This window comes from Mastigoproctus giganteus, chromosome 13 (genome assembly GCF_048544385.1).
Source record: "Mastigoproctus giganteus isolate SK-2022 chromosome 13, ASM4854438v1, whole genome shotgun sequence".
Classification (NCBI taxonomy): Eukaryota; Metazoa; Arthropoda; class Arachnida; order Uropygi; family Thelyphonidae; genus Mastigoproctus; species Mastigoproctus giganteus.
In genome coordinates, this window is record NC_143587.1 from 76,756,427 (window position 1) to 76,828,515 (window position 72,089).

Sequence of the window (72,089 nt, forward strand, 5' to 3'; positions counted from 1 at the left end):
AGGTAAAAAAAACTTTTTGAGTTGAAGTAACATTTTCAAAAAGCTGTATGTTTGTACCCATCATAGTTCTTGTGTAATAAATGTTTGAAATCAGGGAAAGACTTTATTCTTACCTTGTAAAATGAATAAAGATGTAGAAGGAAGTGGAGGAATCCTCTTCAAGCAAGTTGCTTGGAAAAAGATACACAAGGAGCCAAACAGTGAAGACCTTCTTCATCAGTCTGCAGTGAGAGAAATCCATCACACGAAGTCCATGCTTATCAGGATCAGCAATTTGAACTGTGAGAGACTTATACTAGTGTCCACAAAACAAGTTCTTTACCAAAATAATTCAATCACATAAGGGGGTTCAAAACATGATGCAATGAGATAAAAATTCTTTACACCAGTCCAAGGTTATAGCAGGATCAATTTACAGTACTAGAACAATGAGAGACATCCCACGGTGTCCATAAATCAAGCTCCAAACTAAAAGACCCATCACTTAGCGATTTCAAAGCAAGATGCAAGAAGATGAAGATGCAGTTATTCAGTTCAAGTTAACACAGAATCTATGTACAGCATCAGCAAAAATCCCCTTCAAGTTCCAAGCACATTGAAGAAAAGGAGAAAAGCAAATATACCTTAACGATCCCAGAAGAAGATTCAAGGTAATCACTAAGCTAAAGATCCATTATTAAAATAAAGTAACTACAAATATTATCTTGAGTAAAGTCCTCCTACAGCGCAGGACAAGAACTTGGAGACTCATTGTGTGGCGAGGGTCCAATATCATAGTCCACTAATCTCTAATGCTTTTCTATTACTGTCACGGCTGCTTATCATGGGCCCAACCAAGCACTGTCTCATTCTGAGCACAGATATCCACAGTTTATCTCTGGCAAGCAGAGGTGGCCAAAATTTGGTATGTCTAGGTCGCCAGTCATCTCAGCAAAGTGCAGACGGAATGAAACACTAGAGTTGTGTAACTGTGGCGCTGATGGAGAAGTCCTTGGGGAGCAGGTTTTACTGCCTTATGACGTGGGTCTGAGAGGATACTCAAGGAGTAGTCTGCCTATATGTCTTATCTACTGTCAACTTGAGCTATGGATCCCTGTGCAAAGTGCATGACAGCCCCTTGTTTTTGTATTTGTGTTTGTATATGCTTTTCTGTGTGTTCACATGTAAGTGAAGGTTAAAAGGCAACAAGTCAATTTTAATATATCATAAATCAATAAAACAAAAACGGTATTATTTTCTTAAGTTTGTAGATTTTTTACTGATTAATAAAATGAATTTAATTAAATTATAATATTAAAGTCTTAGCCGGGCCCCTTGAAGAATGTGCACCCGGAAACTGTAGACCCCTAAACCCCCTCTCGTCGGGTATGCGTCTGGCTCGCAGGCAAGGTGACTTATCCCATTGAAAAATGTCATTGCCGTTGGGAACATGAGAAACATTAACCTCTCTGAAATGCAATGACCTCTGTGAGCCCATGGCTCACAGAGGTCGTTGCATTCGTATCACAGTATGGCGTCTACTTTTTTTAGTCGTACATTATCCAATAATAAAGTTCCTGGAACCAGAGAAGAAGCAGTTATCGGTGATGTCCCTGAACAGGCACATCACAGACAACTGAAATCTGTTGTCATTGACTTTGAAGTCTGCTATTATATTCCATTTAAATGGACAGTGCATCATAGTGTCTTCAGGAAGGGTAGGGGTGATGCAGGTGGTAAAATTTAGTTGGTCCTAGGCGCAAGAAGGGGAGGGGTAAAATAAAAAGTGTAAAAGTTACACGAAATTTTAAATTTCGTTGCACCAAAGTCCAAACTAGTAAATGATACACCACTGGTATGGATTGCCAAGGGCTGCGCACATTAAGTATACAAAATACCACTATGGCAGCTCAGAACTTCTTTTAATGCACTGATGTGGAGGTGGAGACAACCTTCAATGACTGCCAAGCCTACAACAAAAAGAAATTACAGAAGATAATCATTGAATTCACAATTCATTTATAAAAAAACAAATATATATATATATATATATATATATCCTCTAGAAATTGCCACTTCAGTTTCGGTAGCCTTTATTTTAGCCATCTAGAAACAGCCATAAGCCGTACTAGAGAAAAAAATAGATTTTTTTGTGTACTAATCTTGTATGTTACAGATAGACTATGAGCTGAAAGTTGAAAAAGATTCCTTAGCATCAGTAAAACACATTCGTGGTACATTTGTTTTGTGTGTTTTTACACATTTTTTAATTATTTTGTTTGTGTAGTGTTTAAGGAAGTACTAAAAAAAAAACCAAAAGCCCCTCAAAGGAAAAAATGAAAAAGTAATGTCATTTACTCGACGTGTTTTTAAGGCGAAATTAGTATTCTTCTTCTTTTTCCTCAGCAAACACTCTAAGGTTTTTTTTTTAGACTGAAATAACAAACGAAGGCTCTTTATTTATTTTTCTCCCCACAGAATTAACTTTCTCAAAATGCGTTCTTCTCAAATTTATGTGGGGAAGGATAAGAGATATTAATGATAACTAGAGATAAATGTTACAAAACTTCACACCTGTTAAAAAGAAATTCGAGCATATTAACCTATTCTAGAAAACTGCAACAAAAGACTCCCATTTTACCTTCATTTTAAAAACAAAGCACTGATCCAACAAAATTCCTTTCTCCGCGTTTGCAAGGCATTACGCAACGCATGTAATAGAGTTTTTCTTAGAGAAATAAATGAATTTGCCATAAATGTAAAATAACACGTATTCAGAACTTCTCAAGGACAGCCGTTGTTTAAAGATCCGTTATTAAAATAAAGTCAGCCCAGGTTTTGGAGGAAGAAAGGATTTAAATAACAATTTGGCTATAAGGAAATTTGTGCAATAAATGGTATCTTTTATGTATCAAACTTGCTTGGGACAAAAATGAGCAAAAATAGCACGATATTTTTATGCCTGTCGTTAAATCAAAAATAGGAATTCATAAAATATAAAAATTAAACAAAAATGAAAAGAAATCATAAACATTAAACGAAATAACGTAAATGTTTTGTGAATGATTGTTTCTTTGCATTCTTTCTTAGCTGTTTTCTACCCTCTTACTGGTTGAGTAGTAAAGATAATTCAAGCATAATACTATTCTTATACATTGCGTCTGCAAGTTGTTTGCAATACTGAAGCCCAGTTTATTTATACTGTGATGAAAAAGCAGAGTTGTGAAAGTTAAAAGCACAAAACAGATTATCTGTATTGAAGATAGCCAAATTCATTATCTGACCAAAAACACTGCGAGAGATCTTTCATTCGTCAGAGGATTGCAACTGTAGAACGATGGTTTTTCGACCGGCATTGTTTATTTTTATATTTTCTAATTTTATTTTATTTATTTATTATTATTATTTTATTTTTTTTGCGGGTACCCGGCGTTAATGACGAGTATAAGTAAAATGATGCAAGGTACTGGACTTTTATTGCATCTTACATAAAACGTAAACAAATAAAATCACCATTTGCTTGTACTTTCCCCATCGCCCAAAAAGTGACCATCCAACTCAGCTTTGAACGTTACCAAACTCTCTCCCTCTGCTACATTGGAAAACAATTTATTTCAATGACGAATAATACGCTGCTCAAAGTAAACATCTCTTCAGATCGAGCTTTCGCATTCTCGCGGGTATCCGAATGAATATAATCACCATACTAGCACTAGTCAAAACGGCCTGGGTTTGATTCCCTTCAATAACAGGAGGGATTTTTATTGGCAATTTTTTTTCACAATTTGTTTGACTTAGTCAATCTCACGAGAGGGTTGCATTTTTTCGTCCCGGAAAGTCGGATTTTTGGTCCGGCAAACAGGCAAGTCGACCACAGAATATACACAATTTACTGACATCTCATAGCCTTAGTTACTCTGGCTCTTAACTCAAAGATACACACACACACACCCATATTTGTGACCCCTGGTCTTGTTTTTCCTAACAGTGAAAATATTTCCCTCGTTCATTTTACTGATTCCCCTTTAGGGCCTTATACAGCTAATGGGTCTTCCACCTCGCTAAAAATGCCAAGCATTGCAGACTGCAAAGCTTGGTAACCAACCTTGATTAGTGTCCCTCACGAGTCTGTTTACCCTTCTTTGAATCTTCTCCAAAGGCTCTGACTCTTCAAGTGGGAGCCTACAGACTTGGAGACAATCTTTTTAAATGGGGTCTCACTATCGTATTATGCAGAGTGACTTCTTCTTTTCCCTTCGAAGGCCCTATAAGGTATACATTATACACAAGACACCATGTGCTTTCCTAACAGCTGAATTTCATATCTCACTGTTTCATAACCTCCAAATTCTTTTTGTTCTGTACCGCTCTTAATTCCACTTCCCCTAGCTTATAATTAACTCCTATATTTATGGTCCCCTCTTGCAAAATCATACATTTAGATGCATTAAACTTCAGTTGTCATTTTTTCAGACCATATCTGCAACCGATCAAAGTAATTTTGAAGCTAAACATCGTTCTGGTTGCTGACTACCCTTCCTACCCTCATATCAACAGCTAATTTTGTTAGCTCACACCTCTATTCCTTTATCAATGCCATTAAGGAATATTACAAACGGAGACCCAACACTGATCCCTGGCTAATACACTGACTCTACTTAATACACTGGTCCACTCTGAAGGGTTTTCATTCATGATTGTCTTACATCTTCTATCTTTCAGGAAACCTCTGATCCAACGATGGACCAGTATGTCTAATTTGCTCCAGTTTATACAACAGTCTCTCATGCGAAACTGTATCAAAAGGTCTATTGAAGTAGAGGTAAATAATAACGAAGTTGTGCCCGGAATCTAATTGTTTTATGTTTCATCATAATAACTAACTAGATCGAACAAACAAAATACACGAACCCATGCTGTGATACAAAGGACGGCATTCTTATTTAAAGATTCAAAGGAACAGTTATCTCTTCCTGGAAGTAGTTCTGTAGGACAAAAATCACATTATATTCAACGTCAGTAAATTAAACCGAAATTACTGGTTCCAAAGCTAATAGAAACAGGGATCCAAGTCACGTGTTTATGGCACCAATTTCGACGAGCTCTGCGGTGGTTTGGGGTTAATGGGATAAAAATCACTGGCTCCCTTGCGTAAGATCCACTTTTTTTTTTTTTTTTTTTGATTTGGTAGTTGTTGGCGCATCGGCTTCTGTGGCCATATTGCACCTCCCAAGGTTTTTGCAGTACTTTGATCCAAGCCCGAGGCGAGAATCGAACCCGCGACCTTTGGGTTGCCGGGCAGGTACTTTACCCACTCGGCTAGCCCGGTCGGCAAGATCCACTTGAATTGAGCATTCTCAGCATAGTCCAATTGGAAATATTTTCGCCTGTGGCCGCAGCAACCTCAAGAGAGCCCATCTCTCACCAATATTCATAGGGTATTGAAAAAGACTGAGACATGGGTATTTAACGTTTCTGTTGTAATCAATATAATAGATAGAAAATAATAATTCCTGATTTATATATTTAAAATACTGATAACAAAAAACAAACTCATCAAAACAAACAACCACTTCATATGCCCAAATCCAGAATATTTCTTTTCAGCACATCCACCATATGGCTCATTCATTTCTTCAACTACACACGGCAAGAAACATAAAATTCAGTGCTTCAACTACAGTATGTGGAAAACCTGTGATATGTATGAAAAAAAATATATAATAATAATAATAATTGCCGGATTTATATTGTCCGATTTTAAATATATTTGATATGGATCCACAAATCTTTTTAAAGGAACTAAATATAAAATTTCATGAAAATCTGTGAACTGCAAGTCGAGTTACCCCATGCAGATGGACAGAGAGACGACATGATGAAGGTAATAGACGCTTTACGCATATGCCAATGAGCCTAAACAGTTCAGAGTAATTTTCTCACGTGGTATAAACATACAACTATACAGTTGTATACCGTTCGACAAAATTAACAGAACAAGTAGCAAATGTGCTGTAACTCGTGCAGCTTGCGATGAAGCGGAAAAAATTTGGTATGGTGGTGTGCCATAAAATAAGGATGAAATGAGGATACAGCGAGAAACTTCGGACAGATATAAGGAACATTTATAGAGGTTATATAAGAATTACCAAAAAGGTTACATTACAGAAATCAATACAAGATGCTGGAAAATATGGTCACATGGAAAAAGTACTGCGTATGATCCCCTCCAACGGCCGAACGGACTTGGCAGTGGTGAATAATGCTCGATATAAGCGTGTCTATAAGATTTTGTAGCAATAAATCTCATTCTTTCACCAGCGCAGACCTTAACTCACCAAGTGACCGAGGAGTTGGCTGTCGGCGTGAATGCGACTCCCAAGGGTGCCCCACACACGTCTGATCGGATTTAAGTCTGTTGATCGCGCTGCCACGGCAGTCATTGGATATCTTCAGTTTCAAGATATTCTTTCACCACTTGAGATCTATATGCAGTGACGTTGTTGTGCATGAAAAGAAAATCTGGGCCAACAACACCCATAAAAATTCGCACATAGGGTTCGGGTATCTATTCTCGGTACCTCTGGGCAATTACGGTACCTCTATAAAAAAACATGAAGATGAGTGCAGCGGTTGACCACTATTCCATCCCCACAAGCGAACACAGCGTACACCGTAAGTGCGCTTTCTCTGATTTTGGACGGATGGTACCGCATTCCTCATGGTCTCTAGATGAAATAACGTCTAGAATTTGTTTGTAGGCTAAAACGGGACTCATCAGAGAATAGAACTGGCCTCATTTGTCAGTGTTCCAAGTCACATGTCCAGCAGTTTCGACGAGCTCTGTGTTGGTTTTTGAAGTTAATGAATAAAAACCACTGCTTCCTTGCGTAGGATCCACTTCTTAACGTAGACTGGTTGGAAATGTTTTCACCTGGCCGCAGCAACCGCAAAAAGTAGTTGATGACAGAACATCGTAGGGCTCCGTTCTGCTGTTAGAGCCAGATAGCAGTCTGTTCTGGTTGACGTAGCCCTCGAGCGACTTTCACCAGCTCTTCTTGTAATGGTTCCACTCCTGAAACTGCTTTCATAGTGCCGAGACTACACTGCATGACACATTAAGCCAACTTGCCACCTCCCCATGCGACTGCCCGGCTTCAATTCGTCCAAAGGCCCGCCATCTCAAAGGATCATCTAAACGACTATGACTTGCCATCCTGAATACTGGAGATGTGACTATTCCACTGAGCAAGCCAAAAAACGGGAATGAAGTGACGTGGTCGCAACTCGTGTTTTTATAGGTACGAATAATTTGCATAATATACGGTTCTCTAAGGTGGTAGATTTCTATTGGATACTCGTAATTTGTATGCCAGGATGCGTATTATATCAAATATTCGCCTTCGGCGACACTGTTCACAATAAAATATTCATGAAAAACATTTTTTTCTGTTAATTTTGTCAAGCAGTCTAGTGCGAGCTACTCATATAATGATGATTTTTTTCTAGTATTTTTATATATTCTGTTCATCCCACAAACAGCTACTTTCTCCTTTAACAAGTTGCAGTTTATATTATTTGTATACTGGAATAAAAGTTGTCAAAATTAAATTTAGCTTATTTATATGTATTATATCTCTGAAAAACATGAATGTCAAACTGCCAAACGTCATTTTCATATTATTAAATAGAGTAAAACTAATTATTCGTTGTTTCGTGTTTTATAATAAGAACTATAATCCAGACCTGGCCTAGATAATACAATGGCAGTTATTGAGATTGAAGATCATCACGGGCTCTGTTTCATGGGCCAGAGTAACCTCGAGCCCATGAAACAGAGCCCGTGATGATCTTCATTACTGCTCTGAACCACATAGTCACAAAAAGCCATAAAAAGGACGATTAAGTCTGCAGCGAAAATTGAAAACAAGGCATATTTACTTTTCCACAAGGTGTCAAAAGTTAGCGGAACTACACCAGTCTTCATCATGTCGTGACCTGTTCTCTCACGCTATCTCGACGTTCGCATTTTAATTGAAAGCAAGTCTTCGATTTCACTCCATTTTTTTTCATTAATGCAACATCAAGAAAATCTCAAGTCAGCTGAAAAAATACTGCTTGCACGTTTTGCGTCAAACTTCTATTTGTTCTCATTGTCCAAGGGTGTTTAGTGGTGGATGCTATAAAACTATTTTCTTTTGTTGCACCATTCCAAGGTAAAGTATAAAAGCACTTTGACACATATCTCTACAGGACACTAAACAGCAAAATCCCATTGCAGAAAATTTAATTACCAGAAATGTTTTTACTTTTTGCCCTCCTTTTTTACTTTTCATGTGGTGATGCTCAAAAAAATTCTGAAATGTTTCAGAATCTCGTGAGCTGCGGAATGAAAATTGGATGTGTGCGTAAGTTACCTGAATGTTCAAATGCTTATTTTCTATTCAGATGGTTCTTTTATTTTAATTCGCAATTTTTATCAGCTGAAAACGTAATGAATTTCAGAAATAAATAAATATGTTTTTCTTACTGTAAGACAAAAGTTAGGTCCGTTGGTCAAGTCGTCTATTTGTCCATACTATCTTCTCAGCTCTAGAAATATAATACTTAGGGGGAGGGGAGATTTCTCATTTTTTGTGAGTTCTAAATCTCTAATATTCCCTTTAGCTATGAAAATATTCTGGTTTATCGTAAAATTTTAGCGAGGATACGTCACAGAGATATCTTAAAATGTTTTTGACAAGAATATTAGCTAGTTTATCTATTATTAAGAATTTATATGGTTAGTTAAAATTTAATATAAAATTTAATTAACCATCTCGATTTAAAATTAAATAATTTTTAAAAATTCTGTCAACTGTTAAATACTGTATGTGCTATGCAAAAAAAATTAGGAAAACCTGCAAACCTCAAATTATTGACTGTTGTTTTATTATCGATTCACTTTACCTCCTTCCCCCATTAGCGAATAGTATTGAAGGAAGCAATGGCATTTTGTTACTTAGGTGAAGTCTATCAAAAGGTACTATGTGAGAAGGCAGAAATACAAGATTTCGTGCTTTGTATGAACTCAGTGGGCCTGTGAAGGATAGCTTACCTGTTTAGCGTGGGTGAACTACTATCAAATCAATTGTAGCAAACAGTTTTAAATTTTATTTGTATCTGCACGTCACCCACAAGTAAATAATTTCTCATTTTAATCAACATTTATTCGTGTAACCAACGTTTGTAGCTACAACTTGATTCATTGAGACATTTTTTTTTAAATTCCTGTATGGTAAATTGCATAGTAGCATGGATTTTTCTCCCGGAATCTCGTGAGAGTTTCCGGGAGAAAAACTAACGATGGAATATGAAATTTACAGATACGTTACGCTTATCCCTCATGTTTTAGTTTCCTCCGGCGAAAATTCCAAACAACCGAATCTGCTGATTAACTGTCAACGTTAACTGTTTCTGTGTTTTAGAAAAAAATAAGTAATTGTAACTGTTTATACTGAACAACTACAGATTAGGTTGGAGAATAAATTCCAAAGGATGAAAAATCTGGGAGAGGGAAGAAGTGAACCATGTAATTCTCGCTCAAGACACTGACTAACTTTGCCAAGATGTAAGGAACTCGTAACAATTTATCCTGTCGAAACGGGATTCGAAGGACAGCACACAGTGAGTTCATGAAAATTAACATACGCAGTTGAATGGCAATCTGCAAATCTCTCGTGCTTGAGCTAACAGACGAATTTATTTCCAGTAGTGTCGAAAACGACGATTGCTGGCATGGTACTGGAAACATTTACTGTGGTCAGATCACAGCTGATGTTATTTGGCATTGGTGGACGCTTAAGGTGCGGAAGAAACCTCAAGAAGCAATGAATTCCGAATATATCCACCTGTCTGCATGGTGGTTTTGTTGAATTATCGTCTTTTAGCTTCTTTCGCAGTACGGCACCTTTTGTTGTTTTGAAAGCTGATGTCACCTGGAGGATGTACAATATTTGAACATTCCTGTAGACCAGGTTCGTTCCATAATGCTGATTTCGTAAGCGCACGAAAATGAACTATTCCAAGACCATGATGCCAGCCCTCTGGCTTGCACGCCGTACAAGGAGCGATTGTAATTGCAATCAACTGAATGAATAAATAAATAAATAGTAATTGCATGCAGAGCTCTCCAATATGCAGCATCTGATAGGGCCCTCACAGTCATCTGGCTGGAATCCCATCAAGCATTTTTGCAATCATCTAAAATAACACGCCTGAAGTACGTCTCAGCAACCAACAAATCTGACGTATCTAAAGGTCTTTCTCGAAAAGGAATGGAATAACATTTGTATGAATATAATTCCATTCCTACGAATACGAATTCTACGAGTATATATTCGTAAATTGAATCTATACTCCTAGAATTGCTGCTGTCATTGGTCGACCTTTAAAAGAAATCTTTAAAATTAAAAACTGTCCAAAATTGGATGATGAATTTCGAACATTTAATATTCCCAGAGTTAAAAGGTTTCGAACATTTAATATATACAGAGTTAAAAGGTTCGTACAGCTTTGAAGCACTGAAACTATTGAAATTATAATTAGATAGTATGAATCAGAGCTGTAATACTCAATATGTTCTACGTTGATAATAATATTAGTAAAACTCCTCTTATTAATTTACTGAAATTATAATAAAATTCTAAACGCAAATTAATTTCGGTTTAATGTAATGTCCGTTCTGATTTCAGTGAAGCAAATCGTAAGAAATTCTTTGTGATTATATCTTATTTTCAAAAAACTTATTTTTATATCTTACATTCAAAAAACTTATTTTTATATCTTACATTCAAAAAACTTGAGGGCAGAAACGAGTCCAAGGGTCTCAAGCTGTCAGCGTCCTTGAAACGCCAACAGTTTCGTAGAAGTACCAGCCATCATTGAAATAATCATAATTAATATTTATGAAGTTGATTATAATTAAATCCCAGGAATACACAAAAAATTGCAGAATATAATCTAAGTTATAGCAATAGATGAAAGAAGAATAGCTCTTAACTATTCTATACATGGACTTGGCTAAAAACAGAAAAGACAAGAAATATTACAATAAAAAGGATAATTGTAATTAACTAATAAACGAACAATTCCTGGATCGAGTTTATTGTTTAAATTATGTACTTAAATTACTGGAATAAGTTACCTCCATGGGCCGTTGAAGCTTGGGAAAATTAAAATCAGCTGGATAGACATCTACGTGAGGAGGGAGCCAAATGGTTAGCATATTTTATTTTATTAATATATTTGACTTTAAAAGCCTGAGGCTTACTTGGACCATATGGCTAATGCTAATACTATTTCAGCAATCAAATCACCTCAGAAACTAAAACTAAATGCTATTTACTTTATATTGTATTTATAAATTTTATTAATTTCTGGTATATTGAAATACTTTTGAACTAAAGTAAAGGTCAGCCCTGACACGGTAAATTGAAACAGTGAGAAGCACTTTTTAAATTTACCGTGTCAGGGCTGACCTTAAGGACGAGAGAACCGAGCGATCTCCTGAGATGCCAATGTCTCACCTGAATATCAGTAGTTTCTATCATGTACGCTAGCACAGGTCTTAAGTGCGTGGTCCATAAAGATTGTTTATTCTACCTGGAATTAATTTTAGAATATCAAAATAAAATGCTGATTAATGATTGTTTAATTTAATTGTATTTTTCAATATATGAATAATTTCGTATGTGTAAAACAATAGCTAATGTTTGCACTCTGTAAGACAAAGTTAGCATTTGCTTTTTTTTTTACTTTAACATCCTACAAAAAAGTTCTTTTACTCCTGTTCTAAAATTTCTTGCTAACTTTTTCAAAATTCTTCGAAATCCACAGTTCTGTATTACAATCCATACTGACTCTTACTTATATTTTTGTGCTCCCCTGGCTTCTGTATAGCTTTCGTTCCTTTGTATCTGGCTGAGGACTAAACTCATTTAATTCTTGAGGTATTGGGAGGGAGGAGGAGGGAGATATCCGAACTTCTGCGCTTATCGTGCAAGCCAACATATACGTCGATCTAACATGCTGAAATAAACTCGACGATTTTGAGGAAATTTCAAATGCAAGCAGAAGTAGCTATTAATTGTGCTAAGCAAAGAGGAAGAGGTAGCAGTTCTGAAATCGAAGAACTGCCTCTTTTTGAGCCAAAGAGACTCAGAAAACAATTCTTGTTGCGATCCTACATTAGGAATTCTGTGACCAACTAACCAATATTAACACTATGAATTAGACTTACACAAGTGATTTGCACATATAACGGCAGCGAGGAACCAGTAGTGATTAAGAGTCAGATCGGTGTTGATGCATTAATAACAGGAGTGGCAAATGAGGCAAGAAAGCAAGCTTATGTGTTACTATATAGGTAACAGGAGGCCGGCCTCCCCGTGGCGAGGTATGGTAACGTCGGGTTCCATTAGGGGCCCGGTGGCTAACAGGCCGGATGAACAAGGGCACAACATGCTACGTACCACATGACCCATATACTTTTAAATCCCTGGCTTGTCCGATACAGTGTACATACGCGGAGATGGGAGAAATCCCAGGAGCCTTTAGACCCAAATATACCTATACCTATGCGCCACACACACACGCTGATGGCACAGTTGTGGGAGATCACCGATGGCGCCTTACCCTAACTACTATGCCACTAGGTAACACTAGCTATGAATGAATATTCATAATTCGAACAAAAGAGAAACAGAGAATTAAAACTAAAATACCATTTTTAAGACTGCCTCCGCCCTCACTTGCTATATTTTCAGTGTGTTTGTGGTATGTGGTTAATAGCAAAACATTTTTAGAAAACATTTCTGAAGAAAATCAGACCAGAGCAATGTGAACTGCAAATAGGACAGTAGTTGGGAAAATGGTAGGGACAGATTTCAGTAGTATTTCTTATGATGAGCTTGTTTTGTTTTTTTGTTGTATGTTTCTTAATTTTCTAAAATAATACGAATCAGTCCTGCTGCAAAAATTATATTACAGTAGTTTGATTTTCTATTTCAGCCGAGAACATGGACCAAATTGTCAAGTCATATAGTATGCTTCCTCCTAGGGTAAGTATATATGTAGTTGTACAATCAAATGAATGTTTTTTACGTTTCTTTTTTGCGATATGCTCTCATATAAGAAAGGAAGAAACAGATGGGATTCACTAGACTTTTCCGAAATTTTAAGAAGTATTTCTATATATCACTAATATTTTTTAAAAAGCGAAGAAATGAAACAGAGAATTTTACAGTGCCTTATTTGACTCAAAATGAAAAACATATGTGTCAAAATCCTTGCTGGCTGTTAGGATATCTTTGTTGGAACCTTTCAATATAGTTAGGGAAGAACGATACGTGGTTGTTTTCCATTAAGGTTATTCTTATATTAATACTACTCTTATGCCACGTGAAATTAATAATATAGTTTATTAGGCTGTTCGCCTACATTACTGTAAAGTGAAGTTTCGGGAATCATACCGATACTGATCATCAGACATCTGTTTGGGACACAGAAAATAGAAAAGGTTACAAACTGAATAATTTAGAATATTACAATTACAAATAATACAATTACCAAATTTTTACAATTACAATTACCAAATTTTTACAATTATAATTACCAATATTACAATTACAGTTTGCAAATTACGATTCTAAAGTATTAAGTTATTGTTAGTGTAATAACCCAACACCGAACCTCCCAGCTGGTTGAATTATGTATAGAACACAACCAGCTTGGTTGTGTGGTTAAGAGTTAAATGTAGAGATGTGAGAGGATGTGAGAGATACATACAGAGGTCAATAGTGAAGATAACCCCAAAAGTCAGTGGGGCAGGCCCATGCCTCACAAGGCGAAGAGTAGGGTAAATTTTGTTTAGTGTCAAACGGCACCAGGGATTACCACCATCTCCGCGTAGTTTACATTGTGGGTGAACCAGTTGACTGGAAAAGCCAGAGATTTAAAGGTGTATGGATATTGTACATGTGTAGTGTTGTGTACCATTGTTCTTGTAGTGGTTTAGTCGCCATACCACTACTGAGGCCCGAAGTTGTCCCACTTTCGCCCCGTGGAGGTAAACCAGGTACCTACTAGTCTATAGTTCACTCTAGCAGGTCCTGCCACCTAATTTCTTGAGATTTCAGTGGCTAGGACCTTAAAACAAAATTATGATCTCGTACGCGTCGCGGGAAGCGCTTGTTTGTTTGTTTGTTATTTGGTTTTTAGGAGCATTAGCAACTAAAGCCATATTGCTCTGGGGATATGTGGTGGTCATTCCCTGACCTTTCCGCATCCTCCATAATTGGTAGTGACAGGCTCGAACCCCGGTCTAATCAAGAAGCGTGTGCTACGCACTGCTGCTCCTTCCCACCTGGCTACGGAGGCGCTTCATTTAAATTGATGACTTTAGATTGTGTGGGGCGTGTTCACGTTGCTGTCAAACAGAGTGATAGAGTGGAGAAGGCTGGAGACTGGGGGGAATAAGATAGAAATATGGAGCCGAAAGGGAAGGCAACTCCAGTTTACAGTGGGGCATGCCATTGCCCCACCAGAGGGAAAAAAGGGGTGGCAGAAGGGGGAGGAGACAGCAAAACCGCCTCCTTCTCACCGGGAAAAATAGTAGGCCAGACAAGGGGACCGGCCCAGATCGCCAATAGGGCGTGGATGCAAGAGGCTGCAGGCCAGGTGCCGAGGTAACAGGGTTGTGTCAACCGGGAGCCCAGGAGGGCCAGCGAGGGTGTTTCCATCCAAGGTTTTGTTCTAGGTTTGGTAGTGATTTGTGTAAGTCCTGGTTACGTATTGACTCATGGGACACAAGTCCCGTCGGTTGATCGTTGTTCAATGGGTTTGTCATCGTCGGTGGTGACCCCGTCCACAGATCGGCAAGTAGGAAATCCGGACAATCAGCCAGGGTTTGGGTGTAAGTTCGATTGCGGCCCATGCAGGTGATGTCATTCGTTGTTTCAGTTCTCTCATGGGATTAATGTCCCGTCCAAGGATCAATATTTAGAAGTGAGGTTTAGTCACAGCTGATTGGTGAAGCTTTCTCTTAGTGCATCAGGCTGCTGTGGTTGTAGCGAAATTCGAGGCGGTCTCCGATGTTCATTCTTGCAGCATATGTTCTTTTGGGTTTTGTTAGGGATTATTGCGCTTCTGTTCGCTTAGTTTGTAGGCTACCACTAAGTCCGTGGGGCTTCAATTTCAGTATATATGTATGCTGTTTTATTCTGGTTGTTCTGGGTTTGGTGGCATAGGTAGAGCCTGTAAACTTGTAAATAAGCACTGTGCAAAGTTAGTGAGGGCATTGTAGGTTGCCTCGTCTTCTAGTAGGTAGATCTTGGTTTTTAGGGTTGAAGCGGACTCGTGTGATGAAGTAACCCCGAAGATCTTCATACAACTCACACTCGTGCAGCAGGTGGTCCCAGGTTTCAAGCGAGCCACACGCACATGCTGGCTTATCTGTTAGTACGAGGAGGTTAAGCTTATAGCGGATGGTTCCATGTCCAGTGAGAAGGTAGGTGACATGGAGACCAGGGCAGAGCCATGACGGATATTTCGGGTATACTCGTTGCAAGTTCGGAAGGAACCTTCGGGTGACGTCTCCTTTGCCAGACATCGTCTAGCGTTGTTGCCATATTGATGTTAAGTAGGTTTGCAGCCTGTACTTCTCAATTTTACAGTTATTTGCCGGGTCCGTGGTGTGGTCCTGGAAGGTTGTGGCGTTGCCACGTCTGAGTTGCTGAAGCATGCCGGTGCGAGTCACCTCAACATTAAGAGAGAGAGCACCCGTGATCACTTGTAGTGCATGGATAGAGACTGTCTTGCATGCTCGGGTGAGGGTCAATGGGATGGGTCAATGTATAATAACCAGTCGTCAGAGGTTTACCACTGTTGAGGCTTTGTGGAACCTGACACTGGAGACGTATGTGATTGCTGGGATAATGGCTGCTTTATAAAGGATCACAAGGGTGCACCTCTTTAGGCCCCAGTCGCGACTTGTGACTCTGGCAAGCATGGCAGCGTATTTTTTTCATCTTAGCCTGTATATATTTTAGGTGTTGGGTGAAAGATAGATTACGGTCCAGGATAACTCCCAGGTACTTTAGTTCTGTGTCTAGCTTAATTGTACTATTGTTGATTGTTATTTGCGCCGGTCTAGTTGGGATTAGGTAGCCCTTAAGCAAGATGGATTTGGTCTTGGTGGCCGATCGAAGAGTAGGGTATGAGGTATATTGAGGGTCTAGCGGCTCCTGGGATTTCTCCCATCTCCGCAAATATGTATCGGTGACAGTACCCTGTCAAAGCCAGAGATTTAGAAGTGTGTGGGTCGTGAATAGTGTTATATGTTGTGCCCATTGTTTATCCGGCTTATTGGCCACCAGGGCCTAATGGAACCCGACGTTGTCCCTACCTCGCCACGTGGAGGCTAGCCGGGTGTTACCAGCGAGTCAATTGTACTCTGGCAGTTCCTGCCACTTACTTTCCTGGGATTTTAGTGGCTAGGACTTAAAAGAAATTTGGAACGAACGCGGTTGATTTTAGTTATATTAAAGTTCAGTTACATTAAAGTTCATTAAATTGTTCAGTTACATTAAAGCGCTAATATTGGGTTTGACGCTAAAGGCCTGTTTCTGAAGTGCCTAAAAGGTCGGGCAAAAATATTTTGCTGTATTTTAAATTTGGACGTTTAGGGCTATACACTGTGCAAGAAAAAGTGCTGGGAGGGGAGAGTGAAGGCTGAGGGGTGAAATAGGAAGAAGAGGGTCGATAGGGTAGGTTACCCCCAATTATTTAGTGAGGCATGCCCATGCCTCACCAGAGGGAATGAATGGTGTGGCAAGGGAGAGAGGAGACAGCGAGCCGTCACCTCCCCCCCCTTGCCGGGTGTAGGAGAAAAAAGGGTTGCACCGCACAGACCCTTGAGCCAATATGGCTCCATCAAGGCGGAAACTTGGAGTTTCCATATCTTCGTCGATCTTCTCTGTCATCGGTTTTAGTATCCAGGTTTATCCTCCCCAGCTAAGAAAACTGGTCAGGTCCGTTGTCAGTCCGTTATCAATGGCTGCGGTTCTGTTCATCATGGGAAGATCCGCTTCTCCGTGGGGTTATTCTTCCGTTCGCTAGGTATTGGATTATTAGTAGTGAGCAGGTTCCTGAGGGAGGTTCTCCTTGAGTCCTCTCCACGCGTGCACTGTATCTCTTTTTTTTTTATCTGTTTCTTCTGATGATGGCTATCAGTGTTTTACGCCTAGCAAATAGTTTCTGTGCATATTCCTTTAGTGCCCTATATTCCTCTAGTGAGTCCAATAGATTCCAGGTTCTTGGTGAGGTAGTGTACCGCGGTGATCAGTCTGCACCTGAGGTCCTCATAATGTGTGCAATCGTACATAATGTGCTCCCCACAGGCGCAGCTCGGATCCTCCTCAATTCCCAGCGCTGTCAACTTGGCTTTAAAGGCCCTGTGTCCAGTCAGTAAATAGGTGGTGCATAAGCCAGGTTGAAACCAAGTTGGGGGAATGGGGTACATCCTGTCGATGTTCGGAATGAATTTCCTGGTGATATTTCCTTTATTTGAGTTTTATTAATAGCAAGATACACAACAGGTAACCATTAACAGTGTATCTGAGATCAGATCAATAAACATAATAACAATAATATGAAATCCATCAGGACGATAAACATTGATATAGATTCAAACAATAGAAGCATATGTACAAAAGACGATTGTATTAAGTTAAGTTACTGGTAAAACAAGTAATAATTAATCCGTTAGAGAATAAAAAATAATATAACAAATAATAATAAACTACAATAATTAGATGTGAGCTAGTCACTTTGCAGTTTAAGAGAAGAGGTAAACTTGTCGATGGAGTTCATCAGTGACTGAGAGTTGTCAAAGAAGTCAATGAGAGAGTCATTTGCTGATTTGCTGATTCTGTTCAGTGGACCGAACTTCATAAAGTCCGTGTTGGCAGAGTCAAGGCGAAACGGTGTAAGGTTCCTGACTTGTCTACAGGGAGCATTGAAGTTTATTTTACTCAGGATATCAGATGCTTCATAAATTCCAGTGATTACTTTGGCTAGAAGGGCAATGTCAGCAGTAACTCTTCTAGTGCACAGAGGCCTCAGATGAAAGTAATCACACAGCGATTCATAATACACTGAGTGATAGAATAGAAGATTGCGGTACGTAAGGTAACGGACAAAATTTTTTTGGACTGCTTCAATTTTGTTAGTTAAAGTCTTTGTGTGAGGATTCCACATGGGTGAACTGAATTCAAGGATTGGCAGAACAATAGTTTTATAAAGGATAACCGCATATCTGTAGTTTTTGAACTTATATGTGTTCCGTTTGATGAATCCCAGTGTTTTGAATGCTTTGCTGGTGATTTTAAGGACATGGGCATCGAATTTAGCACTGCTGGAAAAGAGATTCCCCAAGTCGTTAACTTGGTCACACCTTTCGATGATCACAGAGTTAACAGTGTACTCCGTAATCATTAGTTGTGGAGATCTGCAAGATGAGAAAGAGATTACTTTGCACTTCGAGGGGTTAGCAGACAAGCCATTCAGAGATAGCCACAGAGAGAATTTATTGAGAGCACATTGAAGCTGTTGAGAATCGGTAATCTCCTTCACTGCTGAGTAGATCTTAAGATCATCTGCATAGAGAGCAACTTGAACATTGGAGGTGTAGATGAAAGAAGGAAGATCATTTACGAAAACAATGAAGAGAAGAGGACCTAACTGAGAGCCTTGTGGTACTCCGCTTAGTGGTATAAAACAGTCTGAGTTCACTTGATGGATGATAACTCTCAAGGAACGATGCGTAGCCATGAGAGCAAAGGGTCACGGATACCATATAGCTTAAGTTTTTCCAGAAGTTGTTCGTGCGGGACTTTATCAAATGCCTTAGATATGTCTGAGTAGACTGCATAAACTTGTAGGTGGTTATCAAGAGCTTCCGAGGTGTATTGCCAGAAAGGAAGTAAATTTGTGACTACTGACTTGCCACTGCAGAAACCATGTTGATTCTGATCGATGAAAGGCCTGAAGAATTCGAAGAGATGTTTGTGTACTGCTGTGTCGAAGAGTTTAGCCAGGCTGTTTTGCAAGGTTATGGGTCTGTAATCAGATACGTCATTTTTATCACCTTTTTTGAAAATAGGAACTATACTGACCTGCTTAAAGTGCTTAGGATACTTCCCCAGCCTCAAGTTGAAGATCCGCAGTATGAGGGGTTTTAATGTAGTGACAGTCATTTTCCAAAATAAGCCTGGAATGTCATCTGGCCCTCTAGCATAGTCATTTCTCATGCTTTTTAATGCCGAATTTAAATCTTCATCAGTGATAAAGAGGTTAATGAGGATATCATCTTTAACAGGTGTGAAGTCAGGAAATGAGGCAGGTCTCAATGTATCATTTGTTTGAATTCTAGAAAAGTGTTTGGCAAACTCTTGAGCAATACTGAATTCGTCCGATAAGAGAATTCCGTCTGCGTTATGGAGTTGGAACTTTCTACTGGTTATATTCTTATGCTTCATGAAATTCCAGAATGGTTTGATATCTCTGTGAGTAAGCAGACTATCCTGAACTAACTCTGTATACATATTGTAAGAGTTTAATATGAGCGTTTTCACTTCTTTGCGGAGTTGGTTGAATATTTCGTAATATTGGCTGTCACCTGATTGCTTATATTTGTTTCTATAAAATTCTTTGGATTTAATTTTATGTATTAATTCGCTGTTATACCAGTGCGGGTAGGTAGAGCGTGTGGTAAGATGGGATTGAGGAACAATGTCAGATATAACTGAATGGACACAGTTAATCAGGTTGCTGGCGAGCACATCGATGTCATCCATAGCGTCAGCGAGCTGCTTGTCTACGTTTCTTAGAGCTAGGTTGAGCAGAGGCCAGTCAGCCATTCTGAAATTGAATCGTGGAGAACGGGAACTGCATTTGAAGTTATGAGAGGTCACTGTGATGTCAAAAGTAATTGGCGAATGATCCGAGTGAAATATAGGGTTGTCATTGTGAACATCTATATGAGTAGAGGAAAATATTAGGTCGAGGTAGGCATTTTCTCTGGTTGGAAAATTGTAAATTTGTTCAAGACCATAGCTGTGAAGCATATTAAAGAGAGCCCTAGTCTGCAGGGATGGAGAAGATGATCCTAAATTGGCCAGTTGACAGTTAAAGTCACCCAAAACCATTGCTATGTCGGCAGATTGAATTAGTGGGAAGATAGATTCCAGCGAGCTTTCTAAGTACTGGAGGTCGATATTAGTTAAGGGAGGTGGAAAATAAAGCAATACTAATGTTGGCCCAATGCTCCTGCCAAACTTGCATAAAGTGTTTTTGCAGTCTTATTTTTTCAATTTTGCGTGGTGCGTTAACGTCCACAGTATAGCCATGGTATGTACAGGGTATTCCTTTCTCTATGTGGTAGTTCATTCCCCTGCGCGTGATCTCTAAGTCAAGGGGGAGAGCCTCGGCCAAGACCTGCAGTGCGTGGGTATTGGTTGTTCTACAAGCACGTGTAAGTCAGTAGGATGGTTCTTTGCGTTGCATCAAGGATGCGTCGGTTTACTACAGTTACTGTTTTGGGAAACTGCATCGTTGAGGCGTAAGTGATGATCGGTAGAAAGGTTGTTTTATAAAACAATGACAGGGTGCGTTGGTTTAACCCCCAGTCCCGCCTGGCGATCCTAGCGACCAATCAAGAGTATCTTTTAATTTTGGCTCTGATATAAGTTATATGGTGTTTAAGGGAAAGATTAACATCCAGTATAACCCCTAAATATTTTAACTGGGTTATTAGTTTTATTGTGTTGGTCCCACCTTTATTTGTGGCGGCCTACGTATACCAAGCTTGCCTTTTAGCAGGATAGAGGACGTCTTTGTTGTTGAAATCGTCAGGCAGTGAGTTCTGGTCCAGTTTTTCAATATCAGCATTGCTTAGTTGGCCTTTTCCTCTAGCTGGGCCCTGCTATCCGCAGCAATGGTGAGGACTAAATGATGGGCAAAGGCCTGGGAGCGCACATCGCCGAGGTCCAAAGCCAAGAACCCGTCCAGAACCATGTTCCACAGGAGTGGCCCCAGAACAGAACGCTGGAGACAGCCCTGCGGATACCACGATTCACTTTACCATAAGGTGCTTCCACGACGATGCGTCTCTCAGAGAGAGAGATATAACCTAATTATGGAGTATAAGTTGATCGGCACGTGTGCCTGCCTTAGTCTTGCCAGGACGCTCGGCCACCAAATGTTGTCGAACGCCCCGGCGAAGTCAACGGAAATTACTAGAAGATATTTATTATTACAGTTTTTTGCTGATTCCGATAGGCTACGCAAGGCCTCCACAGTAGAGGAATCCTACTTGAATCCGTATTGTGATGTCTCTGTGAGTTTCGCTGCCTGGTAATGCTGGTTTATCCTTGTGTAGAGTAATCTTTCTATTTGCTTGCAACCGACAGTAGGGCTATTGGCCGATAGGAGTTTGGCAGATGGGGTGGTTTGTTCGAATTTTTGGGGATTAATTTTACCTTTGCTGTGTTCCATTTTTTAGGGAACATGCCTTTAGCCAAGCAGCTGTTATAGAGGTGTAAGAGGAGGTCTGGAACGATCTCCACAGTCTTCTTAATAATTTCTGGTTCTGAGTAGTCCAGGCCTGGATATTTATTGTTTCTTATCTGGGTTGCCATTTGTTGTAGTTCATCCTGTGTGAAGGGTGGCTCCTGAGTGTCTGTTGAGTAAGCTTCATTATCTTCACAGATGATAAGTTGCTCTGGCAGTGTTGGCTCTATTGGTTCCGAGAAGATGGCATCCAATATATTGCTTATAGATCGTTGCCACGTGGTGGTATAATCATCTTGTGGTGTCTGGGTGGTTGAAATGACTTCCCCCTTGGGAAGTTTACTGGTGGCTATCTTGTATACCACTCCTCCAGTGTTCGGTGTTCTCTGTTGTGCTGACAAAAGTCTCCCAGGCCTTGCGTTTGCTCTTAACGATCGCATTTGTATAGCTGTTTCTAGCTTCTCTATATCTTTCCCTTAAAGCTTCAACCTCATGGGCCGGCCATGTGCGTCTTACCCGTTGGGATTGTTTTCTTCTTTTAATTATTTCCCGTCTGAGCTGTTGAATTTCCAGGGTCCACTAGGGGACAGCCCCCCGGATCTGTTTTTTTTTATTGCTGCATTGCTGGCTTCTGTTATTATCTTGGTTACTTTAATTTGGGTTTTATTAGGTTTCTCGAGCTGATTTGTCTCAGTTAGCTGTTGGGCCGTTGCTGGTATTAGGATTTCCTTAAAACGTTCCCAATTTGCTTTGCGAATGGCATAGCGGCTTTGTATTTGCTTGGATATTGGGGCTCTGTCAAGTGACCTTCTGATAGGTAACCACTCTGTGATCGGACTTGTCCACGAATCCCGAACAAGCCAGTCCTTTATACAGCCTGCAACGTTCCTAGTGGACAGAGTGACGTCGGTCGTGACCTCCCACAGTGTGTTACAGAACGTGGGCAGTTGGTGCCGCCTGTTTAGCACCACGATCGGGGAGTTGGAAAGGTATTCGTCTAGTATTTGCCTGTTCCGAGTTCCGCTTCTGTCCGGAGTCAGGCTGTGCCAGGTGCGGGATCGACAATTGACATCCCCTCCTATGATTATTTTCTGGTTCGGGAGCATGTCCACCAAAGCTTGAAGGTATTGTGTAGCTGGAGTAATGTCCTCCCCGGTCTACAGTAAAGTGCTACTATGTAGAACTGGCGAAAAAGTAGGGTATAGGTATAGGTATAGGTATGTTGAGAGTCTGACGGCTCCGGGGATTTCTTCCATCTCCGCCTATGTTCTATGTATCGAGTGACAATACCCTGTCTATTCCAGAGGTTTAAAAATAATGTATGAGTCATGTGGTATGTAGTTCGTTGTGCCCATTGTTCATCCGGCCTGTTGGCCCCCGGGCCCCCAGTGGGACCCGACGTTACCATACCTAGCGACGGCGACTCCGACCGGGAGTACTAAGAGACTAATTATACTCTGGCAGGTCCTGCCACTTACTTTCCTGGGATTTCGGTGACTAGGACCTAAAATAAAGGTTGGAGTTATCGCTGTTGATTTAAGTAAAATTGCATTTAAAAAGCGCTGCGTGGGGTTTTACGCTGAAAGAATTATTTCTAGAGAGCCTAAAAGGTCGGGCAAAATTTGATGTGATTTAAATTTGGACATGTGGGGCAGTCGCTGTACAAGAGAAAGTGATGGGAGGGAGGGAGGGTGTAGACGGTGGATAAAATAGGAAGAAGAGGGCTCGGATAGGAAGGTGACTCCCTTATTTTCAGTGGGGCATGCCCATGCCCCACGACAGTGAAAATATGGGGAGGCGAGGAGAGGAGAAGAGTAAATACTCCCCTCCCCCCTCCCCGAAAAAAAAAAAAACCCGCACATGGGAAAAAGTAGGATGTAGGGTGTAAGTGTAAGTGTAAATGTTTTCAGTGTCTAACGGTACCAGGGGTTCCCTCTATCTCCGTGTTGCTTTTATTGTGGGTGTACCAGTTCACTGGGAAGGCCAGAGATTTAAAAGTGTATAGATTATGGAAGTGTGGTGTTTTATACCGTTGTTCCTCTGGCCATTTAGCCTCTGGAGCTCTTCTGAGGCCCAATCTTGCCCTACTTACGCCCCATGGAGGCAGGCCAGGTACCCGATAGTCTTTAGTTCACTCTGGCAGGTCCTGCCACCTAATTTACTGAGATTTCAGTGGCTAGGACCTTAAAAAAAAAAAAAAAAAAAAATTTACACATATATGTATAGATATATGTGTGATATCTCTCGATTGCGTAGGGTGGTGTCGCTTGAAAAGAAAAGACCGAAATATGGGCGTAAGTTAATTTGGATTCATTGAATTTATGTGTGAGGGGGAAATTCCCTTGTGTAAAGATAGAGAGGGGGGGAGACAAGACTGGGGGATTAAAGGAGGAAGGATAACGCCAATAGAGAAGGAGGCCTCAATTTGGTGTCAGTAGGGCATGCCCATGCCCTCCCAGAAGGAAGAATGGGGGTGGCGTGGATGAGAGGAAACAGTATGACCGTCTCCCCCCCCCCCCACCTGCAGACTAGCCACTCTGCAGCGTGGCTGCAGAGTGGCTAGGTCAGCAGGTTCAGAACAGCATCACGACACTGGCCCAACCGGGAGGTACATCCAAGGACAAGGTCTCTACCGACTTGTTCACAGATCGGATGAATGCCGGCGTTGGTCATGGGATCAAGGTCTCATCCAGTTTGGTCGTGGTCATGGTCCTTCTATTTCCATTTTGGGTGGTCATTCTTGGTATGTGGTCACTTCCATTGTTTGTTCTGTTATCTGGGCGCCGATGCAGTGTTGTCACTCCTGCATATGTTGATTGTCACATTCTAGGGTAGTTCGTTGGGTAAATTACATGCGCTGTCGGTTCAGTTGACAGGATGTCCGTGTTTGATTGTGATATTCGTGAGAGAAAAGTCCCGTCCGATAACGTGGTACTTTGATCTTTCTGGTTCAGTTGACAAAGTAATGGCACTCATGAGAGCAGAGTCCCGTCCGATGAGTTGTAGTTGTAGTCAGGTCCTGCATCAGGCCTGGGGGGGGTTGGGTCATTGCCCTTAGCCGGTTAAACAGCTCATATGCAAAGCACGAGAAGGCCTTGTAGTGCTCCTCCTCATGTAATATAAGGTGCTCACGTTCCTTCGGGTTAAAGCGTATCTTTGTGATGAAATGACATCTGATGTCCTCAAAGAGGGGACAATCGTTCATTAAGTGTGACCATGTTTGGTTTTCTCCGCAGTGGCATAATGGGGAATCCCTGATGCCGAAAGTTGACAGCTTGGCGTTAAAAGAGCCGCGCCCTGTTAGAAGAAAGGTGGTGTAGAGCCCCGGTGAGAACCAGTTTGGCTGTTCGGGATACACTTGGGTAATGTCCGGGATGAACTTCCGGGTTATCTCACCTTTAGTTGAGTCCGCCCATCGAGACTGCCAGGTTTGTTGAAGATATTTGGTTAGTCGTTTCTTTTCTGCGTTGCTGTTGTTGGTCGGGTCTATGGTGAGGCCAATACAAGTTACACTGTTCCCTCTTGATAGTTGATATAGCATGTCACAGCGGACAATCTCCAGGTCCAAGGATAGGTGCCCCACAAGGGCCTGCAGTGCGTGTGAGCTGACCGTGCAGCATGCTCTGCAGACGGTGAGTAAGATGCTGCGCTGTATCGTTTCTAGCTTTCTTTTATTGACTGCGGTGGTTGCTTTTTTAAACCAGATCCCTGCTGCATAGCTGATGGCTGGAATGAAGAAAGCCTTGTAAAAGAGGGTCAGAGTTCTTTTCCTTAAACCCCAAGGGAGGGTACAGAGGAACTGTCCCCACGCCAAGGGAAGGGATCGAAAGAGAACCAGATGAGAGTTCAGATCACCCGGTTCAGATCGCCAAATGACGTTTCCGCAGCAAATTGCACAATGTCTTTGTCTGGTCTTCCTATGCCATTCCTGGGACATGTTGTCCCGTCCGTGTGAGGTGGTCAAGTTCAGATAACGGCTCCAGTTTAAACCAGTTGTCAAGCCCATGTTAAGTTAACGATTTTTTGTTCTTCAGATTGTAGCTGTCAGGTTTCTGTTTGGTTATGGCATCTAAGATCTTTATTCTGGATGACGAGTGGTTGGTTTGTAGGAAAATTCCTGCTAAGGTTGTGGGTACGTCCTTCTTCTAGTAAAAAGATCCTACACGAACTGCGTTAAGGCTTTATAATTGTCCTCCCTCTCCAAGAGATATTGTTCTTGGTTTATTGACGAGAAACGTATTCTGGTTATTAAGAGACAGCAGAGGTCTTCATATAGTTGGCAGTGGTGCATGAGGTGCTCCCACGTCTCTAGCTGTCCACAATAGCAGAGAGGGGTATCACTCAATCCAAAACTAGAGAGTTTTTGCTTTTTTTGCCCCGTGTCCCGCGAGTAGGTATGATGTCAGCAGCCCCAGTGAAAACCAGTTTGGGCATTTGGGAAACACTAGTTGAATATCCGGTATGAATCGTTGGGTGATTTCCCCATTTATCGAAGTCGTCCAGCGGGTTTGCCAGGCCTGCTGTAGATGGGTAAGAAGGCGTTTTTTCTCAAGTTTACGATTGTTCGCCGGATCAATTGTATAGTCTAGGCAGATGATTGCTTAAGTTGATAAAGCAACCCACAGCGGACGATCTCCAGATCTGGAGGAGAGCGCCCACGAGATCTGGAGGAAGTGGGTGCTTACAGAATATGAGGTTCTCGAGATTGTCACTAGGATTGAACGCTGAACAGTCTCTAGGTTCCGTTTGTTTACTGCTGTTACCGCCTTGCAGAACAAGACTCCAGTTATTGCTGGTAAAAAGACTGCCTTATAGAAGAGAGCTACGGTCCTCTTGTTAAGTCCACAGTCGCGGCGGGTAACGCTAGCTATTCGTGCGGAGTATTTTTTGATTTTGCTTTGGAGGTATGTAAGATGGGGTGTGAATGATAGATTTTTAACCAGCAGAATACCAAGATATTTAAGTTAGGTGGAAAGCTTAATTGTTCTTTCCTGAATCTTTATCTGGGGAGGCTTGATATTGAGAGAACCTTTAAGTTGGATTGAGCTGGTTTTTGTTGGGGATGTCTTTAAGAGGTTTTGGGTGGCCCAGTCGTGTAGGATATTTATAGCTCGGTTTGTACAGATCTCTAGTTGAGCTCTTGAATCCACCGCCAGCATCAGGATCAGGTCATCTGCGTAGGCCTGTGACCTCACATCACCAAGGTCGAAGTTTAGAAAGCTGTCGAGCACCACGTTTCAGAGAAGTGGGCCAAGTACTATGCCTTGTGCTTCTGTAGACTGTTCGTGTGACTGAACAGTACGGAGCACAGACAGTCACTGTTCTGTTTGCGAAATAAGTTTTTATACAATTGTACAAATTAGTTGGTAGTTTGGCCTTGCGGAGTCTGCCGAGGATGCTTGGCCACCAGAGGAAGTCAAACATCCGGGCAAAATAGACTGATAGGACAAGAAAGTATTTAAATTGGTTGTGATAGCTGCTTTGCGATGTTCTTTAAGGCGTCCTCCTTGGAGCATCCCATCCTAAAGCCGTATTGGTTTTCAGAGTGAAGGCCAGCGTTGGAGTAATGAATTTCTATTCTACTGCTTAGAAGATGTTCTAGGAGTTTGCTTATTACGGAGAGAACAGCGATGGCCCGTATGACTCCAGAAGGTCTTGGGATTTCGTCGGTTTCTTGAGAATAAGCCTTAATTTTGCAGATCTCCATATTGCTGGGAAATGGCCTGCTTCAAGGCAATGTTTGAAGAGTTCTAAGATCTCATTTGGGATGGTTTCAACAGCCTTCTTTACGATCTCGGGCTACAGCATATCTTCTCCTGGAGATTTCTTGTTTCTTATTTTTTCTGCAGTCCAGTTCTTGGTGAAGGGTCCTCCACTTGGATCGAGGTGTATGTACTGTTTTGCTCACATAGTAGTATTTGCTCTGGGACGTTTGGCTGTGTGTGTGTGTTGATGGAACATGGCGTCAAGGATGTTATTTATGGATTCGGACCATGTCTTTATAAACGTGCCATGTGGTGTCTTGGTGGCTGGGATAACTTCTCCCCCAGGGAGTTTGTTTGTGATCACTCTGTAGACCACTCTCCAGGGAGCAGAATTTCCAGCTGTAAAGACTAGGTGCTCCCAGGAGCGCTGCTTCCTCTGTTTAATCAGGCCTGTGTATTCATTTTTTGCCATTCGGTACTGCTGCTTGAGATACTCTATTTCTGCTTCCGGCCATGTCCATCTTGTGCGTTGGAAATTTTTCCGTCGGGTATAAACCTCCCGTCGCAGTTGTTGGAGCAATTGTATATCTTTAATTGTATAACTCCTTGCAATTGTATAGCTTTATTCTAACGATGGCTCATTAAGTAGTTATTGAAGCATGCCTGAAAGTATTCTTTTGGAAACAGGCAATGTTGTCATTGTATTTTTCGATACTGCATTCTAGCTGCCAAATTGTTTTTTTTTTTTTTTCCTTAAGTTGAGTTTTCAATTCACGAAAGAAGACGAAATCACAGGGGGATTCACCATGTAAATCAAGGGGATGACAGTTTTCTATGAATAATGACCGTAGTTTTACTAATTACAAATATTATAATAAAAATGAAATATGTTTTTGTGATATGATAAAATCATATATTTGTATAATTTAGGCGAAGAATTTCACACACTGCTGTGTAAAACAATTTTTACCGGGAGTTTCAGATGATCCTAAAGTGATGCTTGAACATGTCTGCAAATACCGAAACGATCCAGATAAGATAGATCAGGTAATCTTTTGTGCGTGCCTTATCATTATTAATGAAAATGCTCTCAAATAAGTTTACTCTAGTAATTTAATGAAAATTTATATAAATACTATAAAATAAATAAAAATTTAAATGAAAAAAAATACCACCATATTTTTAACCCGACAGTAGTACCGCCCATCTTTTCTAACACGAGTAACATTTGCCCTCTGACATTCCCAGATTTTAACTTTAATGTTTGAAAATAGTATTTAGTTTTCCGAATTATGCTTTTTGTGTACTGATGCATTATTTGTACATTAATACCGTTCCCCAATAGATTCTGATGCCTACTAGTTACATTTCTACATTTGTTAATTCAAATTGTTAATTTGTTAATTCAAACTTTTGCAAAGCACAATTTTCTTTCAGTTTCCTCATCATTTTTCAGAATCCATCTTAGGAAAAGGATTTTCTTTTTAAGTATTTTAAACGGCAGTGCTTCCTAAAGGAGACGGAACATTATTGGTGTTTTGGTAATAGAGCTGTATCATCAGAAACGATCTTTCATTATCACTGTCGTGTTGAAAATCATCGCTTTCACATAGTGTACATAGTGTTTGGGGAGGGGGCATCACCGATGGTTCCTCATAACTGCGCCATAAGCACTCTTGTGAAATATAGTTTACTCTATAAAAGCCAGACAAAAGTATATTGTGTGTGGTATGTGAGTAGTATTATGTTGGGTTCGGCCATGATCTGGCTTTTGGCCGTAGTGTCCCTGTTGAGACCTTATGTTTCCCGTACACACCGCTAGGAGATAAGCCAGGCTGCCCATTATTTTCTGGCTGGTCTCCATCAGGGTCGCTTGAGCTTCCTGGACGAAAATCAAGTTAAAAAAAAAAAAAAAAAAAAAAACTGAGAGAGAGAAAAGGAGAAAAAGTGAGAGTGGAGGATTTAATGAAGGCATCCCTCTAATTATTGTTGGTGCAGAAGGAGACATTAGCCATGATCAGAAGGCGTGTGGGTGAAAAGTTTCTGAGGAAATTAGTAAAAGTTCGGTAGTACTGTTGATCTGTTATGGAAAGGTGCTCTCTATCTTGTGGAAAGTCGTGTATATCTGTGATTAGTTGGCTACGATGATCCTCGTAGCGAGGGCAGATGTAGGCTAGATGGTGGCAGTCTTTTATCTGGTCGTAGTGGCAGTAGGGATCCTCAGTAATGCCCAGAGACGTTAGTTTTTGATTGATTGGACCAGGTCCTGTTAATAGGAAGGAAGTTCTAGATCAGGAGAAAACCATATTGGAGGAGGCTTGGAATAAACAGTTGCTATTTCTGGTATAAACTTCGTGATAGGTCCCTTGGTGAAGTCAGTCCATAGTGCTTGCCAGATTTGGTTCAGTTTCCTAACGAGAATCTGCTTTGCTTGCTTGATATTATTTGAAGTGTTGATGTTGTCGTCATAGGTGGTTATTGAGATACCGCGAGAGAGACGAAGTGAACTTCCAGGTTCAGGGGAAGAACTACAGCAAGGAACTGGAGGGCAGAAGTACTCACTGTGCAGCAGACTCTAATGATGTCAGCAGGATACACCTTTGCATGGTTTCTAGTTTTTACGGTTTCTGGGAATGGTAGTCTTGGGGAATTAAACTCCTACTCCATACGTTATGATTGGAAGAAAATTTGACTTGTAGAGGAGCCAAAGGGAACTACGATTTAGGCTTTCACAGTGATAGCATCTTTAATCACATATAAGGATATCACTGGTCATGCGAAGTAAAATTTGCATTTCACAGCGAATGCAAGCATCGCTAAACACATCCTGGTGTAACTTTATATATTTTTTTTGTGGGATTGTGTGCCTTTCGTTATTACCATAGTCTAGAGACACTTTCTTTTCCAAATTTCATCTATACATGATTCATCATTTTTCATCTACATGCGACCAATGCGAGGCACTTTAATTATAACAACTTGCATACCAATGTATGCAAGGTTGTTATTATTAATTGAAATTTACTTTATTCGTATGATTTGAAAAATCGCTTTGTGACTTATTTATATGCATATCAACAAATACGTCAGTCAAAGCACAATTTAAGACAGTGACCAATACATTATAAGGACAATTTTTTAAGCATTACTAATTTATTCTCATCATGTTTTAAAAATAGCACATTTTTGAAAAATGGAATGTTTGTAAGAATTTCTTCGAGAGATTACGTATTTATATTTTGAAGAATTTGTAAATATAATAAATTTTAGTGAATCTCTGTACATAGATTATTATAATATTCTAGTTTCATTTTAATTTCAGATAAGTAACTGCGTCATGGAAGAATCTAATAAAATGCTTGTAAGTATAGATCGTTTTAATATTTCTCACATTAATTTAAAATGGTGATGTAAAAGTTTAGCTTGATTTGTTTTGTAACTCTCATGAAAATTGGAGATATTATCATTATTTTTTCTCCCGGAAACTTGGGTTCTTCTTCTTCCAGCAAACAACGAATCGACCACAAAACACACTCAATTTACAGACATAGCATATATGCCATATAGCCAAGTTCCTGATGTGCCTAAAATATTACAATAACCAACCGACCCGACTTCCTCAAAATATTATTTATTAATAAAGTTTCGCATATTAAATTTTTATTATTACACTTATTTTCCCTTAAGTAAAAACACGAAAACATGATTTCTTTTATAATTAAAAAACGGGATATTTTATAAATTGATTTTTTCAGATGAGAAATATTGGATAAAAATCTTTTCATACTTCGTTGTGAAACCTTTCAAAATACACTGCTCAACAAAATTAACAGAACAAAAGGGTTTTCATGAATATTATATTGTGAATAGAGTCGCTGAAAGCGAATATTTGATATTATAGGTATCCCCGAATGCAAATTCCGAGTATAATCGATCTACCACTTTACAGAGTTGAACATTATGCAAATTATTCATGCCTATAAAAAAACGAGTTGTGACCACATCTCTTCATTCCCGTTTTTTGGCTTGTTCAATGGGATAACCACATCTCCAGTACTCAGGATGGCAAGTCACCGTCGTTTACATGATCCTTTGAGATGGTGGGCCGTTGGACGATTTGAAGCCGGGCCGAATTTCTGGAACACTTCTAACAAATACATATAAGAGGGTTTATTTATTTATTTAATGTACAAGGCTGTCCCAGCCAGCTTTCCTGGCATCCCCGCCACTAATCACAACTCTGTACAGATATTTACAGACATATAGCACTAATTCCCGCTCCATTACAAGATATTAAAGTTCTGCACTTCATGTTCCCGCAAGTGTAAATTTGACATTGAAGAGCTGCAGTTCATATAAAATGAATTTGGAGTCCCTGCTACGGAAAGTAGCTAGTGAGAAATTGCCGTCAGTGCATGCAATTTCAATGTAATGTTCAGTCTGTGAAAGAAAAGTCTTTTTAATAAATGAAATATTACCCGGAAAGCTCAATTCCGCCCCATGGAAGTATTTTCCAAAGTAAATTGCAGTCCGGAAAAGTATTCTCACCTTCATAAGCGTTGAAATATTTTTGGTTTGAGGTTGACGTTTCCAATCGACTTGTCCAGTACACCGACTTAAAAGACCAATCAGAGATGAAATGCACAACCTGAACCACCTATCCTCGTCTAGTGCTCAGACTTGAAATACCACTCAGTGAAGCACATGTCCTAGAACACACCGCTGTGAAAGAGCACTCAGTGATGAAATGTGGACTAACCAGGGATGTTTGTCTGGCCTATTTGTACTAGTCCTCTTGAATCATTAGTGATTATCTAGCAGCTGCCAAAGCTCGTGCCTTTAGTATCAGAAACCGCATCATACAGCTGTTGTCCGCGGCACAAGGAACCATCTTGCTGTAATCTAATGATCAACAAATGAAACAGCTCAGCTTACGACATCATGCTGTAGAAACTGGTGACACATTGGAATTACAATGTCAGTATGATTTAGCCAGAGGATTAACTCACGCAGCAAGGATCATTCAAGAAAATTTTATAGCTGTCACAACATGGTTGAAATTGTTTTCAATATGATGTTGCATGGTTCACGTTTCGAGGAATAAAATAGTCACCTACTACTGAAGAGGATGTTGGTTTTCACTTCCATAAAGGATACAATAGAAGATGTGAGTTTTACACGAGTGTCACCTGTGGTTAAATCACCTCTTCCGGTTTGATTACCGTAGCTGACTTTCGTGACTCAAACTGAGTCACGAAAAACTTGAATGTACTATATTCATTTCACTCAAGAAAATTTTATGTGCCATGGAGCTATTCAGCTAATTTTATCAGCATTGTTCTTGCTCCATTTGCAGAGCAAAACTCGTCGTCTCTTGAAAACTTGTACAGCAAAAAGTTTGGAAAGCACCAAAGTTTGCCCTTGTCTTTAGTAGAAGGGTCTCACACCCAGAAATCAGTGTTTGCACGCTGGGTGCTCGATCAATCAACTCCTCTGGTAGATCCTGGTATTCGAGTCACCTATACAGAAGATGTCCCTCTACGCCGACAGAAATTTATGCTGAGATGGCTTTACATTATCAACAATCCCTTGTGTAGGAATGAAACGATCTGTAAGGGTGGTGAAACTCAAAGCCGGGAATGGCCTGATATAAGATTCTGGTTCGCATGCGTGGCAATCAACCTTTGAGTACCTGAGAAGAAGAATGGATTGGCGTCGAAATTTCTCCGACTTCAAACGTGGAATGATTGTGGTGGCCAGTTATCCAATAAATCCACAAAACTCTTGCTACTGTGTGAGTGATCCTCAAGACCCAGTCAGTATCTGGAAAGTTCAAATCTCCCATTATAAGACATCCTTCTGTACTGGCCCTTTATTTGTCTGTATAGTTGTTCGTTATATTCGTCATTACGCTTATAACACACTTAGGTTTTTCGGACAATGTCTTCCCGACTCGCTAAAATAACCGTCACATTTGGCAAAAATTGAAGTCTACATCTTAATAGATTTTGCCAAGCTGTGAAATTCAAAGTGATAGCTTGAAATCTAATGCCTGGCATCAGATATGTTGGCATCAGGTTAGTTTTTGTATAGTACTATCTATTGGGAGTAGAATTGATACAACCTAATACATACACTGGCCAAAAAAAAATACGAACCTTTACATTATGACAGTCAGACAAAAGAAATGCAAATAGAGGCAAAGAAAACTGTGACGTGGGATGATTACGTGTTGCCTCGTTCAGTATAAAGACTGCATATGCTATTTGACTGCAGTAATTTGAAGGGGGAAACGCGTGATCTCTCAGACGTTGAAAAAGGTCTTATCGTGGGTGCACGTTAAGCAGAAGCCATGATTCAAGAAACAAAACACATAACTGGTTTTTCAAAAGCACCCATCTCAAAGGTTTCTCAGAAGCATCAACCCCAAAAGGTTTTTAATGACCGGAAAGCAAGTGGTTCTTCCACTTCTCGAATGCATAAATGTAACAGAAAAACAGCGCTTCAAGAGCGAAGCGGTCGTACTCTAAGCAGAACTGTACAGAAAAACAGGACATCCAGTATGCAGCCATAACATCTGAATTCAACCAAGCCCATAGCTGTCCTATTTCAATTCTCTTTAATTGGGTACTGGCAGTCGCTTGCCAGTACCCAATTAAAGTACCCAATTAAAATGTTATTTTAGCAACTGATTTCATTAAATGAATGCAAATTGTGATATAAAATATCACAATTTGTATTCATTTAATTAAATTTGTAAATGAGTACAAATTGTTAAATTGTAACTAAATCATAATTCAAATTTCTTCATCACTGGCCTACGCACAAAAATCATATACTTGCCATTTGAAGTTTCGTTTTAATATTTTATTTTAATTTTTTTGTATAATATATAGTTATTTTTTTCGTATTAAAACGAAAAAAATAACTATATATTGTACAAAGTTTATCATAAACATGATGGTCTGCATGAAGCGATTCTACCAGAGCTCTAATTTCTCATATTTTCAGTATAAATTTATTCATTGTTGAATTAAAAGATTCTGTTATATCAAAGATAAAAAAGAAAGGAAAACGAATGTGATGTTGAAAGGTTCCGTTTGCAGAAAATTCCTGCCGTAGAGTGGAAGTATTTTTCATCTCTAGAGAGAGAGAGAGAGAGATCATCAAAACTATTCAGTGCATCTCCTCCTCCCGACGGATCAGTATGGGTGTATCCAAATGTATTACAATTCCATGCTCTTTTATCTTATTATGATCACAGACGACTGATATGCCTTTCTAAGTGATCAAAGAGATTTTTGATTGCTCATAATTATTACAATAAATGTGAATTTCATATTGAAAGCACAAATGTTTAACCATAACTTTAATAATAATAATAATAATCATAACTTTATTAGCAATATATCTTTAAAGTTAATCCTTCCCAGTTTTGAATAACTAACATTCAGTATTTTATGATATAGAAGAATATGAATTTTAAAGAAGTGCAAACTGTGGCCAAAGCAAGGGTAAGTTTGTTTTCGATTTTCCTTAGTCAGTATTTTTAAATCAAGGGATCATTAGCACTCATTGGGTCTGGAAGAATATTCTAGGGAGTCGTGATGCATTGTAATAAATTAAAGACAAAAATCCTAGTGTCAACTGAAGAAGGCAACTGAGATTGTTCTTATTAGTAGGTTGTGGGGGTTGAGTACTGTCGTGAATTTTGTTCACTTAGGTCGCCACAATTTGTAGTAGGAGAATCGTTCATAAAAACTAAAATAAACACACCAGCCCGTATATTATGGCAAAGTTTTAAAAAAATAAAATTAAAATAAAAAACTAGATACGAGATAACATACATTGATAAAATGATAATCTTCTCCTTCTTCTTCTGAACGTTATAACTCAGGGTGTGTCTTAACCATATTCCACCAGTAGCCTTCTCAACTATATTCCACCAGTAAGCCCTCCCAGAAGTCAATCTTATCCAACTTCTTATTCTCATGATCTTTAAGTCCTCTTCTACGGCATCCATCCATCTTTTCCGCGGTCTTCCTCTTGCTCACCTACCGGTAGGTTTCCATTTCATTAACCTCTTAGTTGTTCTGCTGTTATCCATTCTCATGACATGTCCCAACCAGGCAAGTCTCTGGCTCTTCACAAATCTGACGCGGTCCGCACCCTGAATAAGATTGTCAAGTTCATGTTCATTCTGATCCTCCAGGATCCATCAACGTCTTGTACAGGCCCAAAGACTTTTCGCAAAATTCTACGCTCGAACACTCTCAACAACTGATCATCTTTACTCGTTAATGTCCAAGCTTCACAACCATATGTTACAATTGGTCTAATTAGACTCTTGTATATTCTTAATTTTAAATGTCCGTTCAATACTCTGGACTTCATTAGTTTTGCATGTCCATAGAAGCATCTGTTTCCACTCAGGATATGGATTTAATTTCATTAGTAATAGAGTTGGACTGGTTTATCTGCAAACCTAGATAGGCGAAATTTTTAATATGCTCAAAATGATAAACTATAAAGTTAAAATATAAAAATAAAAATAAATAAATATTACGGAGAAAAAAGGGATAAAAATGACACTCAACTTCCAAACACGACCGCGTCCTTTATCACCAGTGAAATTTTACGATCATGGTACATCCTTAAATAGCATAAGCTGGATAACGGTTCCCGGTACCCGTTACTGGAAAAAATGTAGAGTTATCCAAATATAGTTTTATCCAGTATCTAATTTTTATTTTTTTTTTATTAAAGACATTGTTATACATACGGTTTGATGTATTTATTGCAATTATTATGAGTGGTTATTTTGCCAATCCCAAGGCCCATTCTCGGTAAGTAAAAATTATGAAGAAAAAATTCTCTCAACTTCTAATTATCTCTGCATGAATTTTCAAGTTCTTTTTCTTCTTTCAATTCTCGTTACTTAACTAAATGTCACCATTAGTATTGATGATCCTGCTGACGTACCTAACAAATTGAATGAGTACTTTGCAACTACATTCACACACGAGGAGTTATTAAGGGAAGAGAATGGCGGAAGTTTATCAAACTGTTACAGGGAGCTGAAGGATTTTTTTAATAACTGAAAGCAAAGTGGAGGATAAATCGTTTAAGTTAAACGTAAGGAAGGTACCTGCGGTGAAGGGGATCTATCCAGTTATATTAAAGGATGCAGCAAAGGAAGTGAGCGGCCCTTAGCCATGATTATGAGGGCTTCCTTGGGCTCAGGGGAGGTCCCCACAAACTGGAGATATGCAAACGTACCCCAATTAACAAAGGGGGGTCGAAAGACGACATGGGTAATTACAGGCCTGTTAGTTTAACTTCTGTTCCGGGAGAAAATAATGGAATCACTGGTTAAAGAAGCACTGCAGGATCATTTACACAAGACTGCAGTTATAGTTCAGACGCAGTGTGGGTTTGTTTAAGGGGAAGTGTTGTCTGACCAATTTGATTGGACACTACGATATGGTCACAAAGAAACGGGATGCAAAAAATAATTTTGATGTCATATACATGTACTTGGATTTTAGGAAAGCTTTTGATATTGTTGCACATGGAGGACTACTATACAAGTTGGAGCAGTGTGGCATTAAGAGCAAGTTGCAGCTATGGATAAAGGGATGGTTAAGTGGGAGAAGACAGAGAGTGGCAATCAATAGATACTGCTCTTCGTGGACTAATGTTATTAGTTGTGTCCCCAGGGATCCGTGTTGGGCACATTGTTATTTTGTGTATTTATCAATGATATTGATAAAGGTATATCAGGCTTAATGTCCAAGTTTGCAGACGATACAAAAGTTGGTAGGGTTGTTAATGACAGTATACTACTGCAACAGGATCTGAAAAAGTTAAGCAGCTGGGCTGAGAGGTGGCAACTGAAGTTTAACGTTGACAAATGCAAAATGCTGCATATGAGTAGCAGTAACCGCAGAGTAACATACCAACCCTGTGGTACTACATACAGGGTAGTGGAGAATGAAAAAGAACTTGGGATAATTGTGCAGTCAGATATGAAATTTTTTGAGCAGTGCAAACAGGCGGCAGGAGTAGCTCATGGTGTCCTGTCAATCATATACAGGAATTTTGCTAGCAGGGATAAGGAAGTGATTGTCCTCTTGTATAAGGCAATGGTCAGGCCGCATTTTCAGTACTGAATACAGGTCTGGAGGCTTCATTTTAGGAAAGATGTAGAACTGTTGGAACGAGTACAGAGAAGGGCAACGAGATTAGTGAATGAACAAAGGGTTTCTGTAACCAAGAAAGGCTTAAGTGCTGCAAGTTGCAGAGCCTGGTGACGAGGCACCTGCGAGGTGATCTGCATGAGGTGTATAAGGCATTGAATGGTTTGGGCAAGCTCAACGCTGATGGGATTCTTCCTCTTGCTCAGATTCCGCACCTGAGGGGGCATAAATTCAAATTGAGGAAAGACAGTTGTGGAATAGATGTGCGAAAATTTGCCTTTAACCAACGAAAGGTTAATTGCTGGAATAAACTTCCATCTGTCGTTGTGGAATTTGATATCTTAAATAAATTCAAGGAGGAACTGGACAAACTTTTAGAGGGAATGGATGTGGATATGATTTTTTTTTTTGACTGATGCTATATAAATTTGCTTTCTTGCATCCCATGCCTCTTATAATGCTAATGCTATTGCTCTTCCTCACGTATTTTACAAAAATTCGCATCCTTCCTAAAATGATTTTCCAGAACTATACGTAGTACATATGGCCTAACCATTGCCTTAATTATCTCTTTGTTCCTTTTACCAGGGGTACTGTATATCATCACCACCTCCATGAGCTGTCCTGTCAACCTGTCTGCACTTATCAGAGGAATGCATCAGTCCGTAGGTCATTTTCGATCTGCACTGCCTTGAATGTGTTACCATCCATTATTCTTCTCTACTGCTAATTCATCTGATATCTCATATCGAAACCTTTAACAATATTTCGTAGTTGGTATAAAAATCTTAGCAGCTTCTGTTACTTTCCTTCCATTAGTGTATGAAAGGAGTCACATACTCTGAGTTCGCAAAATTTGAACCCCACTGTACACTACGATTGTTGCCACCTAGTGGTTTCTTTAACTAGAGATTATTAATTCATGAATCAGATCAACAGTATTGCTTTCTGTTGTTGCCTCTCTAATATACTGGCGCAAAACAGTCATTCAATAAATCCATAAAGGTTCATCTACTATATGAGTAATAATCAATCATGTTCGAGTCTATTTCTGGAATGTTAGGATCCCCAATTACACATCACTCTGCTTTACTGCCCCACTCTATTTGTCTGTATTACTCATCATTGTACTCATCACAGTCATTTGGCCTGTAACATACTCGTGCTCTCTTCCCAGTGCATGTCACAGCCAACTTACTTAACATTATCCTGGCAGACCACTTCAACTGGAAGTTAATAAGTGCTTCTTAACCAAGAGCACAACACCCTTCCCTTTAATTACTGTCCCTTCTGTATACGTTGTATTTCGCATATTCAAATTCCACATCCGCTTGTGTCTGAGTGGTACCATGTTTCGAAATATCCCTAAATGTCTGCACATGATGTTTTAACCAATGCTTCGAATTCCTAAATTTTATTTAATATTCTCCTAGTATTAACGTACAAAACAAGTATATGCCTGCCTGGTTTTTGCTCTTAGTAACCATAACACAGCCCATATATTAGCTTATCCCAAGAGGATTCCTTAGCAAGCCTTGTGACTCCAACACCTTGCTTTCCAGATTGTTGCATGTACCAATAGATGCATTAAAAGAATCAGCTTCATCTCTGCTTGTAGCTGCTATTAAAATATTGATCTGAGTTCGCTCTCAGTTTTCCGACCCACCTAACATTGCTTCGATAGCATCAGTAAACATTCTTACATCATTTATATTTAAATTTATCCCCTCTCTGTAAAAGCTGGCTCTCTTGTTAAAAAAGTAGAGACTACGGTAAAAACAAATTTACTGCATGAGCTTTACATAATCTCTACACAAGCAAATCGATTGACAAGGCTCTCATCACGTACTCGTTGCTATCACGTCTGGGAAAAATTCCAGACACTTTCAACTTATATTCAATTTAACGGGCGGATTTTGCTGAACATTGACATATGCCTGTTAAAAAAAGCCTCGGGTCTCCTTCTTTTAATATCATCAGTACTATTTTGTACAAAAATATCTCCTTTTGTGCCCTAAAAGATGGTAACTGCTCTACAACAATATTTACCCTGGGAAACATATTCTAGTCGTATTTCTATCCTTTTTTTGCACAATATATTTTCTGTCTTCCTGACAATAGAGTCACGAACAATAACTACTTCCTGTTGGACCAGAACTTTCTGCCATTGAGGCGTTGGTGTGTTTTCTTTATTTGCCAAAAATCTAATTATTATTAGATTTTTGATATTCTGGAATTTTGGATTTGTATTAGATTTTACGTGTTCTCCAATTATTTTGAGCTGGTCAAAAAAAAGGAAAAGAAGAAAGAAAAGTCGGTCTGCATAAAAAATAATAGAGAAAAAAGATAAATTTAGTGTTATATTTTAATATATTTCTCCCACGCGTTTTCAGGATTAAAAGTAACATTCTCCTTATGTTTCGTTCGAGCAGTGCTGACGTCCTACAACGTGCTCCTCCAATATCTGTAATATTTCAGTGCCACAGTAACCCTATGGCTTAAGTTTAATACCTTCCGACGCGGATTTAAGTCACCAATCCAGATCTTTAAGTGATTCCGGACAGAAGATACAAGGTAAAAAGATATTTATGATTTTAATATTAGCTATATCAAAAGCCAACAGTGCTCTACGTGCCTTTTGTGTCCCGTCCCTTAATCATTAGCTTCTCTCAAGGTCGTCCGTGCGAGCTTCCCCTCACTGCGTGGGCTGTTTGTTTTGAAGCTGAAAGAACCCCCACTCTTCGTCCTTGGGAGTCCCGACCTAACAGAGTGAATTCCTTACTAGAATTATCAACCATTCACTAACTAACAGCCCTATTCGGCAACATGAAAAAAGTGGCAAAGCGCCTATCGGGCATAAACACCACAGTGATCCCACAATGCAACCACCGCGACATACCCGAAAGTAAGGGTAAGGCCGCCCAAGAAAACAAATCTTCCGATAGCCACGATTTTTCAAGGGCATCTCCCCGCAAGAGCGAAATCTCGGAATGCACAATCAATCGTATGAAACACACGAGAATGAGTCGCAAACTCAAATCTGTCCGCAGCGAAACCAAATCAAAACGCAAGATTGCAATAACCCCCCAACTCCTGAAAGAAAACAACTTGGATTGTAGTAGTCAAACCAAAAATATTAAAGCAGCACCGACAGCGAACAGCAGAACGTCAGCCACACCCAAACTACCCAGCTTAATGACGATACGGAAAGAAATAACACTGCTAAAAACTCATGTAGCAAAGAAGGAAAAAGAATTCGCGGGACAGATTTTGAAGGTGCAGGAGGATGATTGGAAAAGAAAAACAATAGCAATCGAGGAAGCATCTACAAAATTGTGTGAAGTCCTCGGGACAATCGCTCGCACCCTTCAGGAAATAAGTGCTGAACGGTGTCTTTGCACTAATGACCGCTGCATAGTCACAAAAGGGGATGCAGCCACGCAAACGACACCCCTTGAGTCTGCCGAACTGCTTACACAAAAAGAAAAGATGCACAATAAGAATCCCTTTAGGGTGGCTAAAGAAAATGAAAGCGCCCTTGAAACTCTTCTAATCAAATCAGATTACTGCAAGTTCCTTAAATCACTTGAGAATCGGGATCAGAAGAAGAAAAGCGACAAACGTCCACAGGAAGTAAACAAAACCACCGGTGTAGTGAACCACACTAATAAGTTGACTCTGTTTCACGAAAGAAATGATCATATTGTACCACACGACAGACATGACCAAGCTACTGAACCGAGAATCGCTGACCAGAGATGTGTTTCGAGAAGCAAGAGCCCCGCCCCATTTTCTCCCCCACTAGAAGGCAACCAAAGAATTCCAACAACATTAGTCAACAAGCGATTATCAAAGACTCACCCTAGTAAACAGACGCTCGCAGAGAAATATGACATCTCTGTCGCTTTGCCCAGAACCAAGATATTTGTCTCCCGGTTTGGACCCTCAACAAGCCCCGATTCCATAAAGAGAATGTTTCTTGTGGAACACAATGTCCGCATCGAAGTAAAACAGCTTAAAACTAGGCAAACTGGCTACGCCTCATTTCTAGTAAGATGTTCACCCACTGCTTACGAAAAAGTTCTGGATCCCGACTTCTGGCCTCCAGGCATACTTATCAGACCTTTCTCGGACGAAAAAAGGCCATCCCCTCAGCAATCCCTGCTTACTCGTCCTCTACAATAGCAATCATCTATTCCAAAAAACCTCCATACATGCCACACAATCAGGGTCTTCTCGCAAAATGTGCGCAGCATTGTTAACAAATTGGCCCCTCTGCAATCTGTCCTCCTGCTCGACGAATATGATTTCATCTGTATCCAGGAAACTTGGCTTAACCATGGAAGACAACTCACCCACCTGGCCACTCCTCACCATTACAAAAATGTTTGCAACGGCAGGGACCTCAAACGTGGAGGTGGCGTCTCCATCATTTACAAAGACATCCATCACCTTGTGTGTGCACAACTCAGCGACTCCCCTGCATTTGAAGCCATTTCTGCAATTTTTACAGTTAAAGAAGTGAGAACTCAAGTTGTAGCGGTATATTTACCTCCTGACCATAATCCCGACACAAGGGATGAGCTAACTACCTGGATTATAACCCACCTCAAGCCTCACATGCTCACCTTTGTTTTAGGAGATTTCAACATGCCTTCCCCAAGACACGAAGCTGCTTTGAAGGACGTCGTACGCTCCTTCTCATCTCTAGGCCTTAGACTAACCCATACGCAACCTACAAGACGACATCAAAACCTAGACCTCTTATTTCATAACCTTGACCAGCTTACTCTCACAACGCCGATTTTTAAGTTTGCATCAGATCACCTCCCAATTTCCTTTGATAGTGAATGTCTATGTTCTCCCCGACAACTTGAACAGCATGACCATAAAGAATCCCAACTCAAGATCTTCTCATTAAAATATATGCAACCTCAAATCATCCTACAAAGACTAAAAGCTACAGACTGGAAAAAAATTGCTGCTAGCCATCCTGATCAAACGCTTACCAATTTAGCAAACTTGTTAAAAGACATCGCCTGTGAAGGGGGCTCCAAATCTGTACGCCTGTCTCCCAGGACCAAGAACTGGTTTACCAGCGACGCAAAACTCGCCTTCATCATGAAACAGAAACTATACAGGAAATGGCAAAAAACACGGGATCTAGCCGACTACCAACTCTATAAAAAACATCGGGCACGCTTCCTACGCATTCGGAGGAAGGCGCAGAATGACTGGATTGCACACAGAATGAAACTTGGGAAAAGAATCTTCACCAACAAGAATCAACAGTCCCCCATGTCCACTGACACCTTCCTTGCATGGGCTAACTCGCTCGCAACTAAGCCCCTATCTGCCCCAAACCCCTTTATTCGGGTTAATCCACCAGCTAACCAGACATCACTGGATAAAATAGCCATCACAAAGGAACGCCTTACTGAGGTCATCAACAGTCTTCCCAACAAGTCTACCACTGGCCCGGATGGATTCCCTATTTTCATGGTTAAACTGTGCAGTGTATATATCATTGATCTCTTGCTTGATGCATTCAATTCCGTCCTCGTAACAGGAGTTTACCCTGCTATCTGGAACACATATTATGTTTCTCCAGTTCCAAAAAAGTCTAACCCAAAATTGCCTAATGACTACAGACCAATTTCTGTAGGATGCACTTTTCTCAAAATCTTGGAAAGAGCCATACTTCCTGCTCTCATCCATCACATGTTCGGCCACAAACCTCCATACCTCCATAGTGTACTACCTGGACGTTCCACGATCACCAACCTCTTGGACACACTGTTCAGAATTGAAAGTACCTTAAGCAACAAAGAGCAACTGGATATTGTGTTTCTCGACATTAAAGCGGCCTTTGACAATCTGTCCACCCATGCATTATGTACCATACTGTGCAACTATTTCAAAATCTCTGGCAACATCTTAGTTCTCCTTAGGAAACTCCTTCAGTCCAGGATCCTATGGATCAGAAATCAAAACCATAATCACCACATTCTCTGCTCCAGAGGGCTCCCCCAAGGGGGCGTTCTCTCTGCCGCCCTCTTCGCCGCATCTTTAGAACCCTTCCTATCAAACCGTACTAATTTTACCACCTACGCAGATGATATTAAGTTCTTCGTCATCACAAAATGCCCCCAGTCTCTCCAGTCTATTACTGTGAGCTCCAACCGTCAGCTACATGAACTGGAAAACTACCTTCATGCGATTGGGCTCTCCATTAATAAAGAGAAAACTGCACAACTCTCTATCACCAAGAAGAAAAATACCAACGAGGTGGACATCATTATTGCGAATTCTCCAGTTAAAAAAGTCACCCAACATAAAGATTTGGGTATCATCTGGGACAAAGACCTCACCTTCTTGCCTCACTTTAATGCCACTCGAACGAAAACATATTCGGCTTTATGGGCAGTAAAACAAGAGATCTCCAACTTCCATAACCCGGACCTTATCATCAAATACATTCTTCGTTGTATTTTCCCAATTCCATTATATGCCTCGACTATATGGTCCTCAGCACCCTCATCATACCAAGCCAGGTTCCTCTCCCTGGAATTCTGGATCTTGAAATGGCTAAATAGGGTTGCTGGGCTAACACCTACAATCTCAAAATCTGTTCTGGTCACCAATCTTAATACGCTTCCTTGGAGGTATCACATCATCTCTAGGAACCTTCTTACCCTCTCTCAGCTTCTATCCGGAAAACTGAAGTCACCCGATATTTGGGATATCATCGCCAGACCGTCCGACAGTAGAAGATGCCAGTCCAACACCTCCCCATACAGGTCGAAGCTGCGTAGCATGTCCTCCTTGGACAACATGTTTCCACACAACTCCTTCCAAATATTTAACAGATTAGCCATAGACGCTGAGAAACTTTGCAAGGACAGAACCTACAGATCTTCCATTCTTGCAGACATGTATGCCTTAGTCAAGCTCTAGGTGGACTCTCTGTGATACCGCAATATCCACGCTTCGATGTATCCGGATGCACTTTTATTTGTTGTAACTTTATGTTTTTGTACTTGTTGTAACTTTATGTTTTTGTATTTCTTATAACTTTATGTTTTTGTATCTTCACCAGTGGCTGTTTAAGGCCGTATATTGTATCTGGCTCTGTATGCAATGCATATGTCCGTATTTTATGTTTTTTTCTCTGTATATAACTCATGTCCTCTAGCTGCATAGCTGTAAAAGGACAGTTCTTCGGAAATAAATTGATATTAATAATAATAATAATAATAATAAAGGAACATATATAATGTTTCTTTTCTTGCAACAGGACGTTGTACACTTCTGTTGACGTTAAGTGATTATACCAAATTGTCTGTCCAATGTGAAATGCAGAAAATGAAAAAGTTTGCTCCGTTATTCGATTTTTTTTTTTTTTTTTTTTTGTTTAAATCGGTTCGAGGTATACAACTCACTTCAAAAATAATCTACATTTCGGGGAAGGAAGGTTTCATTTTTAGCAGAAGACACAAATAAGTTTACATTGCTTGAATTACCTCGGTTATACAGAAGGCTTAGCTAAAAATAAATAATGTAGACCAATAATATAAATACAAAGCATACATAAAGAGTAATAACATTAATTATAATTAAAGTAATGCACATTTACTTAAGAGGCAACACCTTTCTTCTGGCCATTGCCAGTCTGGTAGTTACTGGGAAGAAATTTAAACACTCGAACCTCCAACATTCCAATAGTGTTGGAGGGAAACATTCTATAAAGATTCTTTATCCTATTCCTGGGTTGTTGTAAAGTGGCATGATGATAGCGATGCAGTGGGGGTGAGGGAGAGTGGAGAACAATCTCAACCAGACTCGAGATTTCTGTCATTTCTGTGAAGATATTAGACAGGACGGATATGTTCATTTTGATTATGGTTAATTTCAGGGGATTCAATTCAGATTAGCGTGAAGAACACAATCCAGTTTTAATTACAGTAGAGAGCAATTGAGTCAACAGGGACCATCATCTAGTGCTACGCTTTAGACACCTTGTTGTCCTTGATACAGGTAAAACACACACACACACACGTACAGTGTTGTCTATGCTACGACGAATCCGTACTATTTTGTGAGCTATAGAATACATGCATTATTAGGTATATATACTTAATAAAGTGGCCACTCAATGTATTTCTGTTGTTATAGAGATTATTTATTATAGCTTTTAGTTGGTGTATAGCTTGAAGATACTAATATGATAGAAACAATAGCGTGTTTATATTTTTTTTCTTTTTTACAGCGTGGTGTCCAAAACATGCTGATGAAATGCATGGATAATTGATAATTCAATTAAGATTATGTAATAAAGAAGAAGAAGAAGAAGAGAGTCACCATCGTGTCTAGATCTATTGTTGAATTCACTTGTACTCTTTTCTAAATACATCTTTGTTCAGCATCACTGATTGCATTCATTTCACACAGTTCTTAAAAGCAAACACATTCAAACAATATGTGTTTAAACATGAATCATAGTAATAGTAACAGCTAATATAGTTCAAGGAAGTCACAGGGTCAGCATTAGTATAAGGCAATGGTCAGGCCACACCTTGAGTACTGTATACAGGTCTGGAGGCCTCATTTTAAAAAGGATGTAGAGATGTTGGAACGAGTACAGATGGGACCTGTTGTTTACGTACTCCGCCACGTGGAGGCCAGCCAGGTGTTCCCTTAATGTTTGCTCTGGCAGGTCCTACCACCTATTTTCCTGAGATTTCAGTAGCTAGGACCTAAAATAATAATAATAATAAATAAATAAATAAAATAAAATAAAAATAAAATAAAATAAAATAAATAAATAAAAAATAATTAAAATAAAAATTCTTCTTTTCTTTTGGGCACAGATGATACATTACACGCAACTTAGAGGGGCTATAAGGGATAAGCGCTGGAGGTGATAGATTTCCTAATAGGTCGGGCATGAATTTTGGTGTTTTAAATTTGTATATGTGGGGCAGGCGCTGTTGTACGGGGAAAGAGATGGGAGGGGAGGTGGAATACTGGGGGGTTGGAAATTGGAAGTAAGGGGTTTATAGGGAAAATGACCCCTGTTGAAATAGTGGGGCATGCCCATGCCCCACCAGAGGAGAAAGAGGGGTGGCAGGAGGGGGAGGAGACAGCAGGCCGTCCCCTCTCCCCCTGCTAGGGAAAGAGGAGTAAAAAGCAGGCTAGACAGAGCCGGGGCGCTATATGGCTGTATGGCATCATAAGATGCAATCTTCGAGGTCCGAGTCCAAGTTGCAATCTTCGTCTTTGCATTGGTCTGGTGGAGGTCCCAGTCCAGAAGTCAGGTCCAGTTTGTTACGTTCGTGTGTAGTATCTGCTTCAGGTGGTCACTAGTTTAAGTTTTGCAGTCATCTCAGGTAGTTACGTCTGTTTTCATAGGTTAGTGATGATGTGGCAGGGATCTTTGTCTTTCAAAGAGTTCCCGGGCAAAGACAGTGAAAGCCCGGTAATTATCTTATTCTTGCAATATTATTTCTTCTCGGTTTTTTAGCAAGGGGTTGATGCGTGTATATAGCTGACATCTGAGGTCCTCATAGTTGTCATAGTCATGGATAAGGTGTTCCCAGGTTTCCTCGTGACCGCAGTTACATCTCGGGTTGTCGGAGATTCCCAGCTCGTGGAGTTTCCCTCTGACGGAGCCGTGTCCCGTAAGAAGGAAGATGGTGTGTAAGCCAGGGGAAAATCAGGACGGGAAAATAGGATATACCCTGCTGACATCGGGTATAAATTTTTTGGTGACTTGCCCTTTTGTGGTAAGATTCCATCTATTTTGCCAGATAGATTGCAGGTGTTCCGTTAACCTCTCATTTTCTGAGGATTTGCTTTTCTGTGGATCTGTTTGTAGCCTTGATAAGTTGTGGTTCTTCCTTTCGAATGTTGGTGTAGCAGCCCACAGCACACAATCTCCAGGTCCAGGGGAAGGAAGCCCGCCAGGACCTGGAGCGCATGGGTGCTCACCGTGCAGCAGGCTCTAGTTGTTGTCAATAGTAGGGATCGGTGGATCGACTCCAGCTTTTTCTTGTTGACTGCTGTGTTTGCTTTCTGATACCAGGCGCCTGCACCACAGACAAGGATAGGGATGAAGAGAGCTTTGTATAGAAGGGAGAGGGCCTTCTTCTTTAGTTCCTAGTCCCTCCTGGTGATTTTGGTTATCAGAGCCGAGAGCCTCCTTGTTTTCGTTCTGAGATAACAGAGATGAGATGTGAAGTTCAAGTTTCGGTCTAGTATTATTCCTAAGTATTTTAGTTCCTGTTTGAGTTTGATGGTCGCTCTATTTATTTTGATTAGCAGAGGTCTACCAGGGTCAAGAGCACCCCTGAGGAGTATTGAGTTGGTTTTTCGGTTGAGATCGTTCGAAGATTCCTCTTGGCCCAATCCTGTGGCATGATTGCCTATGGCCTCCAGTTGAGCCCTGCTGTCTGCTTGAAGCATCATAATCAGATCATCAGCGTATGCCTGTGTAATGACATTTGGAACATCCAGATTTAAAAACTCATCAAGCACCAGGTTCCACAGGAGCGGCCCCAAGACGGATCTCTGGGGTCAGCCCCTGTAAACCGGTCTGGATACAGATGTAAAGGGAGTGCTGACAGTGATTCTTCGGTTTTCCAGGTAAGATTTCATGCAGAGAAATAGATTTGATGGGATTTCAGCCCGTCGGAGCCTAGCCAGAACACTGGGCCACCAGAGAGAGTCAAAGGCTCCAGCGGAGTCAATGGAGATGAGGAGCAAATATTTCCTGTTGCAGTTTCTGACTGCATCGATGATCCTCTCGAAGGCATCAGTGGTGGAGCATCCTCTCTTGAAACCAAATTGGTTTCTTGACATAAATTGAGCATTCTAGTAACGGTTTTCAATTCTCTGGTAGATGAGTCACTCAATGAGCTTTCTCAGCATCGACAGCAGAGTGATAGGCCTGTATGAGCCTGGCATGTCCTGGGGTTTAGTGGGGTTTTTCAGGATAAGTCTGACTCGGGCTGTCTTCCACGAAGTTGGAAAGAAACCCTCCGTGAGGCATTGATTTGCTAGGTTTAATATAGTATCCGGTATAATTTCCACTGCCTTTTTTAGTATTTCCGGCTCTATTTGATATTCGCCGGGAGTTTTCCTGTTTTGCAGTTTGGCTGCAGCAATGTTATGTTCCGTTATCGTGAAAGGGGGCTCCACTGTCTGGGTGAAGTATTTATCATTGCATTTGCAGAGAGTTCTCTGTTCGTGCGTGTGTAGAATTATTGAAGGTAGGAGGATATGGTCCAATATACAGGGTGTTTCAGTTAAACGTTTCAGAACTTCTAAGAGGGGTAGGGTACAACCTGACAACTCGAAATCATATAGCAATATGGGGTCGGAAATGCTTTCCTGAAGCGGTGTTGTACACAGAAGCACCATAAAGAAAAGAGACCGTAAGTGAGAAATCGTTTTAATAATACATGAAAAGAAGCAAAAGGTACATGGATTAAAGTAAGTGTTCGAAGTTTCTTCCACGGGCTACAATGCACGCCTCACATCTCCGACGCATGGACATCCGAACATTCTGGAATACTCCAGGCGAATTTCGAATTTCTTCGGCAGCTACTGCGATTCTTGCAACCAGCTCCTCAGCATTGTCAACAGGGGTGTCATAAACTAGCGATTTCATATGACCCCAGAAATAAAAATCAAGACATGATAGGTCAGGTGACCGAGCAGGCCAACGCACGGGACCACCACGTCCGATCCACTGTTGACCAAATGTGACATCCAGGTAGTTACGAACATCTCCGCTATAATGGGCAGGGGCTCCATCGTGTTGGAACCACATTGTCTGTTGCGTCGATGCAGAAATCTGTTCATCTCTCAAAAGTTGTGGCAATACTTGCTGCAGAAAGATCAAGTAGATAGGTCCGGTTAGACGACACGGTAACAGGTAAGGTCCGATGAGGCGATCTCGCAGGCCAACGCACGGGACGTGGTGGTCCCGTGCGTTGGCCTGCTCGGTCACCCGACCTATCATGTCTTGATTTTTATTTCTGGGGTCATATGAAATCGCTAGTTTATGACACCCCTGTTGACAATGCTGAGGAGCTGGTTGCAAGAATCGCAGTAGCTGCCGAAGAAATTCGAAATTCGCCTGGAGTATTCCAGAATGTTCGGATGTCCATGCGTCGGAGATGTGAGGCGTGCATTGTAGCCCGTGGAAGAAACTTCGAACACTTACTTTAATCCATGTACCTTTTGCTTCTTTTCATGTATTATTAAAACGATTTCTCACTTACGGTCTCTTTTCTTTATGGTGCTTCTGTGTACAACACCGCTTCAGGAAAGCATTTCCGACCCCACATTGCTATATGATTTCGAGTTGTCAGGATGTACCCTACCCCTCTTAGAAGTTCTGAAACGTTTAACTGAAACACCCTGTATTATTAATGTAAAGTAAAGTGTAAAGTGTATTGATGTCTAACGGCACCAGGGATTTCCCCCATCTCCGCGTTGCTTTCGTTGTAGGTGTACGAGTTCACTGGGAAGGCCAGAGATTTAAAAGTGTATGGATTTTGTATAAGTGTAATGTTATGTATCGTTGTTCATCTGGCCATTTAGCCGCTGTACCCCTACTGAGGCCCAACGTTGACCACACTTGGCCCCGTGGAGGCAGACCAGGTGCACAGTAGTATGGAGCTTTAATCTGGCAGGCCCTGCCATCTAGTTTCCTGAGATTTCAGTGGCTAGGGCCTATGTAAAAAAAAAAAAAAAAAAAAAAAAAAAAAAGAAATTGTAATGCAACACGCGGCGATTTTCAGGGTAAGACGCTAAGAGATTATTAGAGGCCAAAAGGGCATGCGTGACTTGATTTGAACAATTAAAATTTTGGTTGTGTGGGGCATACGCTATGATATTTAGTCAGAGTGGGGAGGAGACTGAAGGCTGGGGGGGAAAAGTCAGAAATATGGGGTCAATAGGGAAGACGGCCCAGAGAAGGTCAGTGGGACATGCCCATGCCCCACCAGGAGGAAAAGAGGGGTGGGCGAGGGGGAGAGAAAAACAGCAGAGCAGTCCCCTCTCTCCCCCTCCCAGGAATTGGAGAAATAGCCCTGTGCAAGTGAGCACAGGTGTAGGATCGCCTTGTGGCGTCGGCAGCAAAGCTGCGTGTAGTCCCAGTAGTTGAAGTGTCCAAGCCGAGAAAGTTCGTCATTCCTGGGACAGTCCCGACCTGTCTAGTAGTAGTACTGCATATCCATTTTTGTGCAGGCGATGCATGAGCAGGTATCCTCACACTCGTCATTCATATTTCCGCGTCTCTATCAGATAGGTGGTTGTGCTAAGAGTCCGCGAGGTCCCTCCTTATTGAAGTTTCTTATATTCAGAAGTTGTGTTTTGCGCTGGAGGGGTAAGCAGCTCTTGCACGAGTTTCTCATTCTACAGCCTAGATTTCACACTTGTGAAGTGGAAGGCTAAATTCAAATTTTTATTTATTATTTATTATTTTTTTATTTTGTTATTTTTTATTATTTTTTAATTTTTTTTCTCTATATATTTTATTTTTTATTTTATTTATTTTAATTTTTATTATTTTTATTTATTTTTTATTATTATTATTATTTTTATCATTATGATTATTTTTTATTTTATTATTAATATAATTATTATCGTTTTTTTTTGCTCAATTTGCCACACTATCAATTTTTATTATATTTTTATTTCTCATACATAAATATATCACTTTATTATTATAATATATTACCTGCACGCACCACTAGCTTTTTATTATTTTTTATTTTTTATTTTATTTTTATTATTTTTTTTTTTTTTTCTTTTTTTTTTTTATAACCTGCACCACGGGTAGTTTTTATTTTTTTTTTATTTCTTTCTCCTCTCTTGCCTCTGGAATGGGCCCCCAGAGGTTCCTGGCCCACCTGCTGACAACACCAGGTGGGTCAGAGTCTTTTAGAGACGGTACGTGTTTTATTGGGACTGGCCCACCTTCCCGTGGCGTGGACGAGTATACCCAGAATCATCTGTCCAGGTGACTGATGCTTCTGGGTAGCCAAGCGGCCAGAACAGAACACACACATAATACACACAAACCGATGTCACACACATCTGGCCCGATTGTAGTGATACTGTTCTTCACAGAGATACGAGGCGGAGTTGAACAAACGTTCTAGGTGCCGCCCTTACATATACACATGTCCACATGTCCATGTTATTATTGTGTTTCCCTGTGAACAGCAATTCGTGTTTTGCGCCGGGTGAACAACTCCTGCGCGAATTTGGCTAGTGCCATATTATTAATGTGTAAAGTGTAAAGTGTAAAGTGTGTTTAGGGTCAAGCGGCACCAGGGTTTCCCCCATCTCCGCGTAGTTTACATTGTGGGTGAACCAGTTGACTGGAAAAGCCAGAGATTTAAAAGTGTGTGGATATTGTACATGTGTAGCGTTGTGTACCGTTGTTCTTCTGGTCGTTTAGCCGCCAGACCCCTACTGAGGCCCGACGTTGCCCCACTTTCGCCCCGTGGAGGCAGACCAGGTACCCACTAGTATATAGTTCACTCTGGCAGGTCCTGCCACCTAATTTCCTGAGATTTCAGTGGCTAGGACCTTAAAAAAAAAAAAAATAAATAAAAAAAAATAATGATCGCATACGCGTAGCGGGAAGCGCTAGGGAGAAGTCCAGAATGTTCGGCAAAATTAATTTAGATTGGTCACTTTAGATTGTGTGGGGCGTATTCACGTTGCTGTCAGATAGAGTGGGGAGAAGGCTGAAGACTGGGGGGGGGAGATAGATAGAAATATGGAGCCGAAAGGGAAGGCAACTCCATTTTACAGTGGGGCATGCCCATGCCCCACCAGAGGGAAAAAGGGATGGAAGAAGGGAGAAGAGACAGAAAAACCATCTCCTCCCCCTCCCACGCAGGGAGAGGGAAAAATATTAGGCCAGTCAAGGGGACTGGCCCAGATCGCCAATAGGGCATGGATGCAAGAGACCACAGGCCAGGTGCTGAGGCAACAGGGTTGTGCCTTCCGCAAACCCAGTGAGGGTGTTTCCATCCAAGGTTTTGGTCTAGGTTTGGTAATGATTTATTTAAGTTCTGGTTACGTATTCACTCATGGGATACAAGTCCCGTCCATTGTTCAGCGAGTTTGTCCTCGTCGCTGGTGACTCCGTCCATAGATCGGCAAGTAGGAAATCCGGACAGTCAGCCAGGATTTTGGTGGCGGTCCATGCAGGTTATGTCATTCGTTGGTTCAGTTCTCTCATGGGATCAATGTCCCGTCCATGGATCAATATTCAGTTTCAGTATGTATGCTGTTTTATTCTGGTTGTTCTGGGTTTGGTGGCATAGGTATAGTCTGTCGTCTTGCAAATAAGCACTGTGCAAAGTTATGAGGGCATTGTAGGTTGCCTCGTCTTCTAGTAGGTGGTGCTCTTGGTTTTTAGGGTTGAAGCGGACTCGTGAGATGAAGTGACCACGAAGATCTTCATACAACTGACACTCGTGCATCAGGTGGTCCCAGGTTTCAAGGGAGCCACACGCACATGCTGGGTTATCTGTTAGTCCGAAGAGGTTAAGCTTATAGCGGATGGCTCCATGTCCAGTGAGAAGGTAGGTGACATGGAGACCAGGGCAGAGCCACGTGGGATATTTTGGGTATACTCGTTGCAAGTTTGGGAGGAACCTTCGGGTGACATCTCCTTTGTCAGACATCATCCAGCGTTGTTGCCATATTGATGTTAAGTAGGTTTGCAGCCTGTACTTCTCAGCTTTACAATTATTTGCCGGGTTCGTGGTGTGGTCCTGGAAGGTTGTGGCTTTGCCGCGTCTGAGTTGCTGAAGCATGCCGGTGCGAGTCACCTCAAGATCAAGAGGGAGAGCACCCGTGATCACTTGTAGTGCGTGGGTAGAGACTGTCTTGCATGCTCGGGTGAGGGTCAATAGGATGGGTCTATGTATAATATCCAGTCGTCTGCGGTTTACCACTGTTGAGGCTTTGTGGAACCAGACACCGGAGGCGTATGTGATTGCTGGAATAATGGCTGCTTTATAAAGGATCGCAAGGGTGCACCTTTTTAGGCCCCAGTCGCGACGTGTGACTCCCGCAAGCATGCCAGCATATTTTTTCATCTTAGCCTGCATATATTTTAGATGTGGGGTGAAAGATAGATTACGGTCCAGGATAACACCCAGATACTTTAGTTGTGTGGCTAGCTGAATTGTTCTATTGTTGATTCTTATTTGCGGCGGTCTAGTTGGGGTTAGGTAGCCCTTAAGTAGGATGGATTTGGTCTTGGTGGCCGATATAGTGAGTCGATGCCTTTCCGTCCATTCTCGCAGTGTGGTTACTGCTGCATTCGCGAGAGTTTCTAGTTGGGCTCTTGAATCTGCAGTAAGGGTTAGGGACAGGTCGTCTGCATATGCCAATGCCTGTACGCCCCCTAAGTCGAGGGAGAGGAACTCGTCCATACACAGTTCCACAGGAGAGGTCCTAAGACAGAGCCCTGCGGGCATCCCCGGTGTATTTGTCGGTCAACCTTGCAATAGGGGGCCTGTACCAGGACCCGTCGGTTGGTCAAATAGCTTCTTACGCAATCATAGAGGTTTGTCGGCAGTTGGGCAGCCCTGAGTCTTGCGAGGACGCTCGGCCACCAAAGGGCGTCGAACGCCCCCGCAAAGTCAATAGAGATTAGGAGAAAGTATTTTTGTCGACAGCTCTCCGCCATGTTAAGGATGGATTCCAGTGCGTCGACGGTGGAATTTCCTGGCTTAAAACCAAACTGTTTGTTGGCTGTTAAGCTAGCAGTGGTATAGTGCACTTCAATCCTCTGTCTGAGCAGCTGCTCCAGTACTTTGCTGAGCACAGACAGTAGGGCAATTGGTCGATAGGAGTCTGGTTTATGCTGTGGTTTGGATGGATTTTTTAGGATCAATTTGATGTTTGCCACTTTCCAGTCGAGAGGGAAACAGCCTGAATGGAGACAGTAGTTGTAAAGATCCAGGAGCAGGTCTGGGGTGTATTCAGCCACTTTCCTAACCAGCTCTGGCTCAAGCATATCTAGCCCTGGAGTTTTCCTATTTCTTATCTTGCTTATGGCAGTTTGTAGTTCTGGGTGGGTAAAAGGCTCCTCCGTTCTGGGGGATTTGTATACTTCATTGGCCTGGCATAGCAGTTGCTGTTCAGGAGTGTTGTTGCCTTCGATTGTTTTGAAAGTGGCGTCTAGTATGTTATTAACTGTGTCATGCCAGTTGTTGGTCATGACACCTTGTGGTGTTACGGTGGAAGGGGTTACCTCCCCCCTAGGCAGCTTGTTTGTGGTTATCCGGTAGATAATGCTCCAGGGATCAGAGTTGCCGACAGTAGAGACCAGATGCTCCCAGGACAGCTTTTTCCGCTGCCTGATCATCGCAGTATAGGTGTTCCTGGCCTCCCTGTACTGTTGCCTGAGAGTATCCGTCTCAGGGGGTGGCCAGGTCCGTCTGGCTCTTTGAAAGGCGCGTCTCTTCTCGTTCATTGCTTTTCTAAGCTGGTCGAGCTCTTGCGACCACCACGGGACAGCTCCCGGCTGGGAGGTCCTCCTCCTAATTGATTCATTAGCTGCGTTGACTATGGCATTGGTTACAGCGCGTTGATGTTGGTCAGGGGTCTGTTTCTGGAGCTGGTTGGATGACAAGTTGTGTGCGTTTCTGGTGATCGCCTCTTTGAATTTACTCCAGTCTGCTTTATTGACAGCATATCTTTCCTGCTTGTAGCTGTTTATCTGGATTCGATGGAGTGACCTATGCATAGTGAAGGTGATGGACCTGTGGTCGGAAGTAGTCCAATCCTCTTGCACCATCCAATCGTTGAGGTGACCAGCTAGACACCTAGTGGCCATGGTGGCATCCAGGGTGGCCTCCCAGAGTGTCGAACTAAATGTGGGAAGATTGTTGGCGCGATTGATGACGACAAAGCTGCTGTTGGCTAGGAACTCCTCCATCTGCTGTCCGTTTATAGAGCCTCTACGCTCCTGGGTCTCGCTGTGCCATAGAGGTGAACGACAGTTCAGGTCGGCTGATATGAGGATCTTAGCTCCTGTTAGTTCAGTTTGCACTTTGTGTAGATATTGGATGTATGGGAGGATGTCCGCCCCCGGACGACAGTACAAGGAGATGACGTAAAGTTCTCCTAGGGAACTAACGATGTGTGCACAAGATGCCCACTCGTGGCACAGATGTGAGATCCTGGTGACGGTTATGTTCGGGTTTCTTACAATGACAGCAGCCCATGGGGTTGCTCCATCCACCTGAACGATCTTATAGCTGAGTGGGTACCCCCGGACAGCCCCAGCGCAGGTGTAGGGTTCTTGCAGCAGGAGGATGTCTAGGTTTTCTTCTTTGGCCTTTTGCCTTATCTGTCCCGCTACGGCAATTGCTCGCTGAGCGTTGAGTTGGAGGAATTTAATGCAAGTGGTGTTATAACTTTTAGGCAGAGTCCCCATAATGAATTCTTAATTGTTGGGCGCTTCTTGCTTTAATATATACCGGGCATTTATTATCTCTGACTGAATGTGTGTGGGGGAGTTTTTGCCACTTGCAGTTTGCACAGGCTGGGTCTCTTTCTTTATTTGGGCAGCTTGCGTAGTTGTGCCCCTTCTCAGCACAGTGCCCACAGGTAGGCTCCTGCTGGACGCACGTGTGGGTGGTGTAGCCAAATCGGCAGCACCGGAAGCACTTTGGGACCGCGATGTGTTCCCTGAAGCGGTGGGAGCTGCAGTTTATATATATTCTCTCTTGTTTTGTTATCACCCTCCATGCCTCGGGGGCCAGTCCGACCACCCAGTTTATTGAGCTGCCATTCCCGCTCTTGGTTTGGTGTTTAGGCACTAGTTGCGTGGTCTCTGTCTTGTAGGTGTTGTTGGAGGTTTCTTGTGTATATCTCCTCGCAGATGGAAGTGGGAGTCAGATCCGGGTCTATGCCAAATATAACAATTGAGGGGCCTTTTTCTCTAGGGAGCTCAGCAGAGAGCCCGAGCGTCGGTATCTTGGCATTATTTATGATTAAGTTGGCATCGTCTTTTGTTTCCGTCTCGATTATTACCCCAGTGTTACGCGTTTTCCTGATGGCTCTAATCTTGGCTGTTTTGAATTCTTGCGTCAGAGAGTCAATGACTTTCTTTTTGACCTCTTCGCTAGTTTTAAGAGTGTCAGTAGTGGTGGGCTTAAGAACCACAAGATGTGGTGTAGGGAGCAGCGTCTTCCTGGGTGCGGACTTGGTGTTGGTGGTGTTTGTGATGGCCTTTGTTGTCACAGGTTGATTCCTCAGCGCATCAGAATATGTCGGGGCGCGCTGTGGCATTTGACTTGCCCTGCATTCCATATAGGCCTGTAGCCGGGTGGTTGCTTTCTCTTTGTCAAGATGTTCATCGTGTAGGATTGTCTCCATCTTGTGGAAGATTGTGACAATCTCAGATCTGAGTGCTGCTGACACTCTATTTGAGTTTTCTTTGAAAATGTTCTCAAGTGCGGTTTTGAGGAAGAGCGTCTTTTCAAATATAGTACCCTCTGGAATGGCAGGGTCGAGGGGTGAGTCCTGCTGTTTGTCTTCTTTCGGGTCTTTTTGTGATGCAGCTATTTCAGGCTGTTCCTTAGTCTCTGTCTGGGAACGTGTTTCCCGCCCAAACTTGGGGATCAGCTGATTGCGAATTTTCCGCTTGTTGAGTTGGGATCCAGAACGGGGATCCTCCTCTTCGTCCTGTGGTTCCACAATAACAGGGTCGTTACTCTGGCCCTGGGGATCATTGTGTTTTCCTATTCTTCCCTCCATTTAACGAAATTCGGATAACCGGTACAGTTCGGATTATCGGGTGTATGATAGGATAATAAGATAGGCCACTGAAAATGATGGCAAATGATGCCTACCACAAGTCCGTGGCTTAATTTAAGGGTACACAGTTGGTTATGGAAATTTTGAGCTATCTCCTATGTCAGCTGTGGGGGGGGGGGAGAAACAACTGGTGTGAAAGTGCTCCTAGAAAACGGGGTTACTTCCTCTTACGGTTTTCGGAGGCGCTAATCACGCTGGTGAAATCAGTTTCACAACAGGAACAATAATTAGAAAGATCTGTCTCTTCCATGGAATGTGTATGGAGGGGGGGGACACTGAGCACATGGTACATTTAGTTCCGCAAAGATAGAAGTAACACAAAATGGTGAGGCACTCTTGCAGCCCAGAAAGCACTAACTGGCGAATCCTCCCAAGTCAAGAATCAGATTTGAACGTGGCAGCCGCGTTATATCGGAGCACTCTCCATTACCTCGTTGTGAGCGGCATGGTGACCTGTCTCACAACAAAGGAAATAGATAAAGAACGTAAAAATCTGATTATAATTCCCTAGAAAGTTGGAAAAGTCTCACCCTATGAGTCCACTGTCGGTTGATCTTCAGCTAGAACCAATAATTTTTAACTGTATTATATTTAAAACACATAGAAAAGACAAATTTTTGCAGAGCGATAAACAACACGTTCGTACTGTAAGGCAGCTATATTTGCCATATTATTAATGTATGAATCGGCTGTGGAGACGGAAATGGATCTCGTCTGCGCTGCTGCTACTGTCAAAGAAACTCCAGGTGTGTTCGACCGTGTCCGCCAATCCATGCTGCGTCGGTGTCACGCATGCATCGCGTCTCATGGTGGAACCTTCGAGCATCTGTTGTAACATCTTGAAATGCATCCATCTCGTACTCCATTGTTAATATTATGTCAAATAAATGTTTGCCACTAATTACTGTCTTGTGTCATTTCTGCTTCTTGTGCCTCTGCTACTACTTTCCCGTGACGTTTCCTGTTATGGGTTCCTATGCGATTCACATTCCTTTAGACATTACCTACCTCCCCTAAACGTTTGTACCAATATTTTTGAGACACCCTGTATAACCCTAAATGCTACGTCATAAAGACAGTAATAGCAAAGAACATCATAATCTGATTACACCTTTCTACATTAAAAGAACAGACCACCCATATCTTGACGCCGTCGTATTTGGCCCAGCATGGCAAGAAGACCTCATCACAATTCACATCTACCACTGAGATTTAATCTGAATAATACCTGACCGACTAAAGAATATGTTTCCAATTATGCGCGATATGGTTCCGATATTTTAGATAATAAAGATGTTATAGCTTAATAGTGCGTTACTTATTGACCCACCCTTGTATTTTAACTCCCTCATGATAGACCTAGTGAGAGATTCTTTGAGGAAAACGCGTATAGAAATAAAAATACAATGAGAGATACTTATGGATATATCCAGGTATGGATTTCAGTAAGTACAAGAGCTGAAGTCTTCACGCCTAGTGACCATGCATGTAACAACTTCTCTCCAACCCATTGTAACACTCCAAGTTTCGGATTGGTGTGATGTGTAGCAGGAGGCCGACCGGGCTAGCCGAGTGGGTAAAGTACCTGCCCGGCAACCCAAAGGTCGCGGGTTCGATTCCCGCCTCGGGCTTGGATCAAAGTACTGTAAAAACCTTGGGAGGTGCAATATGGCCACAGAAGCCAATGCGCCAACAACTACTAAATCAATCAATCAATCAGTGTAGCAGGAAGACTTTATTACAGTTCACACCTACCACAGATTGATGAAGTGAACAAACCAATTTTCGGATTGAAGAAAATAACCTGTATGTGAACTGTTATATATCCGCTTATTGCAAAAAACGTAAGCAATTTGAGTTAATACATCCACATACATAGAGTGTTAATTGGAAACATATTCTTTAGCCACTTAGATATTATTCAGCTTAAATCTCTGTGGTAGATGTGAGTGTAATAGTCTTCCTACCACATCTGGACCAAATACGACGGCATCAAGATTTGGGTGGTCTGTTCACGTATTAACATCCTTGAGTTAATACGTTAGTAGTACGACATCCGGGTCGTACTGCTCACGTTGTGACGGACTGCTTTGAGAAGATGAGTGTCGAAAAAGACATGTCATTGAGGACTACCCTCAATGTCAATGGCAGTCCTATAGAAGTAAGTTCTCTATAGGATTGAGGTCAATCCTATAGCTAACTTGTGGGATGAATTGGATCGTCTGGTGCGTGTGAGACGAGCCAGTCAAAAATACAGACTCAACTAGTAACCGCTTTAAGGCCGAATGTGCAAAATTACGGAGGATATTTATCAAAAAAGCTAATAGAATGTCCGGAGACCAGAAATTATCCTAAAGGCTTAAGGTTTTAGTATACATTATGGGTTTTTCTGTAAATAAATGCTATTTGTAGATATGCAGTTCCGGCTTTAATGCTAGGGCAGTGTATTAAAAAGTTATGTAAGCTATCTTAATTTTGTACTAACAGAAACACCCTCCTAGCAGACATTGTCAAATCGCAGTAAACTTGTATTTGCCTACAAAACAGAACAAACAATTAAATTAAATTTTGGATCGGAGTCTACCAAGAGATGTGAAATGTGTAAGGCTAGAAGAAGGCCAACACGTAACACGTTATTAAATATTGCATCGAGAAAAGATTCTTTGAAACATGCAGGTGTTCGATAATTTTGGCAATATAAAGTATTAACCAGCAGCATAGTGGAAGGCTTCATTAGGAGCTCGAACAGTTTCATAAATACCATAACTATTTTCACAAATGATATATTTTATATAAGGTGTCTACAATCCGTTTTCTTCGAAGGGCTGATCATAAACACTTTTCTGCGGTGATATCAAATATCGTTCAAACGATGCTTTCAAGTTTCGTGTGAATTACTGTTCACATAAAATTTGTGCCAGAGAAAAATTCTATAAAAGAGAAAAACTTTCAAGATTTCACAAATCCCGTTATAACTTTGATTTCCTTACCACTTTAATAATTACTTTAAAATATTTTCGACGATATATTTTACAATATATCCATATAAAATAATGGTAGCTTTTGTACAACGTGGTACAAGACAATGGTAACTTTAACTCTAATGCATCGTTTGATATGCATAATGTGAGGTCTAGTTTAAGTTCATAATAAGCAACATTATTTTTAGCATCGTGTGCGACCTTTCGCTGCAGTCTTTAGACCATCCAATTTCTCTCAGTCATTCGGCCCGATGACAGGATCCCAGAAGGGTACACAGAAACGTTGCGTGTAATGTAATCGAAGTGTTTTGTGTCTACAGATGCCAAGGTTATTATGTCACAACAATCGTTGTTGTTGAACAGTAAACTTTTCTCAATGTCGGTAAAAACAGAGCTACTGTTTATTATGTTTATTATACTGTATAACTTAAGCATTTATTTAATCATGCTTGCAATTAAACCATGGCCCACAAGTTAAATAGATTGAAAAGGTTACGATATATCCAAAATCTTATCTGATTATATTTAAAATAAATTACAATTAATCTAGATTGAAAACAAATGTAGGATAAAATTATTTAGAGAATCAGGAAACTTGTCCAATGGATGAACAAGCCGGAATAAGGATTAAAAAAACTTAGTTTTATTCGAAGCACGTCTCGCTAAAAAGAGAAAGAAAATCGAAAAGTGCCTAAGAAGCTGTTTTGAAAAGAATAGCATTTCCTTGCGTTTTCTTAGCTTAATGTAATGAAACGATCTTATGTGCAAACACGTTTCTAGTTATCGTGATTTCTAGAGCAGAAATTCAAAGTTAGGATTTGATTTGATTTCATCAGTTTGTGAAAAATAGAACTTTTAATTTCGGATATGAGATCAGTAGTACATTTGTCAAAACGGCCCTAAAATTATTGATCATTGAGATGAAACCTTCAAGAGTATTTTAAACAGCTTTGAGAAGCTTCTAGATTACTGTATATTCGCTCCATGGCTGAATGGTTTTGTAATCAACAATGACATCAACATTCTTGATAAAGCAGATTATATGAATTTGCAAATCCAAATGTGGTAAGGTAAGTCAAAATTGAAATATATCTAAACTTTAAGAAGCATAGGTGTTACGTTCTATGAGGTTATCAGTTCTGTTGAATTTGGGTTGTGCCAATCATCAAATCTGGGTCTGATGATTCGCTCAAGTCAAACTGTAATTTGCGTACGATATTTTATCTGTTTCCATGTAATTGTAAACATAGTTAAAGTTTAATTTTATGAAAATATCTATTAAAATAATTTTGCAAAATAAAACAATTAGTTTCAAATTGACATGGAAACACATTAATCACCACATGAAATAAACTAGTTATATTTAAGATTTAATAATTAGCCTAATCAGTACTGCACTCTCCATAAACATCTAAATAATTCTCTCACCTACATATTTTTTTGTGAAAATTTCCTTCGAATAAGTCGCGAATCACTATTGAAATGTTTAAGAAAACGTAAAATTGAACCTTAAATAATTCAGTTGATTCCCAACACATACGCGTGCTGCCAACTTTTCCAGTTTTACAGAAAGTGGGCAGGTGTGCATATAATTTTCCAAATCCTCAACTTTATTTATCAATAGGGACTTCAAAACCGGCAGGCGAATCGGTTCTTGTTTAACACAGAGAATATTTGCAATGTTTGAACGTTTTGTGACTTCTACACTTATAGATGCTTAATTCTCTAAATTATTTGTTTTTATTAATATTTTTGAAAGTGTGTAGCTGGCATGAAGGCATTCTACCTATCTATATAGGGTTTTGGGATCATGAAATACAGAAATACTCTGAAATAAATTCTTCAACCACTAACGAACGTAAGAAATAAAACTTCGAAACTTAAAATATAGAGAAAAATAAAGTACAATATATAAGGGAAAATTTTAAAGAATGAAAGCGAAAAGAATATACAGATAAATAATTAATCTGATAAAAATAAAACATACACAAAGAGGCTTTAGGAGCCATATGCTCCTTTACTAACTGCACAAAACAGTAGCATGGCCTACCATCATGATATTGTTGTAAACTGGAAAACATCTAATATATGTTGTTTTAAAATCAGACCAACTCGAATCATGAATGGTCACTAAGAAAAGCAGAAATTGAGTACTGATTAAGTCATAAAATGTAGACATTGTAGGGATATTAGAGACATGGTGTCACTCAGACTAAGGGATGCAGAATTTGAAAAAAATGTGGAGTACACTGTGTATAGAAAAGACATAGTGTTGATTGTCAAGCGGCACCGGGGTCACTCCAACTCCGCGTACAGGAAGGGCAGGAGGGGTTATGCTCTTAATAAAGATGTATATTAAATCTAAGGCAGTGCAATGGTCAGTCAGTTTGGTGTGACATAAGCACTGCTAAAACGAAAATGAAAACAGAAGTGTGTTATAGTCCTAATGACTATGATGAGAGTAACAAACAACAATACAGAGAAAGAGAGTGGACCAGAAAATTAGAATGCCTTATTATGGGGTATTTTAACTTTCCAGATGTCGATGGAATTTGTGGATTGGTTACTGGCACACCAGCAAGACTTTTGTGGATATATTGTATTGAATGACTGTTTTCAATAAACAGTCATTCAATACAAATGTGATACAAAACAAAAGTAATAGAAATAGAGGCATGTGATGCAAGAAAGCAAGCGTATGAGCTTATGTAGCATCAGAAAAGAAAAAAAAAAATTCACACAACCATTCCCTCTAAATGTTTCTCCAGTTCCTCCTTAAATTTATTTAAGCTATTAACTTCCACAACGACAAATGGAAGTTTATTCCAGTAATTAACCACCCGCTGGCTAAAGGCAAATTTCCGCACATCTATTCTATAACAGTCTTTCCTTAATTTGAATTTTCCCCCGTTAGGTTCGTAATCTGATCAAGTGGAAGAATCCCATCAGATTTCAGCGTGCTCAACCAATTCAAGACCTTATACACCCCAATCAGATCACCTCGCAGTTGCCTAGTCTCCAGCTGCTGCAATTTGCAGAACATAAGCCTCTCTTGGTAAGAGGATCCCTTCATACCCCTCACCAATCTTGTTGCCCTTCTCTGTACACGCTCAAGCAATTCTACACCCTTCTATAATGAGGCCTCTAAACCTGTAGGCAGTACTCAGCGATTCTTCATTCATTAAGGATCTTCAAACAAAAGAATCAACTGGGTGGCAATGCGCACAGTGTACTGAAGTGGGATTTACTTAAAGATATAACTATTTGTATGAAAGGGGAAACAGGGGGAGATGCTTGGTTAGCCATTAACTATGATTTAAAGGAAATTAAAAACGCTACGTGATGCAGTTTCGAATGTTTACCGAAGTGAATCACATCAATTTATACTTACTAATTTGGCGACGTTTCGAGGTTCAACTGAATCCCGTTATCAGGTCTATAGGAGCAATTAAAACATGAAAGGAATCATAATAGCAATTGTGGAGTTGATGACTAATTTTACAGCTGAAAGCTTGAAGTACTGTTGATTATCTATTAAGATTCTTCGCAAAGCTTATTATCTTAGTAATCACCTCTAGATCCGTATTGGTTAGGGTTAAATTTACATAAAGGAAAGTAAAGAGAATAAAAGCAAAAGTTTCTAACTATATTAACAGATTAATTAATTTAAAAACATGTCTCGAGGAAGGGAATGTGCACCACTTTTTCCTGGTTGTCATTTATAATATTATACAGGGTGTTTCAGTGAAACGTTTCAGAACTTCTAAGAGGGGTAGGGTACATCCTGACAACTCGAAATCATATAGCAATGTGGGGTCGGAAATGCTTTCCTGAAGCGGTATTGTACACAGAAGTCGTCGTGCAGCACAGATTCTATTTTCGGTCAATGAATGGGCCGGTATTATGGGAGATCACCTCATCGGGCCTTACCTGTTACCGTGTCGTCTAACCGGACCTATCTACTTGATCTTTCTGCAGCAAGTATTGCCACAACTTTTGAGAGATGAACAGATTTCTGCATCGACGCAACAGACAATGTGGTTCCAACACGATGGAGCCCCTGCCCATTATAGCGGAGATGTTCGTAACTACCTGGATGTCACATTTGGTCAACAGTGGATCGGACGTGGTGGTCCCGTGCGTTGGCCTGCTCGGTCACCCGACCTATCATGTCTTGATTTTTATTTCTGGGGTCATATGAAATCGCTAGTTTATGACACCCCTGTTGACAATGCTGAGGAGCTGGTTGCAAGAATCGCAGTAGCTGCCGAAGAAATTCGAAATTCGCCTGGAGTATTCCAGAATGTTCGAATGTCCATGCGTCGGAGATGTGAGGCGTGCATTGTAGCCCGTGGAAGAAACTTCGAACACTTACTTTAATCCATGTACCTTTTGCTTCTTTTCATGTATTATTAAAACGATTTCTCACTTACGGTCTCTTTTCTTTATGGTGCTTCTGTGTACAACACCGCCTCAGGAAAGCATTTCCGACCCCACATTGCTATATGATTTCGAGTTGTCAGGATGTACCCTACCCCTCTTAGAAGTTCTGAAACGTTTAACTGAAACACCCTGTATAAAGAATATTCGCGTGTTGAAAAGCCAAGAGTTGGAGGAGAAGCTTTCGATGTTGTCGTCATCAGTTGGTGTCACTTTTCAAAAGCATATCAACAGCTGCAGTGCGATGGGGTGTAACGTTATTAGCATTAGCATTAGTAGAGGCATACGATGCAAGAAAGCAAGCTTATGCAGCATCAGACAAAAAAAAAAAAAAAAAAAAACTCCCATTACACAATTCCATTCGTTACAAATGCCTGTCCAGATCAGCTTTAAAATTATTTAGGCTATCAATTTCCACAACAAAATATGGAAGTCTGTTCCACCAATTAACTATCCGCTGGCTAAAAGCAAATTTCCGCACATCTTTTCTACAACTGTCTTTCCTCAATTTGAATATGTGCCTCCTCAGGTTCTTAATCTGAGCAAGAGGAAGAATCCCATCAGCATTCAGCTTGCTTAACCCATTCAAGGCCTTATACATCTCATTCAGATCACCTAGCACCTACTCTCCAGACGCTGCAATTTTCAAAATTTAAGCCTTTCTTGGAAAGAGCACCCCTTTGTTCCCCTCACTAATCTTGCTGCCTTTCTTTCTACTCGTTCTAGCAACTCTACATTCTTCCTAAAATGAGGCCTCCAGACTTGTGCACAGTACTCTAGGTGAGGCCTGACCATTGCCTTGTATAACACGATAATCACCTCCCTGTCCTTGCTAGAAAAATTCCTATGTATCATTGACAAGACTTCATGACCTGCCCTGGCAGCTCGTCTGCACTTGTCAGCGAAAATCATATTTGACTGCACAATTACCCCCAGATCTTTTTCGCTTTCCACTTCCCTGAGTGTAGTACCACAGAGTTAATACGCTTGTCTTCGGTTATTGCTACCCACATGCAGTATTTTGCATTTGTCAATGTTAAACTTCAGTTGCCACTTTTCAGCCCATTTGCTCAATTTATCTAGATCCAGTTGAAGTAGCATACTATCTTTACTATCTTTAACAACCCTGCCAACCTTTGTATCATCTGCAAACTTGAACATTAAACCTGTTATACGTTCATAAATATCATTGATAAATATACAAAACAACAAAGGGCCCAACACCGAACCGTGGGGAACTCTCCTAATAACATTCGTCCACGAAGAGCAGTGTCCATTGATTACCACTCTCTGTCGTCTCTCGCTCAACCATCCCTTTATCCATAGTAGTAACATGTTCTTAATACCATACCGCTCCAATTTCTACACCATTCTTCCATATGCTACAGTATCAAAAGCTTTCCACAAATCCAAGTATATGATATCAAAATTGTTTTTTGCATCCAGTTCTTTTGTGACCACATCTTTGAACCCAATAAAACTGGACAGACAAGACCTCCCTTTCACAAACAAACCCATGTTGTGTCATAACTGCTATTGCGGGCTAGTTGATCCTGCAATGCTTCTTTAACCAGTGAATCCATTATTTTGCCCGGAACACAAGTTAAATTAACAGGTCTATAATTACCTGTGTCGCATTTGAACCCCCTTTGTGAACTGGTGATACATTTGCACCACTCCAGTCCATGGGGACCTCCCCTGAGTCAATGAAGCTCTCATAATTATGGCTAAGGGTTTGCATACTTCCTTTGTTGCCTCTCTTAATATAATTGGATGTATTCCGTCCACCCCACGTGCCTTTTTTTATGTTTAACTTCAACTATTTCTCCTCTACTTTGCTCTCAATTATTACAAAATCACTTAGCTCTCAATTATTACAAAATCACTTAGCTCTCAATTATTACAAAATCACTTAGCTTTCAATTATTACAAAATCACTTAGCTCCCTGTTAGAGTTTGATAAACTTCTGACACTCCCCTCATTGAATAACTCCTCATGTGTGAATGTAGATGCAAAATACTCATTCAGTTAATTAGCTACCTGAGCGTGATCATCAATAGTCAGACCATCTATGTTAAGTGGTCCAATCTCATTCATCTCTTTCTTTCTAGAGTTTACATAAGTAAAGAACTCTTTTCTGTTTTTCTTTGCATCCTTTGCCAAGAATTTCTCGTAAACTGCATTCGCTTGCCTAACCTCCTTTGATACTTGATTACAGACTAATTTATATCTGTCACAGGCTTTTGTGTCACCTGATACTCTGCATGCATCCCATACATTTTCCCTCTCTGCCACAAGCCTCATTACTTCATCTGATATCCATTTAGCCAAAACCTTGAACAGTATTTGTTAGTTGGAATGAAAAGCCTACTAGCCCCAAAATTAAGTCCCTGAAGGCTTCCCATTTAGAATTCAACGTTGGTAGCATCATCAGTTGATCCCACTGTACAGAATTTAAAAACTGTCTCAGATTCATGTAGTCACCTTTACGAAAGCAAAAGTCCTTCCCTTTAGCCTTGATGGTAGTTACAACTTTATGAGATTCCCACATCAGTACATTGTGATCACTGACACCGAGTGGCTCCTTTATCTGCAAATCTTAAAGCATGAATAATCACTGATGATAATCAGATAAAGAGTATTACTCCTTCTGGTTGCCTTTCGAACATGTTGCTGTAGAAAACAGTCATCTAATAAATACACAAAATTCTTGCTAGTGTGCGAGTGACCAAACCACAAGTTCCGGTCAATATCTGGAAAGTTAAAATTCCCCATTATAAGAATTTCTGATTTACTGGCCCACTCTATTTCCCTGCACAATTTCTCATTACACTCATCAGATTCGTTAGACCTATAACACATACATACTCTCATTTTTCCTCACACAGTGCTTATGTCATAAATCATCCACAAACACGAACTCGGGGCCAATGGGGAAGGATTACCTCAGTACAATATCGTCAACCGGCTACGCTCTAGCCTTCCAGTATTTGGAGTTGTGTACATCTGTCCAAGATAACCAAAAAAAAAAAAAAAAAAAAACTATTATTTTTACGACACACGAATAATTAAATTCGTGTGCCGTGCTTTGTGTCATATGTCTTTTAATTGCATGTGTTCTTTGGTCGATTTGCCTGTTTTGCTGGACGAAAAACCCCAGATTCTGGGGGAAAAACCTTGCTCTCTACGCCTGACTGACTAACTCAACCACGAAGTGAAAAAGGTCCAATAAAGTTCCTCGCGTCATCGACAGGATTAGAACCCGGGCCTTTTCCACCAGGTGTGGGGAGGACGGTGACGATACCAGTGTGCTACGCGCACATGGGAAAGAATTACCTCAGTACGGTAGTGTGCACCACTTACAGCACCACCTTCCAGTATCTGGAGTTGTGTATGTCCATCCAAGATAACGCCTCCCCAGACGAGAACACCTCGACCGCCATATCAACCCCTTTCAGTGATGTTTGCGTGGTGATACCCTGTGCCAACCCCTCACCAGATTAGCCGACTTCCAGAACCGATGTTGAGACTGAATCTGCTCTCATCAGTAAAGAGAACCTAACCCCATAGTGTTGCTGTCCAGTCCTTGAGTTCGATGCATCACTATAAATACTGTCTCTGATGGGCAGGTGTTAAAGGGTCACAGCGCACTGGCCATGGCAAACAGTCCACCTTTGTCGAGTCGCCTGGTCACAGTAAATCGCGATATCTGCGTACTGTGCTCCTGTTCAGCTGGGTTAGAGTGGATCCTCCTGTCTGGTATCGGTCCTTCTTGGCTTGTAGGAGTATATAGTGGTTTTCGTTTGTCGTTGTTTTTCGTGGACGACCACCACTGTCCTTCGAACAGCTGTACCTGTCGTTCTGAAGGACGACCACGCACGTGAGGCGATGCTATAGACGATACCGAACTCTGCAGCCACACTCCTAGCACTTCGACCTTCCTCGAACTTCCCAATTATTTAACCCCTGTAAAATCTTCCAAACGTCTATTGGCCATTTCGTTGTCTGTATACTCTATGAAATCAATCGAACGTCTGTAACAATCGTGCTCCCATTCGGTAATTTTCACATAACTGCTGAACTGCTGCTTTTATCTGTTTATGGGAGCCCTCTCATCACGATTCAAATTCTTGCATGTGCTCCAGCTTTCTACTGAACGGCCACAGTTATAGCAAATCGCCACAGGCTGTTTCGTTTGATTTTGTGGTTGTAATCTATAGAAATAGTGTTGGTCCTTAAGTTTTGCACACAAGTGTATAAATGGGAAGCATCCAGGGAAGAAATCATAGAAGCTTCTAGTCTTTTCACGCCAACTAAGAAATACTGTTCAAGGCTTAAACGAAATGGGTGTCAGATGAACTGATGATAACTTTGGCAGAGAAGGAAAATGCATGAAAAGAGAAGAAAAATGCACCAGACGCATGTAAATTAGTAGATAATGCAGAAGCCCATGGTAGATATAAACTAGTCTGTAATCAAGTCAAAAAGGCATTTATGCAAGCAAGGCATATTACAGGATGTCTCTGGCAAAGAAATGTGGCAAAGACTACTTATATTAACAGTAGAAGGATGAGGTTGAATCACATTGGTCTACTTGATGCCGATAGTTTAACTGCTAATGATGTTGTTCACGTTGCTGATAAACTGAATAGGTATTTTGCATTTATATTCGCACGTGACGAATTAGTGGAGTCTCCCACAGAGTTCTATATTGGCCAACCTTTGTTTTCTGTATTTTTTAATGTTATTAATGAAGGTATATAAGGCGTTATGGATAAGTTTGCAGATGATACAAAGGTTGGCAGAGTGGTTAATAATAGTAATGAAGGTGTCCTTCTGCAGTACTACATTCAGGGTAATGGGAAATGAAAGAGTCCTAGCGATAATGGTAAAGTCAAATAACAAGTTCTCTGAGCAGAGCAGATAGGGTGCCAGCTCAACTCATGGAGCCTTGTCAATGATATACGGAAACTTTGCTAACGGGTCTAAGGAGGTAATTATCCTGTGCAATTGTTGTTGTAGTAGGGTTTTAGGAGCATCAGTGACTAAGGCTATAATGCTCCGTGTATATTTGATACAAATTGCATGTGTTGTTAGGTCGATTTTCTGTTTTCTGGACGAAAAACCTGAGTTTCCGGGCGAAAACACCATGCTACTGACTGCGACTGATTATCTCGGCTGCGTCGTGAAAAAGGCCCATCAAAATTTCTCCCCATCATTGACGGAACTCGAACTCAGGGCGTTTCCACCCGGTGTGGGAAGGACGGCGATCCAGCAAACAGACAAATCGACCATAGAACACACGCAAATAACAGCACGGCAGATGAATTTAATTATTCAGGTGTCCTAAATATATAATAGATCCTACCAACTGTGATACGCACGACACAGAATATCCGATGTCTGAAAAAGCATGGTTCTAAAATTCATGTTCAGAATCGACTCTAGGAAGTGAAGGGCAATATTCAGGGTAGTTAAGTGGTCCTTCTAGTATGGACATATTTTTTTACTGTTATTCTTGAAATGTGTGTATAATTCATGCCATATTTTTTATACAATGTGCATGACAAAGGTCTATTTTGAAATACACAGTTACTGTAAAAGCACTCATGGGTCCATATACTGGTGTGCAAAACTTAAGGACCGACAATATTTCTAAAGGTTACAACCACAAAATCAAACGAAACAGCCTGTGGCGACTTGCTAAAACTGTGGCCGTTCAGTAGAAAGCTGGTGCGCATGCAAAAATTTGACTCGTGATGAGAAAGCTCACATAAACAGATAAAAGCGGCAGTTCAGTAGTTAAGTGCAAATTACCGAATGGTGAGCACAATTGTTACAGACATTCGATTGGTTTCATACAGTGATACAGACAACGAAATTGCCAGTAGACAACATCTAGATGACTTTACCCGGGGTCGAAAAATTGGAAAGCTTCAGGGAGGTCGAAGTGCGAGGAGTGTGGCTGCAGAGGTCGGTATCGCCTCACGTGCGTGGTCGGCCTTCAGAACGACAGGTACAACTTTTCGTAGGACCAGTGGTGGTCGTCCACGAAAAACAACGCCCAGTGATGACCGCTATATACAGGCCAAGAGGGACGGACACCAGACAGCGTGATCCACTACAAACCAGCTGCACAGGACGCAGGATATCGCGGTTTACTGTGGCCAGGTGAATCCATAGAGATGGACTGTTTGTCCGACGGCCAATACGCTGTGTCCCTTTCACACCTGACCATCGGAGATACCGTTTTCAGTGGTGCATCGAACATAAGGACTGGACAGCAGCGCAATGAGATGAGGTATCCTTTACTGATGAGAGTAGATTCAGTCTCAGAAGCGATTCTGGCCATCAGCTAATCTGGCGAGAGGTTGGCACACTCTATCACCCCGCAAACATCACTAAAAGGGATCGATATGGCGGTCGAGGTGTTCTCGTCTGGGGAGGCGTTATCTTGAATGGACATATACAACTCCAGATACTGGAAGGCGGTACTGTAAGTGGTGCACGCTACGGTACTGAGGTAATTCTTTCCCATGTGCGTCTGTTCCAAGGTGTCATTAGCCTCGAGTTCGTGTTTATGGATGATAACGCAACTCCTCATCGCACTGATATGCTTTTGGAAAGTGAAGACTTTGTTCGTCTAAATCCCTATCTAAATCCCATACAACACATATGGGACGCCGCTCTGGGGAGACGCCTAGAGGCATGTCCACACCCACCAGAAAATGTTCACCAGCTAAAGGTGGAGCTGACAGAAGAATGAATGATGTTGTCGCAAGAACTTATCAACAAAATTGTTCTATGTATGGACAGGCTGTGCAAAGCCTGCATCGACGTTAGGGATGGCCATATCTCTTACTGAGGACCAGCTCTTTCCTTTGTTCCATCTTTGGCAGTGATGCATCTGTATCATGGCAGCATGTGCTATGTTGCCATGTTTGAATAAAGTCCCTCTGTTCCGTTTTGTTTCGTTCTTGTGTCCGTGTTGTTTCCTTCATCATTTCTGTACCTAACGAGGTTGCTAAGATATGCTTTTCCCATATCCAAGCCACTCCTATGAGAAGCTACAGGTGAAAACCTAACTGGTCCTTAAGTTTTGCACTCCAGTGTAGTTATGGCTCTTGTCTTCTTGAATAAATGAGAATTTAGTTTACAACTGTAAAGTTTCTATTTATACACTGCTCGATAAAATTAACAGAACAAAATGTTTTCCATGAGCATTTTATTGTGAACAGTGTTGCCAAAGGCAAAAATTTAAAATAATAAGCATCCTGGCAGGCAAATTCTGAGTATCCAATAAAAA

General features: G+C 40.9%; 1 protein-coding gene across 1 annotated transcript; it reads left to right on the plus strand.

Moving 5' to 3' along the window:
- Positions 1–8,294: 8,294 nt before the first annotated feature.
- Positions 8,295–45,803, plus strand: LOC150076199 (uncharacterized). The gene is made up of 6 exons (XM_090387282.1): positions 8,295–8,387; positions 13,030–13,079; positions 28,224–28,340; positions 30,616–30,654; positions 34,763–34,807; positions 45,762–45,803. Exons 1-6 carry the CDS (start codon positions 8,342–8,344, stop codon positions 45,801–45,803), a joined length of 339 nt encoding a protein of 112 aa, XP_090243408.1. The 5' UTR covers positions 8,295–8,341.
- Positions 45,804–72,089: the final 26,286 nt, after the last annotated feature.

Bases quoted from the DNA above. Each gene is read 5' to 3' on its own strand.
- LOC150076199 (XM_090387282.1), top strand. From the start codon at position 8,342: ATGTTTCAGAATCTCGTGAGCTGCGGAATGAAAATTGGATGTGTGC. The intron at 8,388-13,029 runs GTAAGTTACCTG...TTTCTATTTCAG, and splicing joins AATGAAAATTGGATGTGTGC to CCGAGAACATGGACCAAATT. The intron at 28,341-30,615 runs GTAATCTTTTGT...TTTTAATTTCAG, and splicing joins ATCCAGATAAGATAGATCAG to ATAAGTAACTGCGTCATGGA.